This window comes from Nicotiana tomentosiformis, chromosome 11 (genome assembly GCF_000390325.3).
Source record: "Nicotiana tomentosiformis chromosome 11, ASM39032v3, whole genome shotgun sequence".
Classification (NCBI taxonomy): domain Eukaryota; kingdom Viridiplantae; phylum Streptophyta; class Magnoliopsida; order Solanales; family Solanaceae; genus Nicotiana; species Nicotiana tomentosiformis.
In genome coordinates, this window is record NC_090822.1 from 37,057,168 (window position 1) to 37,129,256 (window position 72,089).

At 39.6% G+C, this 72,089-nt stretch overlaps 3 protein-coding genes and 1 long non-coding RNA gene across 21 annotated transcripts; 3 read left to right on the forward strand and 1 right to left on the reverse strand.

The window, feature by feature from the left end:
* Positions 1-19,301: 19,301 nt before the first annotated feature.
* LOC104102743 (ribulose bisphosphate carboxylase small subunit, chloroplastic-like) lies at positions 19,302-35,848 on the forward strand. The gene is made up of 3 exons (XM_009610556.4): positions 19,302-19,673; positions 20,410-20,541; positions 35,367-35,848. Exons 1-3 carry the CDS (start codon positions 19,524-19,526, stop codon positions 35,592-35,594), a joined length of 510 nt encoding a protein of 169 aa, XP_009608851.1. The 5' UTR covers positions 19,302-19,523; the 3' UTR covers positions 35,595-35,848.
* A 1,355-nt stretch (positions 35,849-37,203) lies between these two features.
* LOC138900946 (uncharacterized) lies at positions 37,204-38,899 on the forward strand. The gene is made up of 2 exons (XR_011412331.1): positions 37,204-38,443; positions 38,599-38,899. It is a non-coding gene; the product is annotated as an uncharacterized lncRNA (long non-coding RNA).
* Positions 38,900-50,118: 11,219 nt separating this feature from the next.
* On the forward strand, positions 50,119-50,706 carry LOC138901271 (uncharacterized). Its single transcript, XM_070189022.1, has one exon. The coding sequence runs from the start codon at positions 50,119-50,121 to the stop codon at positions 50,704-50,706; it is 588 nt and encodes a 195-aa protein (XP_070045123.1).
* Positions 50,707-52,875: 2,169 nt separating this feature from the next.
* Positions 52,876-58,381, reverse strand: LOC104102715 (uncharacterized). 18 transcript variants are annotated; one of them, XR_687763.4, is made up of 7 exons: positions 57,644-58,381; positions 56,663-56,772; positions 56,225-56,566; positions 56,052-56,092; positions 55,800-55,960; positions 54,654-54,775; positions 52,876-53,790 (listed from the first exon to the last, which is right to left on the reverse strand). XR_687763.4 is itself a non-coding variant. In XM_009610533.4 (3 exons), the coding sequence occupies exon 1, from the start codon at positions 58,286-58,288 to the stop codon at positions 57,653-57,655; it is 636 nt and encodes a 211-aa protein (XP_009608828.1). In that variant the 5' UTR covers positions 58,289-58,381; the 3' UTR covers positions 52,876-53,659; positions 53,760-53,790; positions 57,644-57,652. The 18 variants fall into 18 exon arrangements, 2 of the variants coding, with proteins under 2 accessions (XP_009608828.1, XP_009608810.1); XR_001970509.3 differs by having other exon boundaries at positions 55,800-56,375; positions 56,485-56,535; XR_004508725.2 differs by having other exon boundaries at positions 55,800-56,375; positions 56,485-56,566.
* Positions 58,382-72,089: the final 13,708 nt, after the last annotated feature.

Genomic DNA, 72,089 nt, shown 5'->3' on the forward strand with positions numbered 1-72,089 from the left:
TTTTTCGAGCGGAGTTGGAAATTGTTATAAATTGATTAATTATGAGTATTAGAGTACATTTTGATTGGGTTGCATATTAATTGACTAGTTTGGAGCGATGGGGACCGGTTTGAGGTGTTAGAGAGGCTTTGGAGCCAGTTATAGAATTTTGGAGCGAGGTAAGTCTCATGTCTAACTCTGTGAGGGGAAAACTACCCCTAGGTGTTGTAATTGATATTTGCCACTTGTTGCGGGGGCTACTTACGCACGAGGTGATGAGAGTCCGTGCGTAGCTATATTCATGTTGTTGTCCGGGTAGACTCAAGTTCATGCCATGTTATAACTTTACTATTTGAGTTGTCTCTTGCCTATTAGATTCCTTATTACATGTTAAAATTTGAGACTAGACTTGTGTAGAGCGGTAGACTCATTATTGTCAAGATCGGATGAACTTTATGACTTGCCATAAAATAATTGTACTCCTCTTACGAATTTTCCCCGCGTTACGCATTCTCATCGGAGGGCTTTCCCCCAAAGCTTTCCTAAAACTCACCTGTCCCTTCGTGAGTGGGGTCAAGGACCCGTCAAAGCTTTCTTATTCTAATGGGAGCGGGATGTTCGCCTTGGCAGGATAGATACATCTATGGTTCGTGTCGTTCAACCCTTGACAGTGCGCACACTTTATGGGATCGGGCCGTTCGCCTCGACAGGATTATGTACCACACTCTCGTGGGAGCAGGCCGTTCGCCTCGACAATATATATAATAGATGTATCTATGGTTATATACCAGATTAGGATGGGATCGGGCCGTACGCCTCGCATTTCTGTAAAAATCCTTCTAGGGAATCGTGCGTATTAATTGTACAAAGGGCCAGTGTATCTGGGAGTTTTTTTAATTTGAATTATGGCGACCCATCTGGTGAGGTCCATTTTATATATATATATATATATATATATATGTATATGTACTCTGAGGGAGGAGGTGACTGCTAATCGAGAGTTGAGTTTATTGTTGAGAAGAAGATTGTACCACATATTTATATTTGTTTAATTCACGTATTTATTCTGCCCCATATATGTTTTACTTCTTACTGTATTTGCCTTATTGGACCACTAGTAAGCGTCGATGTCGACCCCTCGTCACTACTTCTCTGGGGTTAGGCTAGATACTTACTGGGTACACGTTGCTTACGTGCTCATACTACACTTGCTGCACATTTTTATGCAGGTACATATATGTCTAGAGGCCATGTGAGAGCTGAGGCATGTATACATGCGAGGACCTAGGTGAGCTGCATTCCATTTGTCGACCCGCAGCCAGCAGAGTCTCCTTCAGAGTATTTACATTTTTCCTGTCCAATTTTTATTCCGGACAGCTGCTGTATTTTATTTTATATTCCTAGGTAATATTCATGCACTTGTGACACCGGGTTTTGGGATGATTATGAGTTGTTCTGTATTGAATTTGTTAAAAGTATTATTGTTTACTATGTAAATCCTCATTTTTTACTATTTAAATTGAAGGAAAAATATGATTTCAAAAATAATAAAATGAGAACTCAATTAAGTAATTATTGTTGGCTTGCCTGATAGTGGTGTCCGACGCCATCACGACCTTTATGGATTTTGGGTCGTGATAATATTTTTATATTTTTAATTTATTTATTGAAATTATGTTCGTTGTCTATGATTTTAGTTTAGTTCTATTTATTATAATATTCTCAAATACGTGTATTTTATCCATATAGTATAATTTCTCTCATTATTATGTAAAAAACTTTCTCTTGTCAAATATTAAATAAATTTTATCCTTTTATATATGTCACGACCCAAAATCTACTATAGGCCGTGATGGCGCCCAACGTTGCCGCTAGGCAAGCCAACGGTGAACTACCAACTTAATTATTTAATTTATTATTTTTAAAATCATAAATCTTATTTAGATAGAGAGGTCAGTGCATTAAAATAAATTATAGTTACGCACAATTTAATTAAAATAATAAGTAAAAGCGTATCAATGTAGAACAATCCATAAACAAATTCTAGAACACCCCCAAAACCCAGTGTCACAAGTGCATGAGCGTCTACTAGAAGGTACAATAACAATACAACATCTGTTTGGGATACAAGTTAGACAGCAAAATATAAATAAATTATGATGGAGACTCTGTATGCTGCGGGTCGTAACATGGGATGCAGCTCACCGTAAAGTCCCTGCAATAGCTGTGCCCAATAGACCACCAGAAATATATACCTGCACAATAAGTGCAGAAGTGTAGCATGAATACGTAAATCAACGCATACCCAGTAAGTTCTAGCCTAACCTCGGAGAAGTAGTGACGAGTGGTCGACATCGACACTTACTAATGGTCCGATAAGTTAAGTACAGTAGAAAGTAAACAAATATGAGGCATGATAAATAAACAGTGTAAACAAATTTAAGTACGCGGTACGATCCTCCTCTAAACAGTAAACACAAACTCTCAATTATCGTTTACCTCCCCACCAGATAGGTCGTCACAACTCAAATCAGGAAAACTTACGGATACACTGGCTTCTTGTCAAATATTATGCACGATTCTGCCGAGGCGAACGACCCGATCCCAAAAGAGTGTTTCATGAAGTTGCTGAGGCGAACGGCCCGATCCCATAAGAGTATTTCATAGAAAAGCCGAGGCGAACTACCCGATATCATAAGAATATGATACTGCCGAGATGAATGGCCCGATCCCATAAGAATATGATACATCCGAGGAGAACAACCCGATCCCATAAGAATATAATACTGTCGAGGCGAACAACCCAATCCCATAAGAATATGATACTACTGAGGCGAACGAACCGATCTCATAAGAATATGATACTGCCGAGGAGAACAGCCCGATCCCATAAGAATATAATACTTTAACGGGTCCTTAACCCCACTCACGAATAAACGTGTGAGTTTTGAAATTTAAGGAAGCTTTTCGAAGAAAACGCACAACGCAAGAGAAATCCGTAAGGGGAGCGCAATTATTCCGCGGCTAAATCAAGTAGCTCGTCAAATCTCTATAATAGCGAGTCTATCACTCTACGCAAGCCTAGTCTCAGGTCGTAACGCATAATGAAGGAATTCCACAGGAAATGATAACTCAAATAGTACAATTAAATCATGACGTAAACCAAAGTCTACCCGGACAAATCAGGAATCCTAGCATACGCATGGACACTCGTCACCTCATACGTGTGTAGCTCCCACAACATGTACCACATAAGAATATAACACCTACGGGGCAAAATTCCCTTCACAGGGTTCGACAAGAGACTTACCTCGCTCCGAAGTTCCATAACCGGCTCCAATGTCTCTCTAACTCCTCGACTTAAAGCCAAACGATCCGAAACTAGTCAAAGAATGTGCAAATCAATCAAAATATTCTCCAATGATTATAATTAATCAATTTATAACAATTCCCAACTCCGCTCGAAAAGTCAATAAAGTCAACCCTCGGGCCCATGTGCCCGGATTCTGAAAATTTTCGAAGATAAACTTTACCCATAACATTACAAACTCAAATATATGATTTATTCCTAATTTTATGTCCAATTTCGTGGTCAAAATTCAAAAATACTATTTTTAGGTTTTCTTCCAAAAATTCCACATTTTCCACAATTTTCATGTTAAATCCTTATAGAATCCATATAATTAACTTACAATATGTGGGAATTACTTACCTTGCAATAGATGATGAAAATCTTGCCTCCAAGAGCTCCAAAAATCTCCCAACCAAATGAAAATGTTAGAGGAATGGGCTAAACCCCGAAGTAAAGTCTTAATAACAGCCTCAGATATCGCATTTGCGACACAGGGTTCGCATTTGCGAACCCTCGCAAATGTGAAGAAATGTTCAGAATTGCGAACCAAGGCAAAAATTGGCAGACTTCGCAAATGCGAAGAATTGTTCGCAATTGCGAACCAAGGCAAAATTGGCGGACTTCGCAAGTACGAAGAAAAATGTCGCAATTGCGATACCTGAGCACCAACAATACCAGCAGTCAAATATTTGTTCAAAACCATTCCGAAACATGTCCGAAACTCATCCGAGGATTCGGGGCTCCAAACAAAACATCAACACAAGTCTAAAAATATCATACGAACTTGCTCGCGGGATCAAAACTCCGAAATAACATCTAGAATCACGAATCGGATGCCAAAACACATGAATATCATAATAAACTCTTCAAGAACTTCTAGAATTGCAACCACTCGTCTGAACCACGTCAAATCAATTCCAAATGACACCAAATTTTGCAGGCAAGTTTCAAATGATGAAACGGACCTATTCCAAGTCCCAAACCTAAAATACGAACCCGATAGCCTTAAAGTCAAACCATGGTCAAATTTAGAAAAAATTCCAAACTTTCAAACATTCGAACTTCGATGAACGCGTCCGATTCATATATAAACATTCCGGAATGACGCCAAACTTTACGCACAAGTCACAATTCATGATACGAACCTATTCCAAGGCTCGGAACCCCAAACGAATATCGATAAAATCAAAATTCACTTCAAATCAAACTTAAGAAATTCTAAACTTCTAAAATGCCAACCTTCCATAATAAGCGTCGAAATGCTCCCGGACCACCTGATACTCAACTTAAACATACACCCCAAGTCCGAAATTATCATACGGACCTATTGGAACCTCCAAATCCCGATTCCGAGGTCATTTACTCAAAAGTCAACCCTTGGTCAACTCTTCCAACTTAAAGCTTCCAAATTGAGAATTTTCCTTCCGAATCAACTCCGAACTTCCCAAAATCCAATTCGGACCACACGTACAAGTCGTAATACATGAAGTGAAACTTCTCAAGGCATCAAACCGTCGATCGACGCGCTAGAGCTCAAAACTACCGGTCAAGTCATTACAATATATCTCTATCGTGAAATTATTTATTTACATATTATTTTCTCCTTTTTTTTATTCCTTGTCCATGTTATTGTATTACTCATAACTTAGAATAGTTCATATCCTTCAGAAGGCTGCTGTGAGAATGAGAATCATGTCCAATACTCCCATTATTAATTATAGATGAATTTGACTTTTCTTTTTATTATAATATAATTTTTTATTTAGTTTCATTTTTTTATTCTACTGCTCAGATTAGTATTTAAATTTATATTTATTTATTATCATTATTTTATTTATTTATTGATTTATTTAAAATTATATCTCTCACAATATCTCCAGCCTCTCTTTTTATATTATTTTTTCTACTATAAAAGTTTAAATAGTTATTTTATTTTGTATTTAATCCTTAATAGAAAGAAAAAAAAACCATCTGCTCATATTTCTTATACTTAAGCAAAATCTCGAGGTATTTATTTTCGTCCTTGGAGTTTTTTTTCTTATTCAAAAGTTTGGATAAGATTTCGTTTGTTTGTTTTTCAATTCAAAAACTTGGATAAGAAATGAGTTGATTTGGTTTAAGAAAATAAATAGGCAGAAAGTATATAGATTATTCTTATTTTTATTCTTAATTTTTATTTATTTATTTATTTATTTATTTATTTATTATTATTATTATTATTATTAATATTATTATTATTGTTAGGAGCAACAGTAGTATGTACTGATAATGGTTCCATCTTTATCATTATAATTAGTTACGATAGGGGTGTTATTTTTATCTTTAAAGTCAATTTATTTTAAAAAACATTATTATTTAAGGTAGGGCGCTAGGTTGTATATTTTTTTAAAAAAATCACTTTCTTTCCATTCCAATTCAAAAGAATCTTATTTACTATTTTTCATTTAAATAAAAAATAATAAAAAACATCTAACCTTCCAATTTAAATTAAATGTAATTATAAATATTATCCTAAATTGCCATGTGGCATAATAGTAGCTTGCCACTTGGCGTAACCACAATACAAACTTTATTCCTTTGATATATTGTTTACCCTAAAAATCAGATAACAATTGAATTTACACGTGGTTTTAAGGATACATGATATAACTTGATACAAACGATTGAATTTATACGCGGTTTTAAGGATACATGATATAACTTGATACAAATTAAGGAAACATATTAAAATTAACATTGACGATAAAAGAATTAATGCAAACCACATGAATCGAGCAGCCTTATGCCAAACTGTTTATCAAATCGAATAGCCTTGGCCCTCGAGTTCGATCACTCTTGATTCGAGAGATGTCTCAACTGATGTATGAACATAATAACAAGATGATAAAAGAATGACAGTATATTGCTTTATGTTGCGTAATGTCCCCTTACAAATGATCAGACCCCCTTTATATAGTAGGGGAGTCCTACTCTTGATACAATTCTATACAAGGTAAGAAATCTCATGATTTGCTAATCAATCAGCCAATCCTTAATACGTGCCGAGATTTTCGCTGTGATCTACAACCGATCGCGAATATTTTTTCCTTCTGTTATTCGGTTTGGTAAATTTCCCTCGATCTCGTCTGATCTCGATTTTGTTCGATAACATGGTCTCGAGTTTAACGATATAGATTCGCACCTTGGTTTGATATAATTCGAGGTTGATCTTTAACTACCATTTTTTAGTATCGATTAGTCGCACAATAGGCGAACCTGGTTTTGACCGTATGCAGATAGTCCCCTTGTTTCTCGGAGAGAAGATGACGAGAAACGATATGAACTTCAGAATCCCCTCTTGATGGGCCATGACGTAAGTGACAAACGGTTATCAAAACGTCCCATCGGCCCAGTTACCATGGCATTAAATACCTGTCAGTTGCTGGTCGGCATTACTACAGGTTCTGGATTGTCATCAGCAAGTTATAAATATCCTAACTTTCATTTATTCAAACTTTACGTTCAAAGCTCCTCCTATTCTTGTTCTTCAAAAATTCCTTCGCTCTCCAACTCTTGCACCCAAATTTCTTGAGTTTTTAGCAAGCCGCTAAACATACCTTCCTAATTTCCTTTTCTTCTATTCTATAATGGTGAAAACTTTGAATATTGTCCCACAAAAGGAGGCTGCCTCTTCATCACGGCCCGTCGGTTACAGGGCTGCGGCGGAACCACACCCTGAGGAGTTCATTCTTGTAGGGCGCCCGGCCGTTGCATATTTTAAGATTGAAAAAACTTCCTCGGTACCGGGTCGATGCGATCTGGTCTCGAGGTACATATGTACAATCACCGATGATCTCCTCACCAAGGTTAAAGAAGATTGCAACTGGGCCAATAAGCATGTGGTGGTGCCTTCACCCGTGGAGTCAATCACTACCCACGTCGAGGGTTTTTTAAGTGTTTACACTTACCTCTTCACGTTGGGTCCCTTAGACCCGATCATTATTGCCTTCTGCAAGAGGTACGACGTGACTCTTGGCCAGATTCACCCTTTGTTCTGGAGAATAGTGATTCTCCTTCGATTCTTCGTAAACAAATGCGAAAGGTGTTCCTTTACCCTCGATCACCTTATGCGTCTCTACAGTCCCCAACTCTATCGAGTGGGGCTAGTCCAGCTTGCTCGGCGGGCCAGTAGAGCCCCTTTCTCGAGTATAGATAAGGCTCGGGACCGGGGTTGGATGGTCTGTTTTGTTCTGATAAAGACTTTATATTTGATCCTTTCCGAGGACATGCCCTTTCCCGAGAAATGGAACATGAAACGTAAGTATTACTTTGCCTTAAAGATTTAATCTACTGTTTCTCCTTTTATCTCCTTTTTTATGGGTGTTTTTGGTGTTGCAGCTGTGGCCCAGATGCCAGATGTGGTTCCCCAACTCAAGGAATGGGTCGAGGACCTTGTGTCATAGAGACCATACTCCTAGCATGCTTGGATGGAATTATCGAAGGGTTAATGGGAGGCCCGTAATCATGGTAAGTTTCCTTTTCTAGTTCTATAAGGTTTTGACCTTTTGCTTCTGTTGTTGAATTCTTATCGGCTCTATTTTCTTTTTGTAGGTCTCCTCAAGGATGTTGCTATGAGGCATCCATCTGAGGGTGAGGATGTGCCTCTCGAGTCCCCTACTCCGAGGCAAGGTGTCGAGAATAAGAGGAAAAGGGCCCCGAGCCCTCTGGACTCGGAGAAGAAAAAACCAAATAGGAGGCTGGCACGTCAAGCTAAGGAAAGTACCAACGCCCTCCCATCGGACTCGATCCGCCGACTGAGGGATGAGTCTGAAGAAGAAGAAGAAGATAACTCCGAGCTAGTGGCTCGGGTGCTGATCTCCTTACCTCAAACTGAGGAGGCCATTGAGAAGGAATTGGCCTGTCTGCAAATCGGAACCGGGTGCGGCTGCTTTTCCTCAGGCTAGGGAGGTCGAGTGAGAGACCGGGGTCGACACTTCTCGGGCAGAGGGAGGTACCCCGAGGGACGAGTTTGGGGTGATCGACCTTACCAGGTCCCCTCAGATCTCAGATGCCATGATATGCCAGGCCGGTATGCTAGAATACCATTCTTACGAGGGGCCTCAAGGGGCGACTGATATCCACAACTTCTTGGATGGGTTAGATTCCACTGCCTCAAAATATGTCACCGGGCTTGGTGACTTGCCGGTGCCAAGGAAGTTACCATCATCGGGTGTCAGTGGGTCTTCATCGAGCCCGAAGCTGGTGGATCGGTTCCCGGCCCTAAGTGTTAACCCTGACCGCAGGCGGTCGATAGTTTTCTCTGTCCCAGAGGATGCCCCGATTATTTCTTCCCCTGTGGGGGTTGGTAGCTACCTTGGTGACCGAAGAGGACCAAGTCGTGATGGATGCAGTGAAAGCGCCTCGCCTATTCAATGAAGCCCAACACGCTTTGAATCGGGTAACTTCGAGTGTCACTCCATTATTTATTTTAAATTTGAAGTTGTAAATAATCCTAACACCTTTCTTTATGCTTGCAGGCCTCTGTATTACACCATGAGGCTTTCCTCTGACTCCGGGAGGAGTTAACCCAGCACGAGGCTGAGGTTCGAGAGCTCACCGAGAAGAGGGATACTTATAAGCTTCTGAGTGAGAAGCTTCAGACCGAGTTAAAAGCGGCTCGGAAGGAGCATACCGAGTGGGCCGAAGAGGTAAATCGAATATTTGAAGATAGTGACGACGAACTGGACTCAGTGGCTAAAAATCCGATCCTGCAGGTTCGACAAAGGCTTGAACAAATCAGGCAGCTCCAGGCGCAGATAGACACGATACAAATTGAGGCCGAGGAGTTCAAGAAAAATATGGACCTCAGAACCAACCAAAAGGAAGCTGCCCAAGCACAACTAGCATTGGCCGAGGCTCAATTCGGGCTGCAAAGAAGAAGATATCAGTGCAGGCCAAGAGGATCAAGGAGCTCAAATCTGAGCTTAACTCGGCTGTTTCTTTCCAAGAGAGCCTGGCCACGGAGCTCGAGGTGGCCAAATCTGAGGTGGCCGTGTCCAGTACCAAGGCCGATGCTAACGTGGCCCAATTCAAGGTTGACATCGAAGCTATTCAGGCACAGGCCAAGAGCATGGTGGATCATGCAAGGTGGGAAGCTCGAAGGGAAGCCCTCGAGGGAGTCCATGCTCAGGGCTTTGACATACTGGTAGAAATCGAGAATGCCAAGGTAGAAGAAGTCGTGGCTCAGAAGCTGGCTTTTCCCGAGGAAGACTCCGAGAGCTTAACTGAATCTGAAGGTGGGGAAGACCCCGAGGATGAAGACGCTTCCCCCGATGAGGATCAGGCCACTTAGGCCACTTAGGCCTTTAGATGTTTTTATTTTTTGCTTTTTGCATTTTTTTGAGGTCGCTTTGGCCATTGTACATTTCTATATCGAGCCATTCTGGCCTTTGTAAAAAAGCTTATATATACAAGGCTTTCTTTCCCTTTTGGCTTTCAAATTTTTTCTTTACTTTATTACTTGTATTTATAAGGGCCGAAACGCCTTAACATAAAGTAATTTAGACTGTGTTCGAAAGTTCAAACAAACCTTTGCATTTGCCCTACTTTATTTTAAGGTGTCTTGAAGGTTCGGTGTTACCGGAACCTTTTTCCTAAGTAGGTAGCCGAGATTGTAGTTTTCCGAGGGTAGCCTTTAGAACCGGTTGTGAAATATTTTCTTTTTTGAAGGCCTAGTTTTTGTTACGGGCTTCAGACATCTCTGAGCTGTGTTAATTTGATCGTAGCCTTTTAGTTCGAGAGTTGCCCATTAGACTTGTTTTCCCGGGCTTGCCCAAGATAACAGTCCCCGAGTGGGGTCGCCGTGGCCTTTAAAAATCGGGGAGTTTCCTAGTAGGTCTTATGCCTCCGAGGCCTAGTAACTTGGGCCTGTTCGAGTTTTTCGGACAGCGGTCCCCGAGTGAGGGAGTAGTTGTTCATATTCCGGTTATAGACTGCCCTTGGGTTCGTTATTTTCAGGATATCGGAAGTACGAAACTCTTTAAGGGATATAAAGAGGAAAAATTTTAAAACATAAGATGATTCTAAGGAAAGTACTTCTCTTTATTCTTGTGCAAAGCAGTCATACATGCGTACATGTTTTATGCCAGGGTTTGAGTAATCAACGTGGGCACGGTTCGTTTGACCGTTTGGCCCTTACCATAAATCCTACCTATCGAGACCCTTCCTTTACGAAGTAATTTCCTCGATAAAGTTGATATCCAAAGGTAATGCATATTCGAGGGTAATACCCCCCAGTATTCGAGGTTGATTGTAGAGGAACCTCGGATACTGTTAATGCGATCTTCGATACCGATTCATGATCGGACTTGATTCTAAGTTAGCACGATCCATTGTTGTCTTGTTAAAAACCTTGCCGAAAAACCCATTTGGGACAAAATCGGTCTAAGAAAAAAAAGAGTACAACACGTGCTTTCAGACCTAAAAACTTTGTGTCGCTTCTTGTTGATCACCTGCAAGTGTTAGTCCGAAATAAAAAGGAAATGAAATGGGGTCGTACCTTAGCAGTAATATCGTTTTAGGTGGGATATATTCCAATTGCTCGGTAGTTGTTCTCTGTTCATCATTCCGAGCTTATAGGATCCTTTCCCGGTGACCTCGAGAATCTGGTACGGTCCTTCGCAGTTCGGACCCAATTTTCCTTTGTTCGGATTCCGGGTGTTTATGGTAACTTTCCTTAGCACTAAGTCCCCGACATTAAAGTATCGAAGGTTGGCCCTTCGATTGTAATACCTCCCGATCCGTTGCTTTTGGGCAGCCAGTCAAACAAGGGCGGCCTCACGCCTTTCATCCAATAGTTTTAAGCTCGTATTCATGGCCTCGTCATTTGACTACTTTGTTGCATATCGGTATCTGATACTTGGTTCCCCAACTTCGACCGGTATTAAGGCTTCGACGCCATAAGCCAATGAAAATGGAGTAGCCCCGGTACTGAATTTCGGAGTCGTGCGGTATGCCCAAAGTACTTCGGGTAAGATCTCCTTCCATTTCCCTTTGGCGTCGGTTAACCTCTTCTTAGGGTTTTGGATTATGGTTTTGTTGGTTGATTTGGCTTGCCCATTCCCGCTAGGGTGATACAGTGTCGATAAGATTCTTTTGACCTTTTGATCTTCGAGAAACTTGGTCACTTTACTGCCGATAAATTATTTCCTGTTGTCCCACACAATTTGGGATGGCGTCCCGAACCGACATATGATGTGGTCCCAAATGAAGTCAATGAATTCCTTCTCCCTAATCTTCTCGTATGCATGTGCTTCAACCCACTTAGAAAAATAGTCAGTCATAAATAAGATAAATTGAGCCTTACGTGGTGCACATGGAAGAGGGCCAACGATGTCCATTACCCACTTCATGAATGACCATGGTGACAAGACTGAAGGCAATAGTTCTCCGGGCTGGTGAATCATTGGAGCATATTGGCATTTGTCACATTTTTGAACAAACTCCTTCGCATCTTTTTCCATGTCGATCCAGTAATATTCGGCTCTAATTACCTTTTGAACCAATGATTCGATGCCTGAATGATTTCCGCAAGTGCCCCCGTGAACTTCCCTCAGAACATACTCGGTATCTCCTGGTCCCAGACATATTGTTAGTGGGTCATCGAACATTCTTCTGAACAAGGTTCCGTCTTCGAACAAGGTGAATTAGGCTGCCTTTGTGCGCAGGGCCCTCGATTCTTTGGATCTGAGGGAAGTTTCCCAGTCTTCAAATATTCTACGTATTTATTTCTCCAATCCCAAGTTAAGCTTGTGGAATTTATCTCGGCGTGGCCTTCTTCGACTACTGACCTCGTGAGTTGCACAACGGTCCCTGAGTTGAGCTCGTCGTCCTCGACCGACGACCCTAAGTTTGCGAGGGCATCAGCCTCGCTATTTTGATCTCGAGGCACGTGCTGCAAAGTCCATTATTTAAACCGATGTAATGTCACTTTAACTTATCTAGGTACCTTTGTATTCGTTCTTCTCTGACTTCGAACGTTCCATTAACCTGATTCACCACAAGGAGGGAGTCATACTTAGCTTCGATCAACTCCACCCCCAACCTTTTGACTAGCTCGATACTTGCAATTATGGCCTCATATTCGACCTCGTTGTTAGTTAGCTTCACTGTTCTAATGGATTGTCTAACCACATTGCCCGTGGGTGGCTTCAGTACGATGCCAAGTCTGGACCCCTTTGCGTTTGATGCACCGTCCGTAAAGAGGGTCCAGATTCCCGAGGGCATTCCCGAGTTTACCAACAACTCTCTTTCGACCTCAGGTATTAGGGCTGGTGTGAAGTCGGCCACGAAATCTGCCAAGATTTGAGACTTAATGGCTATTTGGGGTCGATATTCGATATCGTACTCGCTGATTTCCACGGCCCATTTAGCCAATCATCCCGAGATTTCGGGGTTATGCATTATATTTCGCAATGGGTAAGTTGTCACAACACATATAGGGTAGCATTGAAAGTACGGTTTCAGTTTTCTAGAGGCGCTTAACAAAGCGAGCGCTAATATTTCTAGGTGGGGATATCTTGTTTCGGCCTCACCTAAGGTCCGGCTAACATAATAAATTAGAAATTGCGTACCTTGTTCTCCCCGAACTAGGACTCCACTTACTGCTATCTCTGATACTGCTAAAATATAAGTACAGTTGTTCGTCTGCCCTCGGCGTGTGAAGTAGTGGCGGGCTCGACAAGTATTGCTTAAGTTCTTCCAGGGCCTGTTGGCGTTCCGGAGTCCGTGTGAAGTTATTTTTCTTCTTCATTAATGAGAAAAATCGATGACTCTTATCGGAGAACCTCGAGATGAATCGCCCCAGGGCGGTTATGCGCCCGGTTAGCCTCTGCACGCCCTTCACGTTGTCCACTACCGTGATATCCTCGATAGCTTTTATCTTGTTGGGGTTGATCTCGATTCCTCAGTTGAATACCATGAATCCGATAAATTTACCAGTCCCGACTCTGAACGCGCATTTTTCTTGATTCAATTTCATGTTGTACTTCCTCAATATACTGAAGGTTTCCTGCAAATGCTTCAAATGGTCCTCTGCTCTTAGGGACTTAACTAACATGTCATCAATGTAATATTCCATAAATTTTCCTATTTGTTCTTCGAACATCCGGTTTACTAGGCGTTGGTAAGTGGAACCAGTATTTTTTAATCCAAATGGCATTACATTATAGAGTATGTGCCATACTTAGTGATGAAGAAGGTCTTTTCCTGATTATCCGGGTTCATTCGTATTTGGTTGTACCCGGAATAGGCATCGAGAAAACTGAGGATCTCGTGGCCAGTCGCGGCATCGACATTGCGATCGATGTTAGGCAAAGGAAAAGAGTCCTTGGGGCATGCTTTATTTAAATCTTTGTAATCCATATACATTCTTAGTTTGTTCCATTTCTTAGGGACTACTACTATGTTTGCTAGCCATTCAGGGTATTTGACTTCCCGGATGGACCCTATTTTAAGGAGTTTAGTTACCTCGTCTTTTATGAAGGCATCTCCTTTTCTGCTTCACCGGATAGAATTTTGGGTCCAAGCTCAGTTTATGAGTGATGATCTCTGGTGGAATTCCTGTCATGTCGAGATGGGACCAAGCAAAACAATCCATGTTAGCTATAAGAAATTGAATGAGTTTTTTCCTGAGCTCGGGAGTTAACCCCGTGCCCAGGTATACCTTTCGATCGGGCAGATATTCGATCAATATGACCTACTCCAGCTCTTCGACCGTTGATTTGGTAGCATTGGAATCATCGGGGACTATGAAGGATTGAGGTACCCCATAATCATCGTCTTCGTCAGTCTGCTGCTTATCTAGTTGGGTCGAGGCCGAAGTCTGTGATTGCTATTTGGCTTCCTGTTTTGCTTTTGAATCTGACTTCTTTGTCGATGAGAGTGTCGATATTAGAATTACTTCATCGATGACAAACATTTCCTTCGCGGCGGGCTGCTCCCCGTAGATTGTTTTAATCCCTTCTGGTGTTGGGAATTTTAGCACCTGGTGAAGGGTCGAGGGCACAACCCTCATGTTGTGGATCCACAGTCTCCTGAACAGGGCGTTATATCTCATGTCCCCTTCAATCACATAAAACTTGGTCTCCTAGATGGTCCCGGCTGTGTTCACTGGTAATATTATTTCTCCCTTAGTAGTTTCATAAGCCATGTTGAATCCATTTAGCACTCGAGCCGCGGGCACGATTTCGTCCTATAGGCCGAGTTGTTCTACGAACCTTAAGCGAATGATGTTGGCCGAACTACCTGGATCAATTAACACACGCTTAACTCGAGTTTTATTCATCAGTACGAATATTACCAGTGCATCATTATGGGGCTGTATGATTCCTTCTGCATCCTCATCGTTGAAAGATAAGGTTCCTTCTGGAATATAGTCCTGAGTTCGTTTCTCCCTCGTGATTGACACCTTAGTGCGTTTTAACATTGGACTTTGGGGAACATTGACCCCTCCAATAATGATATGAATGGCGTGTTGAGGTTTTTCTTGCTCGTTTTGTTTATTGGAATCCCTGTTTCTGAAATGATTCTTCGCTCGATCACTCAGAAACTCCCGAAGGTGCCCGTCGTTGAATAACCTAGCTACTTCTTCTCTCAACTGTCGACAATCTTCCGTTCTGTGGCCATGAGTGCCATGATATTTGCACATTTTGTTGGGATTTCTCTGGGCTGGATCGGTTTGTAAAGGTCGATGCCATTTGGTATCTTTGATGCGTTCGATAGCCGATACGATGTCGGCTGCGTCAATATTAAAGTTATATTATGTTAATTGTGGTGCCTCTTTAGGTCCAATAGGCCCGTCGAAGCCGTTCTTACTCATAATCGCTCAAGAGCTCTGGCCTCAATCACTCCTTCTTTCATTTCGTACAGGATTTCGCCCAGATCCGCTGCTCCTACGATCTCCATTATACAGATGATACCGATCCCTGTTCAACCTCGGTTCTCGGTCAATGTCCCTCTTGATTCTATCAACGGGCTTGATAGGATAAACGGATCCGGAAGGAGCTCTAAGCTGGTCGTCTTCAACCCTGATCTTTGATTGATACCGATTGTGCACATCGGCCCAAGTAATAGCCGGATATTCTATCAAATTCTGCTTCAACTGCTGCGAAGCCACTGAACTTCAAACATTGAGTCCTTGGGTGAAAGCTTGAACAACCCAATCATCGGCGACCGGTGGCAGATCCATTCTTTCCATTTGGAATCGAGACACGAATTCTCTGAGCATTTCGTTGTCCTTCTGGCTTACCTTGAAAAGGTCCGACTTCCTGGTTTTGACCTTGATGGCCCCAGCGTGTGCCTTTACAAAAGAATCTGCAAGCATAACAAACAAATCAATAGAGTTAGGTGGTAAATTGTAGTACCATATCATAGCTCCCTTTGACAGGGTTTCCCCAAATATTGTTAGCAAGACAGATTCGATCTCGTCATCCTCTAGATCATTCCCTTTGATAGCACATGTGTAAGAGGTGACATGCTCGTTTGGGTCGGTCGTTCCATTGTATTTAGGAATCTCGGGCATGCGAAACTTCTTGGGAATCGGTTTGGGAGCCGCACTCGGGGGGTGGGGGTGGGGAAGGGTTTTTGCACGAATTTTTCGGAATCCAGACCCTTCAATATTGGTGGTACCCCCGGGATTTGATCGACCCTGGAGGTATAAGTTTCACCTTCTTGTCGTTTTCCTCGATCTTCTTTTCCCCTGACTCAACTCATTTTGTTAATTCTTCGAGCATCTTCATGATTGCAGGATCGGCCCCCGATTCCTTCTCGTTCGATTTCTTTGAAACCGATTCGACCCTATGGACAACTTCCTGGGACGACTCGGGCTCGATCCTGCTCAGTGGGTGATTCTGGTTTTGGAGCTGAGATATCGCTGCTTGTTGAGCCTACAATATTTCGAAGATCACTCGCAGGCTGATCCCGCCTTCTTTGCCGCCACGTGTGCTTTGGGCGGCTGATTGAATGTCTCTATAGATGCTGCTCTCGGGATCGACAGCAAAATTTTCATTAATGGCTACATGCGAGTTGACGTCAATTGGATCTACAACCGGAACTCCATCGAGGCCAACTGGAGGTACGTCGTTCCCTGGTGCTCTGTTATCATTTTCGTCGTGGTGACCGAAATCATTTTTCACGTGTAGGGGTGTTGACTGAGAGTTCGACATTTTAGTCCTGGAATCAAAGATACTCCAAAGAACAAGTGTAAAATAGTATGTGTTATGAAAGTTTGTACGGGGTAATCACTATTATCCTTAGCCCCACGGTGGGCGCTAAACTGTTTACCCTAAAAATCGGATAACAATTAAATTTATACACGGTTTTAAGAATACATGATATAACTTGATACAAACGATTGAATTTATACGCGATTTTAAGGATACGTGATATAACTTGATACAAATTAAGGAAACAGATTAAAATTGAAATTGACGATAAAAGAATTAATGCATACCACACGAATCGAGCAGCCTTATGACAAACTGTTTATCAAATCGAATAACCTTGGCCCTCGAGTTCGATCACCCTTGATCCGAGAGATGTCTCAACTGATGTATTAACAGAATAACAAGATGATAAAGCTAGAAAATGACAGTATATTGCTTTATGTTGCGTAATGTCCCCTTACAAATGATCAGACCCCCTTTATATAGTAGGGGAGTCCTACTCTTGATACAATTTTATACAAGGTAAGAAATCTCATGATTTGTTAATCAATCGGCCTATCCTTGATACGTGCCGAGATTTCCGCCGTGATCTATAACCGATTGCGGATATTTTGTCCTTCTGTTATTCGGCTTGGTAAATTTCTCTCGATCTTGTCTGATCTCGATTTTGTTCGATGACATGGTCTCGAGTTTAATGATATAGCTTTGCACCTCGGTTTGATATAATTCGAGGTTGAACTTTAACCTACCATTTTTCAATCTCGGTTAGTCGCACAAGAGGCGAACCCGGTTTTAACCGTATATATATATATATATATATATATATATATATATATATATATATATATATATAATCCTCTATATAATACAGGTCTGTGGGATGATTCCTTTCGAAATGTAAGTTTAGATGAGCTACGATATAAAATTAAGGTCTATTAATTTGTGACAGAAGTATATGATTTATGTTCTAGGGTTCTTTAAATATAAAGTAGTCAACTCTTTTCATCACATTATTTGTTTTTCTTTCAACACATTTGGCAAAAGACGTCATAAATATTTTTAATTATAAGCAGTAGAGATTTATAATATTCCCTGTCTCGTTTTGTATACAATTCTTGATTGGACCTATGTTTAAGATGCTATTTTGAGTAGAAGAATGATAGAATAAATAGTTGAAAATTTATTTTAATTATAAGAACATCACATCAAAGTTTAAAACTTTAATTGCTATATCAATTAAAAATTTTCAAAGTTGTAAAAATTTTACAGAACAAAATTTCACTAAGATATCTATGGAATGATATCAAATATCTTAAGATATCTCAAAATTAATTGAAGTGTCGAAGAAATTGGGACATAGAACTGTCATTCTATTTTGATTTTTTTTTTTAAAAATAATTTCACTCCCCTTTGATTCTCTCCTTTGATTCTCTTTGTTGGAGCTATTGCTTCGTTAGACTGATAAGGGAGTAATTCGTACTCCATCTCAAGATTCGGTAAAATAAGTTATTAGCACCATACCAGTTTGTTGGTCCCAACTCCCACAGGTCTTCAATTAGTATCCAGTACGTATAATTTAGACATTTTCTAGAAAAACTAGATATATGGAGCGGTTGGTTTTTAAAAGATGGGACAGCAAAAATATTAAAAATATTTGATTAAAAATGTCTCTATTTTTTTATTAAAAATAGAGGGCTTTAAATAACCAACTTGAGAATATAATCTGCAGAAGAATCTACGCAAGAAGAATTTAGAAAACCCAAAATATCTCAACAAACCTAAAAAATCTAACAAAAATTTAAATTCAAAAAACTAGATTTATCCTAAAATTAAGTAACTTATTATGCTAAAAAGTTACTGCAGTAACTGAAAACAACAAAATTTCAGCACTCCTCCTTTGTTTCAGTTGCTGCAATTTAAAAAGTTGCTCCTCCTCAATTCTTGCTTCTCTTGTTTGTCCTTGGGGATTGTTTTTAACATCTTGAAATTGCACACTTTTGTAGAGCAATTCTTTTTCTTCTTTTCTCTTTCTTTTTTGTCTTATGATTTTGTGCATAAAAAACACCCTTAATGACCTTGTCTTGTCTGAAATCTCTTTTGAAAGTATTTGATTCTGGATAATGATAGGATTTTCAAGGATTGCTCGTAAGGATTATTTTTTCATTACAACATTTAATAAATCATAGGTTTTAAGATATGATTTTATTTTCATTGAGCAAATCCGATAGTTTTCGTCAGTGAAAGTTTGTGGGGCATTCAAAGAGCGACTGTTGCTTGTCATGTTTGAAAATAGGTTTAAAAATTGATATTGGTTAAAAATAATTTGAAAATGGTTCTTTGGAAGAACTCACAGATCCCGTAAGACCAATGAAGTTTTTGATGCCACTGTTGGTTTTTTAAAAGACGTGACAGTAAAAATATTAAAAATATTTGATTGAAAATGTCTCTACTTTTTTAGTAAACATAGAGGGTTTTAAATAGCCAACTTGAGAACATAATCTGCACAAAAAAAAAAATTTAAAAACCCATAAACCTAAAAAAAATTAACAGAAATTTAAATTCAAAAAACTAGATTTATCCTAAAACTAAGTAACTTATTATGCTAAAAAAGTTACTGCAGTAATTGAAAGCAACAAAATTTCAACAATAACAAAAACAACATTAACCAATTTTGAATAGTACATGAGCAAATTTATACCTTTTGCCTAATTAAATGGCAAAAGAGAATGGTGATAAAACCTATGTCACTATGCCTAACAAACCCTCCTAGATACCGTCTTCCACCCAACCCTACACACCCCTAACCCCTTCTTCACTCTCTTTTGTCCTCTTATGTAACCGTTTCCAGTATACTTACAAAAGTTCACATTACTTTGAAGCATCACTTCTCTCCCTTTCATATAAACTCAGTTTTTTGTTTGAGTCTTTAATTTATACATATTTCTTTATCATAACTAAAGTAGTATTCCTACTTGAAAGTCAAGGTGAACATGTCTGTCTCAAGTTTTGTTGCAGCTCCAATTGCTGGATCAACCTATCTTGGATTGAAATCCAACAACACCAACCTTTTTCCTGCTAAGGATACAATCACTTGGAATCGAAAAACTATCTCCAATGGCTCTAAAACTTACTGCATGAAGGTAAACAAATATTTTACGCACCAACCTTTTTCTTTGCTCTTTATAGAAATGGTTTTTTGCTTTTCTTTGCACTTTCCCTGTTTTTAAGCTACTAAGTTTTATTTAATTCGTGTTTTAAGAATCTTAATTAATCATTTGAGCTTTATTTTACGCAACAATAAAATGACATGATAATGTAAAACTATATATTACATTATTAGCGAATACTATTTTTAATTTTACAGGTTAGTTATGACTTTAATTACCAGGTTATCAATTAAAGTTTATAAAAGAGACATCTAAATTATCTTTTAAATTGAATTGATTGTGAGAAAATCTTTAGTGCACATTTTAGAGAGAATTTAAAGGTTACTTTTATTCGGAAATCATATTTTAACGGCAGTAACAACCCAGAATAATTCTACTAGTGGGGTCTGGAGAGACCTTAGGGCAACCCAGTATAATTCCACTAGTGGGGTCTGGAGAGACCTTACCCCTACCCTGGGGTAGAGAGGCTGTTTCCGATAGACCCTCGGCTCCCTCCCTCCAAGAACTTCCAACCTTGCTCTTGGGGTGACTCGAACTCATAACCTCCCGCTTGGAAGTGGAGGGTCCTCACCACTAGATCAACCCACTCTTGTCAGGAAATCATATTGTAACGTGAGTATTAAAAAGTGCAATTCGTCTTTATTATTATTATTATTTCGAAATTTTCTTTCTTTTCATTACCCTTTTTAAAAAAAAAAAAAATTAACAGACTTGGAATCCGATCGACAACAAGAAATTCGAGACACTCTCATATCTGCCACCTCTATCAGAAGATTCGATTGCAAAGGAGGTTGATTACATGATCCAAAAGGGCTGGATTCCTTGCCTTGAATTTGATCAGGTACGCATTTCCGAACATGAAAACAAATACTATCATTTTTTCCTTCCGTTGTTACTGTGCGTTTAATTCTAGTGGAATATTTGGAAATCGAACTTTGTAAAAGAATTTGAACTTATTCAGAGAATTATATACATCGGTCATATAAACTAGAACATGTAGACGGTTTGCTGAGTCTCAGTCAATGATGTTTTAAAGAATTCCGGTTTTTTCCTAAGAAAGCCATTAAATTATACTCTCTTTGGTCCACAATAAGTGACTATTTTACATTTGGCACACCTATTAAGGAAATACGAATTCCTAGAGAAAAAAAATTTGTGCACTAAATTAATTGTTACCTTGACACATTGAAATATGTAAATAAGAACAAATTTTGGAAAAATAAAATTAATCCCTTCTTGATTATGTAAATGGACAATTATTTTAGACCAAAATAAAAAGGTAAAATGGTAACTTATTGTGGACCGGAGGAAGTAACGTTTAGATCCAGGATTTCAAGAGGATGGGTGCACTGTTGTAAAGAGATGCATCTAAAATTTACATTTGACGAGTTTAACTTTAGTCTCTTACCATAAACCTGCTACACTTTTGAAATTATAGGTTCAAAATTATATTCTTTTTGAAATTTTAGTAATTTTCACATATATTTATACCCCATGCCGAAGACAAGACTGTTCGGAGTGGGATTTGAACTGCCAATTTCACTTGTAGAAGTGCACCTAATAATAATTACACCATAGGAGTCTTTAAGCATGGGTGCACATACATATGTTTAAATAATTTTGAAGAAATATAACATTATTATACATGGTTTAGGGAGATGAGTATGTGTTTAGGTGAACCCATATCCCTCAAGCTGGATACGCCTTCTGATGGTGGACCAATATATTATGCTGGAACTCCAATATGTTATACTGGAACTCTAGTATATTATGTTGGAAGTTCACATGTAAAAAAATCGAACTCCAGTATATTATGCTGGAATATTTTTCGGATTTTGAATAATGTTTTCATTCAGTTATCTTTTACATGAAAAGTAGCTAAATTTTGATTTACTTTTGAAACTATGACTATTTTTCAATTATCACTTATAAATCTGACTATTTTTGAATTTCACCCCTTGGGTGCAGACCTTTATGTTTCGGTTATTGATGCGTTTCATGATATATTTTGTTATTGTCTTCGACAAACAAAATTAGTTTTGTTTATTCGGACGAACTATGATTGCAAGCATTTAATTAGAAAGTTAATTTCTATCCTAAAGCAATAAAAAAGTATTTAGCTTTTTTCTACATATATCAATACTCTTAACGTAAATATCAGATTATACTATTCAGAAATTTTCGTATTAAACTCTAAATCTTATACCACATTTTGCAAACATATTTCAAATTCTAAATTGCATTATTGCATTTTATAATTAATACCTCTCCATTCTTTTAATTCGAACGTTTAAATAGAAGTTCAAATCTCATAAGTTATAAGAAAAAAGTAATTTAAAAAATTATCATAAGTTCTTAAAATAAAACAAAATCAACTTATCGTTTATTTATATAGTTCCTATAACATTCAGTAATTTGAATAAAAAAAGATGAAACGTGAACTTCTGTAGTTCAAAATTTAGTAATATTCATACTCTTTAATATTTGAAAAATAAGATGAAACTGAACTTCTGTAGTTGAAAATTTAGTAATATTCACTCTTTAATATTTTCAAATATTCTTAATATATTACTCAAAATTTGAATAAAATAGTTTTGTGTAAGGAGCAAACTATCTATTTTTTGTAACAGTATGATTTTTCATTTTTCATTATGCTAATAATTATCCTCTATATCGTGTATTATTTCATCACTTTATCTTCTTAATATCGTTCCCATCTATTTCTTGAGGGGTCGATCGGCTTCTAAAATTAATTCTGTTCATTCTTGGGAAAAGGCATAAGTCTTGTAATTGTTTTACAGTTCTTTTTTTACAAAAAAAAAATTTTCTAACTTCATCAGCATTTTTAGGTCCCATTTAAATCCTCTTTTTTCTCTTAATTTCTTCTGTAAAACTTCTCTAACTTTTTCTATACCTTTATGAACTTATTATCGCAATTTAAATGTACTACTTCTAAAATTCTTTTGTAATTTTTTCGTCTCTTATCTTCTATACTATCATGGAACCGTTTTTTTATCAGACACTATTAGGGAATTTATCTATTACAAATTAAAAGTATTATCCTAACACAAGTGATGTAACTTATTGTTTACTCTTAAAATAGATAACAATTGAATTTATACGCGGTTTTAAGGATACATAGATTGATTCAACACAAATAATCAAGAACGTTAAATAAATGAGTTAAAGGTATTATGAACAACCAAACCAGTCGTAACGTTATGGCCTAGCTTGAACCTGGATCGGGCAATAGTTTCTGCCCTCGGTTGAGTCTTGGATTCGAGGTCAATCAAGAACAAAGAACAAAAATAAAGTAGAGACTTTTCAATAGCTGGAAAGCAGAGAAACAATTTTATATTGCCTTGATATACGTGTTACAATGTGTCTATTGAATAAGAAACTTTCACTTTGTATAGTAGGGGAGTTTTACCCACATTACAATTCTAAAAAGGATAAAAATCCTCGTTGTACATCAATTACTGATGCGCTACCGACAACGAGCGAGATCCGCTTCGTGATATCCGGTTGGGTGCGGATATCACGGCCCTCTGTTAGTCATGTGTAATCGTTTTGCAATGCTTTGCGAGGTCTTGGAGCTCGTACCGGGTTCAGGGGGTGTTGTCTTGCCGGGCCCGGTGGCGAGCACTCTGTTCGGGCCTTAGTACGAGAAGTTCCCAGCTTTGATTCCGATCCCATGTAGTCATGTCCTTGCTTCGTTTAACCTACCGGAAAATCGGGGCGCTCATTAGCCCCGGTTTTACCCGTATATAGATAGTCCCCACGTTTCTGAGAGAGTAGGTTTGCCGAAATAATGAGAAATGATAGATGGACCCTGGTTCCTTCCTTCGCACGTTACAACCGAGATGGCGAATAAGACGAAACGTGCCATTAGTCGCGTCGTTCTGACTTCGAACACGTGTCGTTCAATGGCTGATTGCCTCTGAATGTGGAACGTCGCGAATTTCCTCCTATAAAAGATTCGCCCCCTTCACTTCCTCCACTTTCTGATCCTGGCTTTTACCTTCGAACTCTACAAAGGCTTTCGACTTTCTTAAATCTTCATACCTCGTTTCTTGAACCTTCATATCTCCATCTTCAACCATCAAACCTTCATACATTTTCTTGGATTTTCAACCCAGAACCTCATATCTTCACTTCTAAACTTCAAATCTTCATACACCTTCTCAAAATCTTCATATAGTTTCCAGATTTACGATGGCCAAGACTTCTAAATTAGTTCCTCAGCAGTCTGCCTCTTCATCTTCCCTCCCTGTCACAGATACCGAGGTTGCCGTTCCCGAGGTGGTTGCTCTCGAGATGGCTGCTCCCGAGGTGGTTGCTCCCAACGCGGCCGCTACTGAAGTGGCCCCAGAACCCCCTCATGAAAAGCTTTATTTCCGGGGGCTGTTCAATCGTAGACGACTTCAAAGTCGAGAAGGCCTCTTCCAAACATGACCGGGGTGAAGGAGCATGGAGATACATATGCTCCATTACTGAAGATATTCTTCCCATAGTACGAGAGGACTGTAAATGGGAAGGCAAGGGCGTAGTAGTCCCCGGGCCCAAGGAAGATATTACTACCCACGTGGAGGGGTGTTCAAATATTTACACTTACCCCTTCACGCTGGGCCCGGTAGACTCGGTGATTCTGGTCTTTTGCATGAGGTATGAGGTGTGTCTCGGGCAAATCGACCCGTCTTTTTGGATGATCATGATCCTTCTACGTTATTTTATGAATAACATCGAGTCTTCTCGGTTCACCCTCGACCACCTAATCCGTCTATACAGTCCCCGTATTTTTTGAGAGGGACTAATCAAGCTCAATCGCCGGGCCATAAAGGCCCCTTTTTCGAGCATCAACGAGGATCGAGACCAAGGCTGGCAGGGGCGCTTCGTTCGGGTGAAGACTGAAGATTTGATCCCTCCCGAGTTCCTGTCATTTCCCAAGAAGTGAAATGCATCCAGTATGTGTAGTCTTTCCTTTAAGTATCGAGTCTCGTTTGTCCCTTTCTCACTATCAGTATTTGTGATCGTGCAGCGGTTGCTCGGGTTCCCAATGCGTTCCCCCAGCTCAAGGCATATGCAAGCAGATGTCGTACTTTTAGCGCTCGTGGCACAAGCTTTCGAAGGGCCGATGGGAGGGCCGTTCTCATGGTAAGGCTCTTTTCAGAATATTACTATTATGCCCCAAACTTACATAACGCTGACCTTTTCTCTTTCTTTCATAGGTTTGCCTAAGACCACCAAACTTAGGCCACTGGAAGGGGACGAGGATGCGTCCCTATCCATTGATCCCTCCGATTCGGGACAGCCCGGGGCTGCTACGGGGGAGAAGAAGAAGAGGAAAAGAAAGTCTTCGGCTCTCCGAGTCCCTGGGTGAAGCCACAAAAAGAGGGCAGCTTCCCGGGCTCGTAACCCTAAGAAGAACACCAACTCCCGGGTGTCGGATTCTGACTCACTTTGTTGGCTCAGGGATGAGTCGGAATAAGATGATATTTGTTTTGCTCACGGATTGACCCCCACCGTGGAACAGGCAACGACCGGGAAGAAGGGCCATGAGGTCGATCTCCTTCCGATTCGATAGGCCGAAGTGGAGATGAAGGCTGCGACCTCTCAAAAAACCGTTCTTGTCCTGAAAGAGGCGACCAGTGTGATCGATCTCATTGAGACTCCCTCCTATACCGAGCCTATGCTCGAAGAGGCCCAAGCGGGCAAAGAAAAAACAAGTGAAGGAGCACAAGGTGCAGAAGACCCTCTCCATTCCTTCTTCGATGACATGGATATCTCTACATTGGAAGATTTCTCCGGGCTGGGCCACCTAGAGATACCGAAGAAGGACGTGCCTTCGGGAGCTAACAGGCCGAGCACGAGCCCAAGATTGGTGAAGTAGTTCCTTGCGCTGAGCGTAGACCTCAAGCGCAAGAGGATGGTTTTTCTCACAGTCTCGGAGGATGCCCGGGTCCTATCTGCTCCGGTAGGCGTAGCCAGCTACCTCCGATGTCTGGTAACCCAGGAGGACCAGACAAAGATGAATGAGGTGGGCACGTTGAGTTTCCTCAATGAGGCACATCAGGCATTGAACCGGATAAGGTTCTAACACCTTTAAAATCCCCTTATGAATCACTTAAAGTATTCCTTTGATGTTTCTTACTTAGTTCCCTTTCTTTACAGGCTTCAATGCTTCACCACGAGAGCTTCCTCCGGTACCGCTTGGAAATCAGCCAGCTCGAGTTCGAGCTCAAGGAGCAGTCCCGAAAAAAGGACATGTTCAAGCTCCTCAGTTAGCAATAGGATAAGGCCATCAAGGACCTGCAGGCCGAGCTGAACAGGGCTCAGAAGGAAGCTTCAGCCCTGAGGCGGGAGCATGTCGACCTAGTTGAAAGGGTAAATGTCTTTGAAGCTAAAAATGAGGAGTTAGTCATGGTGACTAACAACACAACCTCGCAGGTCCAACAGAAGATTGACCTAATCGACCAACTCCAAGCCGAGATAAACTAGGTCCAAGCCATGGCCGATGGGTGGAAAAACAAAATGGACCTACTCGCTTCGGAGAAGGAAACCGCCAAGGCAAAGATGGCGTCAGTAGAGGTCCAACTCCGGGTGGCAAAAGAGAAAGCTGACAAGTTGTCTCAACTGAATGACGATCTCCGAGCACAGTTGAGCTCGATTGTCACAGAGCGGGACGCCCTCGGTAGAGAATACGAGGCAGTGATATCCAATTTGGACACAACCTCCGCCTAGACCAAAGAAATGGTGGCCCAATACAAGGCCTATGTGGAGGTAGGCGAGGTCCGCCTGAAGGCAAAGGCCGAATATATGAAGCGGCTATCCCGAACAAAGATCCTCGAGAAGATCCACGCCCGAGGTTTTGGCCTGTCGGCTGAGATCGAGGAAGCCAAGAAATTCGAGGCCGTGGTGAAGAAGCTTTACGAGCCTGAAGGTGACGAAGGCTCTAAAAGTTCCGAGGGCTCAGAGGGATCCGAAGGCTCCGACGACACCGACGACGAGTCGGGCCCTGGTGAAGACTAGGCGGAGATGCCTTAGTAATTTTTTTAGTTTTTGTCTTATGTACAGCTTTTGTGTATTTTGAGGCCGATTTTATTGGGCCTTTGTAAGTATATTTCGGAATATAAAATTTTCCCTTTCTGGCAATTTGGAGTCTTTACTTTTTCAGCATCTTTTCAGAATTTCTATTCTTGTAATGTTTCTAATGCCTTAGCATGGAATCAAATGTAGTTATAGGGTATTCGTTTTTCAGAGGTCCGAACAGAGCCTGACTTCGATATAACTTTGTTTGCTCGAGGCTTTGAAAACTCGGTATGAACGAAAGCTTTTTTAAGATGCTTAAGTGATTTTAGATGATGCTTTTGCCGAGGGTAACCTTTTAGTAGGTTTCAATTTTTTATAAAGGCCTTACTTTTGATTACGAGTTTCGGATGTCTCCGAGCCATTTTTTGGGTGGTCGTAGCATTTTGTTTTTGGGCACCGCCTAATAGGTTTAGTGCTTCCAAGATTTGGTAGCCCGGTTTACCCGAACATTTTTCAAACGATAGTCCCCGAGTAGGGGTAGCCCTTGGGCTCGATAGTCCTCGAATAAGGGTAGCCCGTGGGCTCTTAGGATCCGGGTTTTAAGAGGCAAGAAAATGTGTAATAGCAAGGCAGAACTTTCTTTCATTTCAATGTGTAAAATACATGATAAAAGTTTGTATCATGGCTAAAGTGGACTATGTGGGCACGGTTCTCACGACCGTTTGGCCCTTACAATGAATCCTAACCACCTAGACTTAGCTACTCACATACACAGTTTCCTTCTTCACTTGCTAAGAACCTTAACCCGAGGGTAATGGCCCCCAGTATTCGAGGTTGAGCTTGAGAGGGCTCGGATATTGTTGATGTGTCCATTGACTCCGATTTGAGACCGACCTTCGAATCTAAAGTTAACAAGATTTACTGTTGGCTCATTAAAAACCTTGCCGAAAAACCCTTTTTGGGATAAAACCCGTTCAAGGGAAAAGGAGTGCAACGCGTGCTTTCAGTCCTAACAGCCACATTCATCCTTATCTGTTGCCTGTAAGTATTAGTTGAGTAATTGAAATTGTACCTTAGCAGTAGTATCGCTTTAAGTGTGTCACTTTCTAGTTGTTCGGTAGTTGCACACCGTTTCCTGCTTCGAGTTTGTATGATCCTTTGTCGGTAATTTTGATGACTTGATATGATCCTTTCCAGTTCTGTCCAAGCTTCCCCTTTTTTGGGTTCCGGGTGTGTAATGTTACTTTCCTCAACACCAAATCCCCGATCTTGAAGTGTCGGAGGTTGGCTCTTCGGTTGTAGTATCTTTCTATACGCTATTTCTAGGCGGCCAACCGGACTCTTCGGTCGCATATTGGAACCGGGGGATCGATTCTCCCACTTCGAATGGCATTAGGGCTTCGTCACTGTATACCAATAAAAATGGGGTGGCCTTGGTACTAGACTTCGAGGTCGTACGGTATGCCCACAGGACTTCGGGCAAGATTTTCTTCCATTTCCCTTTGGTGTCGGTCAACCTCTTTTTCAGGTTTTGGAGTATGGTCTTGTTCGTGGATTCTTCCTGTCCATTTCCACTCCGGTGGTAAGGTGTTGATAGTATCTTCTTAATCTTGTGTTCTTCGAAGAAATTATTTACCTTACTGCCGATGAATTATTTCCCATTGTCGCAAATGATTTCGGATGGTATGCCGAATCGGCATATTATATGGTCCCAGATGAATTCAATGACTTCTTTTTCTCGAACTTTCTCGAACGCTTGAGCTTCGAGCCATTTGAAAAAATAATCGATCATGAATAGTATGAATTGAGCCTTATCGGGTGCCCACGGCAGGGGACCGACGATGTCCATTCCCCATTTCATAAATGGCCAGGGGGATGAGACCTAATGGAGTAGCTCTCCTGGTTGATGGATCATCGGTGCGTGTCTCTGGTAGCCGTCGTATTTTCGAATAAAGTCCTTCGCATCCTTCTCCATTTCGGTCCAGTAATAGTCGGCCTTGATTAATTTCCGAACCAAAGATTTCGCCCCCGAATGATTCTCGCAAGTGCCTTCGTGAACTTCTCTCAAGTCATATTTGGTATCTCTTGGCCCCAAGCATATGGCTAGTGGGCCATCGAATGTTCTTCTGAGTAAAGTCCCTTCGGCCAAGCTAAATTTGGCAGCCTTCTATGCAGAGCTCTCGATTCTTTGGGGTCCGAGGGCAATTTTCCAGTATTCAAGTAATCTATGTACTTGTTCCTCCAATCCCATGTTAAACTTGTTGAGTTTACTTCGGTATGGCCTTCTTCTATCACCGATTTCATGAGTTGTACTACTATTCCCGAGCTGAACTCATCGGCATCAATCGACGACCCTAAATTATCCAGAGCATCGGCCTCTCTGTTCTGTTCTCGGGGCATATGTTGCAGGCTCCATTCCCTGAATTGATGCAACGTTACCTGTAACTTGTTCAAGTACCTCCGCATTCGTTCTTCTTTCACTTCGAACATTCCATTGACTTGATTTACTATGAGGAGGGAGTCACACTTGGCTTTGATCACCTCGGCCCCAAGGCTTTTAACTAATTCGAGACCTGCAATCATAGCGTCATTGTTAGTCAATTTCACAGTTCTAATAAATTGCCTGATTACACTCCTCGTAGGAAGTTTCAACACGATGCCGAGTCTGGACCCCTTTGCGTTCGAGGCACAGTCTGTAAAAAGGGTCCAGATTCTCGAGGCAGTCCTTGAGGTTAACAATAATTCTCTTTCGACTTCGGGTATTAAGGTTGGCGTAAAGTCGGCCACGAAGTCTGCCAAAATTTGTGATTTGATGATGGTTCGGGGTCGATACTCGATATCGCACCCACTGATTTCGACGGCCCATTTGGCCAACCGGCCCAAGAGCTCGAGTTTGTGCATGTTGTTCCTTAATGGGTAAGATGTTATGACATATATAGGGTGATATTGGAAGTATGGTTTTAATTTTCAGGAGGCGTTTAGCAAAGAGAGCGCCAATTTTTCTAGGTGAGGGTACCGTATTTCGACCTCGCCTAGAGTTGTACTGACATAGTAAATAGGAAATTGCGTACCTTCCTCTTTTCGGACTAAGACTCCACTTACCGCCACCTTGGATACCACCAGGTAAAGGTACATCTGCTCATCTGCCTTCAGAGTATGGAGCAAGGGCGGAGTTGATATGTACCATTTGAGTTCTTCTAAAGCTTGTTGGCATTCCGGGGTTCAGGAAAAACTATTCTTCTTCTTCAACAGTGAGAAGAACCGATGGATTTTGTCTGAGGATCTCGATATGAACCGGCCCAGGGCGGCTATACGCCCGGTTAGCCTCTGAACGGCCTTGACGTTGTCCACCACGGTGATGTCTTTTATGGCTTTGATTTTGCCGGGATTGATTTCGATCCCTCGATTGGATACCATGAACCCGAGGAATTTTCCCGATCCGACCCTGAATGCGTACTTCTCCGGCTTCAGCTTCATATTGTATTTTTTCAATATGCCGAAGGTTTCCTGTAAATATTTCAAATGGTCCTCTACTCGTAGGGACTTGACTAACATGTCATCAATATAAACTTCCATTGATTTTCCTCGCTGTTCTTCGAACATCCGGTAAACTAGGCGTTGATAGGTGGCACCGCCATTTTTTAACCCGAGTGGCATTACATTATAATAATAGGTGCCGAATTTAGTGATAAAAGTAATTTTTTCCTGATTGCCTGGGTCTATCCGAATCTGGTTGTACCCGGAATAGGTATCGAGAAAACTGAGTATCTCGTGCCCGGCTGTCGCGTCAATCATGTGATCGATGTTAGGTAAAGGAAAAGAGTCCTTAGGGCACACCTTGTTCAAGTCTTTGTAATCTACACACATTCTTAGCTTATTTCCGTTTATAAGCACTATCACTACGTTAGCTAACCAGTCTGGGTATTTAACTTCCCGAATGGACCCTATTTTAAGGATTTTAGATACCTCGTCCTTGATGAACGCATGCTTGATCTCGGACTGAGGTCTCCTCTTCTGTTTAACCGGGTGAAACTTCGGGTCCAAACTCAGTTTATGAGTGGTTACCTCCGATGGGATCCCTGTCATGTCAAGATGGGACCTAGAGAAACAAACTACGTTAGCTTTAAGAAAATTAATGAGTTTTTTCCTGAGATCGGGGGCTAACCCCGTGCCCAGGTATACCTTTTGATCCTGTGGGTGCTCGATCAATGTGAATTGTTCCAACTCTTCGACCGTCGATTTAGTCGCGTCGGTATCATCAGGAGCTATGAATGATCTCAGAACTCCGTAATCGTCTTCCTCGTTCCTTCGATCCGTCTGGGACCGGGGTCGATGGTTGCTATTTGACCTCGACCTTTCTAGTTAGTTTCGTGCTCCTTGATGTTGAAACAGCGGGTACCGGGAGTACTTTATCGATTGTGAACATCTCCTTTGCAGTCGGTTGTTCTCCGTATACTGTCTTGATTCCTCCTGGTGTAGGGAACTTCAATGCCTGGTGCAAGGTCGAAGGCACCACCCTTATGTTGTGAACCCACGGTCTTCCGAATAGAGCGTTATATCTCATATCCCCTTCAATCACATAGAACTTTGTATCCTGGATGGTCCCGGCGATGTAAAGTTATAGGGTTATCTCTCTTTTAGTGGTTTTTCATGCCATGTTAAATCCATTCAGCACCCGGATTGCAGGCACTATATGGTCTTGTAACCCTAACTTCTCCACCACCCTTGATCTGATAATGTTGGCCGAGCTACCTGGATCAATCAAGACACGTTTAACTCGAGATTTATTGATAAGTACGGATATTACCAATGCATCATTATGAGCTCGACATCCTCGTCGTTGAATGAACTGGTTCCCTCCGAGATATAATCTCGAGTTCGTTTTTCCCTCGTGATAGATACTTTAGTGTGTTTTATCATTGGCCCTTGAGGGTCATCGACCCCTCCGATGATCATGTTGATGATGTGTTGAGGTTCCTCCTGCTCACTCTGTTTGTCAGCGTCCCTATTTCTGAAGTGGGTTTTGGCCCGATCACTTAGAAATTCTCATAAGTGCCCGTTTTTTAAACAACTGGGCAACTTCTTCTCTCAATTGCCAGCAATCCTCGGTCCTGTGGCCATGAATGCCATGATACTTACACATCAAGTTAGGGTCTCTCTGAGTAGGGTCGACTGCAATGGTCGAGGCCACTTGGTTTCCTTGATGCGCCCGATGGCCGACACGATGTTGGCAGCATCAACGTTAAAGTTATACTACAATAATCTTGGTGCTTCCCTGTCCCCGAGCGGCCTGTCGAAATCATTTTTTCTCATCAGTCCTCGGTTATTGAGCCCTCGATCGCTTCTCTTTTCGTCCCTTGTAGAGTTGCGCCCGGACCCATTCCCCCTTCGATCTCCGCCGTATGGTTGATATCGTTCTCGGAACGATCTTGATTCATGATCGACAACTCTCTTAGACTTGTTGTCAGTTCTGACGGGATAATTGGACCCAGAAGGGGCTCCGAGTTGGTCGTCCTCCACTATGATTTTCGACTGATATCTATTATGGACGTCGACCCAAGTTCTCGCCGGATACTTCACCAAATTTTATTTTAGCTACTGCAAAACCAAGGAGCTTCGAGGGTTAAGTCCTTGAGTGAATACCCGAACGGCCCAATCATCGGCAACCTATGGTAGATCCATTCGTTCCATTTGAAACCTCGACACGAATTCCTTGAGCATCTCGTTTTCTCTTTGTTTAACTTTGAAAAGGTCAGATTTCCTGGTCTCGACCTTGATGGCCCCGCCATGAGCCTTCACAAAGGCATCTGCAAGTATAGCAAATGAATCAATAGAATTTGGGGATAAGTTGTGATACCATATCATTTCTCCTTTTGATAGAGTTTCCCTGAACTTCTTCAATAACACTGACTCGATTTCATCATCTTCTAAGTCGTTCCCCTTGATGATAAAGGTATATGAGGTCACATGCTCGTTTGGATCCGTGGTTCTGTTGTACTTTGAAATATCGGGCATACGAAACCTCTTCGGAATCGGCTTTGGTGCGGCGCTCAAAGGGAAGGGCTTTTGGATAAACTTCTTGGAATCTGGTCCCTTTAATATCGGGGGTGCTCCCGCGATTTGATCGACCCTGGAGTTATATGTTTCCATCTTTTTGTCGTTGGCCTCAATTTTCTTTTTACCAGATTCCACCCACTTCGTCAATGCTTTAAGCATTTTCATTATCTCGGGGTTGACCCCGGGCTCAGCCTCACCCGACTTCTCGGTGGTTTTCTCATTTCTTCGGGTGCTCTCCTGGGATCTTTCGGGCTCAACCCCGCCAGGGGGTGACCTTGATTCTGCAGTTGTGCTATTTCCACATTTTGAGCCTGCATTTTCGAAGATTATTCGCAGGCTTACCCCATCACCTTCGCCTTCAGGCGTTTCTCGGATTGTTGGTCGAGCGCCCCCACAGACGCTATTTTTGGGGTCAGTTGGAAAATGTGCATTGATAGCGACCTGTGAATTGGCGTCGATTGGATTGTCAACCGGGACTTCGTTGGGATTGGCAGGGGGCACCTCATTGCTAGGCACCAGGTTATTGTTTTCGCCATGATGGCCAAATTCAGCCTCAACGTTCAAATGAGTAGACCGAGAATTTGACAACTTTAAGCTGACCTGAAATTGAAAACTTAAAGAGCAAGCGTAAAATAAAGCGTTATGGAGACTAATATCAAATCACAACTATTATCCTTAGCCCCACGGTGGACGCCAAATTATTTACTCTTAAAATAGATAACAATTGAATTTATACTCGATTTTAAGGATACGTGGATTGATTCAGCACAAATAATCAAGAACATTAAATAAATGAGTTAAAGGTACTATGAACAACCAAACCAGTCGTAACGTTATGGCCTAGCTTGAACCTGGATCGGGCTATAGTTTCTGCCCTCGGTTGAGTCTTGGATTCGAGGTCAATCAAGAATAAGGAACAAAAATAAAGCAGAGACTTTTCAATAGCTGGAGAGCAGAGAAATAATTTTATATTGCATTGATATGCGTGTTACAATGCGTCTATTGAATAAGAAACTTACCTTTTATATAGTATGAGAGTTTTACCCCTAGTACAAATCTAAAAAAGGTAAAAATCCTCCTTGTACATCAATTACTAATGCGCTACCGACATCGGGCGAGATCCGCATTATGATATCCGGTTGAGTGCGGATATCACGGCCCTCTGTTAGTCGTGTACAACCGTTTGCAGTGCTTTCTGAGGTCTTGGAGCTCGTACCGGGTTCAGGGAGTGTTGTCTTGCCGGGCCCGGTGGCGAGCACTCCGTTCGAGCCTTAGTACGAGAAGTTTCCATCTTTGATTCCGATCCCATGTAGTCATGTCCTTGGTTCGTTTGACCCATCGGGATATCGGGGTGCTCATTAGCCCCGGTTTTATCCGTATACACTTATCTTTATGAGAAAGTCAATACTTGTAATTTTTTTACATTAGTTAGCACAAGTAATTACATAGCTTGGCAATATATACTTAGTCTTAAAATAGTGAAATATGCATATATCGTTCCAAGTTTTTGTATAACTGTGTGCCTAATTCATTCTTTTTTTATTCTCAAATTGTGTAAGAAGTTGCAACTTGTCAAATAAATATGTTGTGTTGTTTCTAAAGTATTAGGTTTGTAGTTTTTTTTTTTGTAAATAAAATTTGTAGATAATTTTGTGAAAAGTCTATTTCTGGTTTACTCTACAGATTTATATTGAACCTTAACTGGCTGTGGGCAGACGTTGCCTGCTGACGGGCGCTTGTGGGCATTGCCTGCTGGGCGCGGGCTACTCGTAGGGCAACATTAGGACAGGCACACTTCTTACTTGGCAACCAAGACCATGTGATTGTCCATGACACTCAGCACTGGGAGGCTTGCCAGGGCTACATGGGGCGCGGCCAAGGGGTCATAGGGCGAGGCTAGAAAGTAGCCCATAACATTTTTCCCTACCTAATTTGGCAACGTCCTCTGCGCCTTCCTTGCAAGATAATCTTCGATCAGGTCCTTGAATGCTTTTAGGACTTTCACTCTCTCCTATGTGTTATCATCGGCATCTATTTCACCAGGAACTCCTGATGATCTTTCCGTGAGCCATGAATTATCAGGTCGTCAAGTATAGCTTTGGCAACTCTCTTCCCGATTGATTAGTTTGTCGGATACCGGGTATGGTGAGCATCCTTGTCTTCCTGAAAAGGTTTCATCAAACTAACATGGAAAACAAGATGGATCTTCCACCAAGCTAGGATATCAACATTGTATACAACTATATGTGTATATAGATAAAATCTCGTGAAGTAAGAGGGCCGAGATGTCAGAACGATGCAAGCACGAGTCTCTATTAGGCTATTCTACCAAAGATAAACAAATAAATAAAAATACTAAAGAGAATAAAAGCGAAAACAAAAGACAAGATAGGTTCCAATTGGTTATTCTCTCCTAACTACACTTGTTTTAATTTTTATGTTACTAATTCTACTTATTATGAATTGTTATATATATAGTTTACCTTTTAGGTGACCTTTTACATTGTTAGCATAAATTAGTGAAACTCATACTTTATCGAAGGACTCACTAATGTTTGGTTTGTGATATATATGCGGCAGGTGGGATATGTACGCAGGGAAAATAGCAGCATGCCAGGCTACTATGATGGAAGGTATTGGACACTGTGGAAGCTTCCCATGTTTGGCTGCAATGACTCATCCCAAGTTCTGAATGAAATCCAAGATTGCAAGAAAGCCTACCCAAATGCTTTCATTCGTTGTTTGGCATTTGACAATGTTAAACAGGTTCAGTGCATGGCCTTTCTCATTCAGAAACCTGTAGCATAGAAGAAATCACAAAATTTCTGTTTGTAATTGTTGAGCTCTTTTCTGTTTGTTTGAATAACATTAAGCAAGCTTAGCCCTTAAGGGTGAAGGCCACGGAATTTGAAATCTGGATATCAAGGTTTATGGTTGAAGTCGTATGTCTTAGTTTTGGAAATAAGAAGATGGCTACATGCTATTTATCAACATGGTTGTAATAACTTTTGGAAAAACCTTAGAATTTTCAAAGAAATTTTAGACACAAGCTTGTGTTGAAAGCAATGTTTAAGATTTCCATTATGTAGTTTGGTTTCGTGCTAAGTTCATTGAAAGGGCAAAATATTACTTTAATTGGGGCATGATATTTCTGCAATATCATCCCCACTTACATATGTATAGGACCCTCTCCCACCCTCACCCCCCCCCCCCCACCCCCAAAAAAAAAAAAAGTATGGAATATGAGAAAATGGTAGGAGAAATAAGCATGAAGGAAATCCATCGCTACTTGAAACTTTTCTAAAAAAACTGCACTAGAACTGACTGTTGTGTACTTCTATTTTAATATGGTTGTATTTTGTTAGATAGAAAAACTTTTGAAATCGTATTTGCAACTTCAAACATATAGGGGCATAATTTGCAAAGGCAGAGGATGTAAATGGAGTGTAGAGCTATTAACTGTCGATCAATCACTCTCCTTTCCCTATAATATTGACATTTGTTCAAATATAAGAAATTAAAGTAAGCCTTTTGCGAAAATTGAATGAGGTATTTACAGTATTTTAAAAAAAAAAATCCAAAAGACTTGGCCATAGATAATTTACCATTTTTGGTCTAAAAGAAATTACTAATGGTATACAACATACATACCTAGAAAACAAAAAAGAATTTTTTCAAGGGTGGTTGGAGTTCGTCAAAAACATATAGACGACAATATACAGAAGTTTAAGAAGATTGGAGGTGATTAAGACTGGTTTGGAGTCAAAATTTATAGTTGAAATCGAGTTGGAAAATATATTTGCAAACATGTATATCACATATAACTAACTGTATATCGATGTGTTCACACACAAATATACACTGATATACATGGGATACATAAGAATACACATGAGATACAGAATGATGTACATATATACACAGAAGATATACACAATTTTATATATATATATATATATATATATATATATATGCCAGAAACTTTATCTTCTTCCTTTTGAACCATAGCTCAAATTCAACTCAAACTACCTCAAATCTCCACGAAATTATCCCAAAATTAAAATTCAAACTGCTTAAAACGTATCCAATCTATTCCAACATAAATTTGGACCGTTAAGCATGACCAACAGGGTATTAGTTAATATGTCGGCGAAGTGCAACAGTCTAGCGAAAGCCATCTGGCACTTGTGTCTAGGTGCTTGCATACCATCATACATGATACTCATTACCTCTGATATACTCAATAGGCGGGAGTAATGATGTGCATAAATTAAATTATTTGAAGGAAATTTCCACAGCTGATGCAGTCATTTTTATTGGTCTACTTTTATTAGACAACCTACAATCTGTAGGAGTCCTACGGAAGTAGTGTGCAACTAGAATTCTTTCAGAATATCTTCCTATATCTATCCCTTAGAGTCCTTGTATAGATATACCATTATATTATAAATATTGTGTAATGATTGAATGCAAAGTGAGAAAAAGTTTTTCCAGTCGTGTATCTTACTTAATATGGTATCACAGAATATGTCAACTTCTTCTTCCTCTCCGGTTGCATCCCTTCCCACTTCTCAATCCCCAGCCATGCCTCTACTACCTTCTTCCTCTTCAAGCTCTCTTAGTCATACTCATCACTTCATATACATCAAGCTCTCTTCCACCAATTATATTTTTTGGAAGACATAATTGTTGTCATTTCTTCGTGGGCAAAATATTCAAGGCTTTATTGATGAATCAAACTTGTGCCCATAATTGTTGAGGGAAAAGATTTACCACAACTAAATCCAGCCTTTACTTCAACAAGACCAACTGATTATGAGTCTTTTAATTTCCTCCCTCTTCGAAGAAACGCTACCCCTTGTAGTTGGCTTGAACACCTCTAAAGATATTTTGGACACTGCCCTGCCATCTCCTTCAAACACTAGAATTCTTAATATTCATATGCAACTCCAGAATCTCAAACAGGATGACCTTATCGTAACCCAATTTCTTCAAAAAGCGAAACTACTTTCTGATGAACTTGCAGCCGCTGGAAGACCCTTGAATAATTTCTGATTTTAATATATATGTTTTCAAAGGGTTAAGGTCTGATTTCAAGGACATCATTACTACCTTGTCGGCTCGTCCCGAACCTGTGTCATATTCAGAACTTCATAACTTGCTACTGAACCATGAATTTATTCATGGTCCAAGCCTCTCCTCACTTTTCATTGCTCCAGCAAGTGACTCTAACATCTCTTCAGTTGCAAATTTCAGCAAACGTTACTCTCAGGTGGATAAGCAGTTTTCCTCCAACAATCAAAGGGGTCGCGACAGGTCTTATCGAGACAGAGGTCGTGGAAATTAATTTACCAAAACTAATTTTGGCAGCAGTCAGCCTTGGAACTCTTACAACGATGGACGTGCGAGATGTCAAATTTGCAATGGAACTAATTATTTTCCTCTTAAGTGCTTCCAGCGTTATAATCATAGCATCAATTCATCTACGCATCTCACACATCAAGCACCAATTCCCTTGAATCAAAATTGATTTCCTGACACAGGCGCAATTCATCATATATCACCCGACTTTTCGAGCTTTCATCACGTTGAGGAATATAAAGGACCAGATCAACTACATGTCGGTAATGGACAAGGTTTGCCAATTCATCACACTGGTGATGCCTCTTTCTCAACCTCTTCTAATCCAAAATTTTCTTTAAAAAATATTCTTCATATTCCCTCTATAAGAAATCCCTTACTCTCTATTCAAAAGTTTGCTTCTGATAATAATGCCTTCTTTGAATTTCACCCTTACCATTTTTTTGTCAAGGATTGGGATACCAAGACTCCACTTCTTTCAGGCAGGAGTAACAATGGACTCTACATTATGAATATCAAGCTGTCATCCTCAACTTCGCCTTCAGCTCTTTCAGTCACAAAAGCATCTTTCTTTATTTGGCATCTCCGGCTAGGCCACCTGCATCAGCGAGTTTTAAGTCAAGTTTTATTTGCTTATCATCTAGATAGTTCTAGTCTTAGGTAAAATAATTTATGTAGTGCTTGTCAGCTCGGCAAGTCACACATGTTATTGCTTCCTCTTCATATTAATAAAAGTACTTCTCTTCTTCAAATTATTTTTGCCGATGTTTGGGGTCCTTCTACATTTTTATCATCTCAAGGGCATCGTTACCTTTTAGTTTTTGTTGATGATTTCTCTGGTTATACATGGTGTTATTCCCTTTTTCAAAAATCAGATGTCCTTAGTATTTTTACTCAATTTCAAGTTTAGTTGAATGCCAACTAAACATAAAAATTAAATCTATTCAAACGGACTGGGGGGGGGGGGGGGGGATTTCTCCCACTTTTATCTCTTTGTCATAAACTTCACATTATACATCCTATTTCATGCCCACATACTCACGAACAACAAGGGAAAGTTGAACGTTGTAGGGTCCATCCCATGAATGTGAAAGGAAGACAAACTTCCTTTGACATAAAGTACCATGCTCCCAAATTTACAGGAAATGTGATTTAGGTTGGCAAATTTTTCATTGCTTTCACAAGGTGAAAGTTTGACATTTATATTATGATGGTCTCATCCATGATGCAAGCAAGATGAATTGGACGTTTATAAATAGATAGCTCCTGATCCAGTTGAAGACACACCAACAAATAGAGAAAGAAAGAGTGAGGTTTCACAGACAAGGTATAAGAAAAGAGTCGATATTGTAGTGAGGTGGGAATATCAAAAGAGGGTTATTTCTTTTGAGTGTTGTAGTGGTCTTTGGAGTATTTTACTCGGAGCTACAAAGTGTAAAATTCCTTGCTATAGTGATATCAGTTGCTCGTCTCGGGACCGTGGTTTTTTCCTTTTTAAAAAGGGTTTTCCACGTAAAATTCTTGGTGTCGTTGTCACTCTTTTATTCTTGCTAATTACCGCATCTCGGTGCTACATTATTATTCCGCTTTTATTATTGTGAATGTCATTTATGTAGGGCGTTTATTCCCAATAACTGGTATCAGAGCATAGGTTCTGCTCGTTCACAAAAATACTATTCACTATCGGTAGTACTATACTCGGTGAAAAACAAAAATGTCTGGAGTAAAGTACGAGGTAGCAAAATTTAACGGAGATAGCAGTTTCTCAACATGGCAAAGAAGGATGAGAGATCTGCTCATCCAACAAGGATTACACAAGGTACTTGATGATGATGCCAAAATGCCTGATACCATGAAAGCTAAGGATTGGGCTGACTTGGATGAAAGGGCTGCTAGTGCAATCAGGTTGCACTTATCAGATGATGTGATAAATAACATCATTGATGAAGACACCGCAAGCGGCATTTGGACAAGGTTGGAAAGCCTATACATGTCCAAAATGCTAACAAATAAATTATACCTGAAGAAGTAGCTATACGTCCTACACATGGGTGAAGGTACAAATTTTTTGTCATATTTAAATGTGTTTAACGGACTAATCACACAGCTCGCCAATCTCGGAGTGAAAATCAAGGAAGAACATAAAGCCATCTTGTTGTTGAACTCGTTGCCATCTTTGTACGATAATTTGGCAATAACCATCCTACACGGTAAGACTACCATTGAGTTGAAAGATGTCACATCGGCTCTTCTACTCAATGAGAAGATGAGAAAGACGCCTGAAAATCAAGGACATGCTCTCATCACAGAAGGTAGAGGCAGGAGTTATCAAAGGAGTTCGAGCAACTATGGTAGATCCGGAGCTCATGAAAAGTCTAAGAACCGATCCAAATCAAGAGCTAGAAATTGCTAAAATTGTGATCAACCAGGTCACTTCAAAAGAGATTGCCCAAATCCAAGGAAGGGCAAAGGTGAAACTAGTGGCCAGAAGAATAACGACAACACAGCCGCCATGGTGCAAAACAATGATAATGTTGTCCTCTTTATAAACTAGGAAGAGGAATGCATGCACTTATCAAGTACAGAGTCGGAATGGGTGGTTGATACAGCAACATCTTACCATGCCACACCAGTAAGAGATCTTTTTTGCAGATATATAGCAGGTGATTTCGGCCTTGTGGGAATGGTTAACACAAGTTAATCAAAGATTGTAGGGATTGGTGACATTTGTATCAAGACAAATGTCGGATGTACATTGGTTCTGAAGGATGTGCGACATGTACCTGATTTGCGGATGAACTTGATCTCGGGAATTGCTTTAGACTGAGATGGATACGAGAACTATTTTGCAAATCAAAAGTGGAGACTCACCAAGGTATCATTGGTGATTGCAAAGGGAGTTGCTCATGGCACATTGTACAGGACAAATGCATAAATATGCCAAGGTGAATTGAACGCGGCACAAGATGAGATTTCTGCAGATTTGTGGCACAAAAGAATGGGTCATATGAGCGAGAAGGGATTACAGATTCTTGCCAAGAAATCACTCATTTCTTATGCCAAAGGTACAACGGTGAAACCTTGTGACTAATGTTTATTTGGTAAGCAGCATAGAGTCTCATTTCAGACATCGTCTGAAAGAAAATTGGATATACTTGATTTGGTATATTCTGATGTTTGTGGTCCAATGGAAATTAAATCGATGGGCGGTAACAAATATTTTGTTACTTTTATTGATGATGCTTCACGAAAATTATGGGTTTATATTTTGAAAACCAAATATTAGGTGTTTCAAGTTTTTCAGAAGTTTCATGCTATGGTGGAAAGGGAGACAGGCCAAAAGCTAAAGCATCTTTGAAGTGACAATGGAGATGAGTATACCTCAAGGGAATTTGATGAGTACAGTTCGAGCCATGGGATCAGACATGAAAATACAGTTCCTAGAACCCCACAACACAATGGCGTAGCGAAAAGGATGAACCGCACCATTGTGGAGAAGGTGAGAAGCATGCTCAGAATGGCTAAACTGCCTAAGTCATTCTGGGGTAAAGCAGTTCAGATAGCCTGTTACCTGATCAATAGGAGCCCATTAGTTCCGTTGGCGTTTGACATCCTAGAGAGAGTTTGGACCAACAATGAGGTGTCCTACTCACATATGAAGGTGTTCGGCTGCAGAGCTTTTGCACATGTACCAAAGGAGCAGAGAACAAAGCTGGATGATAAATCAGTTCCTTGCATATTCATCGGATATGGAGATGAAGAGTTCGGATACAAATTGTGGGATCCTGTAAAGAAAAAGGTCATCAAAAGCATAGATGTAGTCTTTCGAGAAAGTGAAGTTGGAATTGCTGATGATATGCCAGAGAAGGCCAAGAATGGTATAATTCCTAACCTTGTTACTATTCCTTCTACTTTTAACAATCCCACAAGTGCAGAAAGTAGGACCGATGAGGTTGCCGAGCAGGGGGAGCAACCTGGTGAGGTTATTGAGCAGGGGGAGAAACTTGATGATGGTGTCGAGCAAGTGGAGCACCCCACTCAGGTAGAAGAACAACCTCAACCTCTAAGGAGATCAGAGAGGCCAAGGGTAGAGTCATGTAGGTACCGTTCCACAGAGTATGTCCTTATCAGTGATGAAGGGGAGCCAGAAAGTCTTAAGGAGGTGTTGTCTCATCTAGAAAAGAACCAGTGGAAGAAAGCCATGCACGAAGAGATGGAATCTCTACAGAAAAATTGCACGTACAAGCTGGTTGAACTTCCAAATGGTAAAATACCTCAAATACAAATGGGTCTTTAAACTCAATAAAGATGAAAATGGCAAGCTTGTCAGATACAAAGCTCGATTGGTGGTAAAAGGCTTCGAGCAGAAAAAAGGTATTGATTTTGACAAAATTTTCTCACCTGTTGTCAAAATAACTTCTATTCGAACAATCTTGAGCTTAGCAGCTAGCCTGGATTTTAAAGTGGAGCAGTTGGACGTGAAAACTGCATTTCTTCACGGAGATTTGGAAGATGAAATCTATATGGAGCAGCCAGAAGGATTTGAAGTAGCTGAAAGGAAACACATGGTGTGCAAACTGAATAAGAGTCTTTATGGGTTGAAGCAGGCACCAAGGCAGTGGTACAAGAAGTTTGACTCATTCATGAAAAGTCAAACTTACACAAAGACATATTATGATCCATGTGTATACTTCAAAAGGTTTTCTGACAACAACTTTATTATTTTGTTGTTATATGTGGATGACATGTTAATTGTAGGAAAAAATAAGGAGTTGATCGCAAAGTTGAAGGAATATTTGTCCAAGTCATTTGATATGAAGGACTTGGGCCTAGCATAACAAATTCTGGGTATGAAGATAGTTCGAGAGCGAACAAGCAAAAAGTTGTGGCTGTCTCAGGAAAAGTACATTGAACATGTACTGGAATGCTTCAACATGAAGAATGCTAAGCCAATCAACACACTTATTGCTAGTCATCTAAAGTTGAGCAAGAAGATGTATCCTACAACAGTGGAGGAGAAAGGGAACATGGCTAGAGTTCCTTATTCTTCAGCAGTCGGAAGCTTGATGTATGCAATGGTATGCACCAGACCTGATATTGCTCATACAGTTGTTGTTATTAGCAGATTCCTTGAAAATCCTGTAAAGGAACATTGGGAAGCAGTCAAGTGGATACTCAGGTACCTAAGAAGTACTGTAGGAGATTGCTTGTGTTTTGGAGGATCTAATCCAATCTTGAAGGGCCACACGGATGCCGATATGGCAGGTGATCTTGATAATCATATATCTACTACAGGATACCTATTCACATTTTCAGGGGGAGCTATATCATGGCAGTCGAAGTTGCATAAGTGTGTTGCACTCTCTACAACTTAAGCAGAGTATATTGCCACTACGGAAGCTAGCAAGGAGATGGTTTTGATGAAAAGGTTCCTTCGAGAGCTTGGACTACACCAAAACGAGTATGTCGTCTATTGTGACAGTCAAAGTGCAATAGACCTGAGCAAAAACACCATGTATCATGCAAGGACGAAGCATATCGATGTGAGATATAACTGGATTAGAGAAAAAATAGATGATGGATCTATACAGGTCAAGAAGATCCATACAAGCGAGAATCCTTCGGATATGCCGACTAAGGTGGTACCAAGAGACAAGTTCGAGCTATGCAAAGAACTTGTCGGCATGAACTCTATATGAAAAACTGGAGATACCTCTTTCATGTGCATGGGACTGGAGGGGGAGATTGTGGGGTCCATCCCATAAATGTGAAAGGAAGGCAAACTTCCTTTGACATAAAGTACCATGCTGCCAAATCTACAGGAAATGTGATTTGGGTTGGCAGATTTTTCATTGCTTTCACAAGGTGAAAGTTTGACATTTATATTATGATGATATCATCCATGATGTAAGCAAGGAGAATTGGACGTCTATAAATAGATAGCTCCTGGTTCAGTTGAAGACACACCAACAAAGAAAGAAAGAAAGAAAGAAAGAGTGAGGTTTCACAGACAAGGTATAAGAAAATAGTCTGTGAGAAAAATAGAGAGTGAGCGATATTGTAGTGAGGTAGGAATATCAAAAAAGGTTTATTTCTTTTGAGTGTTATAGTGATCTTTGGAGTATTTTACTCGGACTTACAAAGTGTAAAATTCCCTTCTATAGTGATATCAGTTGTTCGTCTCGGGGCCGTGGTTTTTTCCTTTTTCAAAAGGGTTTTCAACGTAAAAATCTTGGTGTCGTTGTCACTCTTTTATTCTTGCTAATTACCGTATCTCGGTGCTGCATTATTATTCCGCTTTTATTACTGTGAATATTATTTCTGTAGGGGGTTTATTCCCAACAAACACAAACACAGACACATTGTTGAAACATGCCTAAGCTTAATGGCAAATAGCTCCACTCCATCAAAATATTGGCATTTCGCATTTGATACAGTTGTGCACTTAATCAACCGGCTGCCTACTCCAGCTAGTCATGGCAAATCCCCTTTTGAAGTTGTGTTCAAAGTTGCACCAAATTATCAATTTCTCAAGGTCTTTGACTGCTTGTGCTATCCATATCTTCGGCCTTTTAATCGTCATAAAATGAGTTATCGCAATCAACCTTGTGTATTTTTGGGCTATAGTCCATATCACCGTGGTTATAGATGCCTTGAAATTAAATCTAATAAGCTTTATGTTGCTAGGCATGTCAGGTTCGATGAAACACAATTTTCATTCACCAAAGTGTCGCTTCTTGGAAAACCTCCGTCTACTAGTATGTTTTCTCGACCATGGGCATCCTCTCCTATTATTCTGCCTAACTCAGCTATCATTCACCCTTCTCAGTCTCAACAATTGTCTCCAGTGAATTCCCCGGCTCATACTAATCCTACTTCTTCAAAATGATCTTCTCATCACTCTATTCAAAATTCTCCACCTGCTCTAACTTCTCTGAAACAACAATCTGTAAGTCCCTCTCCTCCACGACTTGTTGACCCTTCCTCTATCCCTCAAGAACTTGACTTCTCTAAATATCTCCTTACTAGCTAGCCCCCAGCCTTACCCTTCACTCAACCCAAACGCTCAACATCCTCACGAAGAATAATTATAACCAGCACCCCTCAACGAACACATACAATGCAGCTGCGTCACATGCCACCTTCCTCCAATCTTGCATCTCATTGCCTCACAATCAACACCTCCTCTCCAACCACTAAACCTTCCAACTATATTGAAGCAACAAAATTCAAAGAATGGCGTGCTGCTATGTCTGATGAAATGACAACCTTGTTTCGAAATCAAAACTTGGTCGTTGTTTCCTTTCCAATCCTCCATGAATATACTTGGGTGTAAATGGGTTTTTTCCTATTAAACGCAATGCTGCTGGAGCTATTGAGTGCTATAAAGCTCACCTTGTTGCCAAAGGATTTCATCAAGTATAAAGGCAAGATTACCATGAGACATTTGGTCCGGTGGTGAAACCCACTACCATTCGCCTTATCTTGACAGTGGCAGTATCTCGTGGTTGGTCTTTGCGCCAATTGAATGTTCAAAATGCCTTCTTGCATGGAGGCTTCACTTTGATGGACGTTTGTTGAGGAACAAAAATTCTTCAATTTGATGGACGTTTGTTGATTGTATATAATATACATTTCATGATTTAACCAGAAGTTGCATGCGACATGCTAACCTTAATTTCCTTTGGAATAATCAATATACACTCCCTGGTAATTTATAAACCTAGATTATTTTTTCTTTTTTCTTTCAAAACTTGCATCTTAATATCTTAAATACGACATATAGGGAAATAGTATTTTTTTTTTTTTTTTGGTAATTAAATATATTATTTACAAAAGGGAAAGTACTTACAAGTATAATTGAACCATGTATCGGACAGAAAGCCTCAACCTCAGTCCAAGACCAGTACGTGATCAATACTAACTTCAATTACTACTATGCCTAGTCAGAATACATCTATGGGTAATAGTTAAGTCGCTGCACATATCTGGCTAGCTTTGGCCTCAAGTTTCCTCTACAGTATATAAAAAGGGCAGCACAAGGGTTTATTGTACGCAAGCTTACCCTGTATTTCTGCAAGAGGCTGTTTCCACGGCACATGGCAGCAACTTTACCAATTACGCCAAGGCTCCCCTTCAAGTTTCCTCTACAATATATCTCTTATACAATAAGCTTATCTCTCCATCCCTGCGCAGTTCTATTAATGCCCTGGTATATCAGTAACCTCCTCCAAATATTTGTTGAATAGCTAGCTGCATTGAAAGAATAGGTGCTGGTTAGTCAACTGCCTATGAGCCCCCACCCCCACCAAGAAAGAGCATTATGTGCTTGCACATGACAGTTGCATAAAATTGTAATCACTGATTACAGTTTGGACTGCATTGTATGCCCCATATGAACAACCATTTAGCGCTTCCTTGATTATTGCATAACAGTCTCCTTCAAATAGTTTCTAATAGAATAGCTATCAGCATTCAGAGTTTCTTCAATACTTATGTCAGCTTCAGTTAAGTAGTTTGAGGCCCGTATAATCTTCTGAATCACCCATGAGGCTTGTTTGACGTTGGCAGCCACATTTTCCACTTCTCTTTCTTTCATGTAGTATGTGTGAACCCATTGTATTCACAACCTATCTTTCTTCTTGTTTAGGTTCCACTGATGCTTAAGTATTGTTGCTTTGTTCCAGGTGTGAAGGTTAATTATATTCAATACCCCTGCTGATTTTGGTCAGCACAATTTATCCCATGCTACCAAGGCCTTTCTTTTTCCCTGCTGATTTCCCTGTCCACAGAAACCTTTTGCATCTTTAAATTATCTTCTTTGGTACCAAAATGATTTTATAGCTAACAAAATACTTTTCTGGATGATTTTCTGTACACAATTTTTGTTTGATTTGCAGTTAAACATGAAGCCTTAGAAAACTATTGGAAGCAATCATGTAATAGCTGAACGGATCCTACATCACCTCTACAAAATAGCAGCAAGTCATCTGCAAAACAGAGTTGAATTATGTTTAACTTCTCACACCTGGGATGATAGTTAAAATCTGATTTGTTCTATAGTTTGAGGTGCTACTTGTTGTTTGTTTGTCTTCTGGCAATTATGTCTCACTTGTAAGCAAAGTTAGATAATAGATAGGCTTCCAATCATACCATACCATACTTCTTGATCAAACAGCTTCCCTGTTGGATCCTTCACTTTAGTACTATGTGACAGATATCTGGTTATGTCAACTTCCACCAAAATCCTGGCAAATGATATCCAGAAAGGTTAAGTAGCTTAATCCAAAGAGGTACTGTCTTCAAAACTTCATCATTGAAATTGAATTTTGAAGTCCATGGTTTAATGATAACTGATGTGGTGTTCAAATTATGAGACATCACAGCTGAATCTGATCACGAAATAGCCATCATTATACAGATAGGCCAGTGACTTAATCGAAACATACGCATGTGCAGCGATGAATCTTTCTCTTGTTTCAATGGTTGGAGTTCGCCCTACCACGTATAGGATGATAATCATTTCCAGTAGCGACATCTTCATGCTCCAATTCCCACTATTTCATGCTCTCGGAAAAAAATTGAGATTCATACCTTTACCTGCCATTTTGTTTCCATCAAACACATTAGCCCATGCCTTTGCTCCAATTGCAATTTACTTTGTGTGCCTATATAGGGTAAAATATGATATGACACGTGGTTGACTAAAAGGAGGACACATGGAATCCAAGATGGATGGTTGAGGACTGAACGCAGCCACTACACTTGTCACCGGAACGGATGACGTTCATAAAAGTGTATTATAAGCTCTGCGCCCGGTAGCATTTACCAAGGAATATTCTACAACATTAAGAGCGACGATCCGTTATAGAGAATTTGGCATTTATACTCAACGTTACATCTCAATCAATGACCCTCATAATTGGCATTAAAGGAGGGCAAGATCCTGGAACCTTTTTCCCTAGGCATAGCTATAAATAATGAGCTCAGTTACCATTGTAAATGACACAAAATTTTTGGCAAGAACATATATTATATTCTATACAAAACTTTATACAAATTCACTCTCTTGCTTTTTGATCCCAACATTGGTGTGTTCGGAAATCGTGTTCACAGAATCATTATCTTTGTTATTTCATCTACATTCCAAGGCTAAGTACTGTGTATTTCTTCGATTATTATATTATTTCAAGATCAAATTAGTTTACTTGTCTAAAAATCACATATAAATTCAACTGTACTATTTTACGGATAACAGTTTGGCGTCCACCGTGGGTCCTAGACAGCCGTGCAATTAAATTGATCCTTGCCTCTTTTACTAACGTGCTTTGACTATTTTTGTCTTTGAAAAAATCGCAAAAAATGGAAGATAAAATTGTTAACGATGCACACAACCCCGAAATTCGAAGGGATCAACCTTATTTCGAGGACTCAATCAGTGACACCCGCAATGAGGGGAATGACGCTATGCCCGTGCATGACAGACGGTACCCTCGACAGGTTCGGGAAAGAACTCCCGATGATGCTGATGAGGAGAAAGTAGCGGATGATGTGAGGATCCTACAAGAGCAACAGGCAATCATTCTAGGTCATCTCACACGGCAGGATCAGGTTATGACGAAACTGAAGCAGGCGCTATCAGGTGCTTCGAATAATGCGAACAGGCGTGATCTTATTCCTCATGTTGTTCCCACAGACCAAACAACACAGAGAATTGATAACAACACTCCCATGGGTGAAGTCGGCTCCGATGGGGTTGGGGGAGGAGGCCAGGTCTTAACAATGAGAACGATTCATTTAAAGATGAGCTTTTACGGTTCATGAGGGAAGTAAACACCCGCATGGATCAAATTCCCACGAGTATTGAAAGGCCCGAACTCGAAGAAGTATGTTCAATTATCATACAAGCCAAGCGCGACACCAGTACTAATCCCGAAGCATTTCAAAATGCCTGAAGTTTTAAAGTATGATGGAACTTCAGACCCATAGGAACATATTATCAACTACACAATGACGATGAAAGGAAATGCTCTAGCTCCTCACGAAAATGAATCTGTGTTGCTAAAGAAATTCGGCGAAACTCTCACGAGGGGAGCCCTAACGTGGTATTCGTTACTACCCGAGCATTCCATAGATTCCTTTGAGATGCTCGTGGATTCTTTCATTAAAGCTCATACCGGGGCCAGAAAGGTACAAGCTCGGAAGGCAGACATATTATGAATCGCACAAGGAGAATCAGAATTATTATGAGAGTTTGTTACACGATTCCAGAAAGAAAGAATGTTGTTCTAGCCGTCCCGGATGAATGGGCAGCTGAAGCATTCACCAATGGATTGAATCCGAGAGGTTTAGACGCTACCCGGAAGCTGAAGGAGAGACTGCTTGAGTTTCAAGCAACAACCTGGGCAGATGTTCACAACTGGTACGAGTCGAAGATAAGGATCGAAGAATAGAGAAAACCCAAAGGATGACTACGACGCGGATAGGCGGACTTCAAGGGGTTGATTTTTACCCTACGAGAGTACCGAAGGCCGTGGCAAAAATTTCTGAGCAGCAAACAAGTTCACCGTTGACGGAGGGACTGATCGTGTTTGAAGCAATAGATCACTTCAAGATAAACAAACATCGGGGTCTCTATATCTTTCTTACCTTAGGTTATCAGAATATAACTTCAATGTCAGGGTAGTGGAACTGGTGTCAGCCATGAGAAACATTAAAGAAGCACGAGTCCCGAGACCTATGAGGTCCGATTCAAGCTAGAGGGATCCTAATTTATGGTGCAAATACCACTGAACGAACAGTCACCGGACAGAGGACTACCGACATCTTCGCGGGGGAGGTGGCAACACTATTGAAGAATGGCCATATCTGAGAATTCTTGAGTGATCGAGCTAAGAATAATAACGGTCGCAACAGAGACAACACGAAATCCTCGAAAGCGGGAGAAAAAACCGCACGCCAAATGATCAACATGATCTTTGGGGGGAACGAGATTAACAAGGTCACATTTTCTGCGGCAAAGAAGACTAAAGTATCGATACCTCACCGCAAAAGACTCTGGCAGGACGATATCACTTTCACAGAGGAAGACGCAGACGGATTGATGTTACCACACAACGACGTACTGGTAATCTCTTTAAATGTGTTAGATTTTAAAATTAAGCGTGTTCTAGTGGATTTAGGAAGTTCGTCTAATATCATACATTGGAGGGTATTGGAACAAGCTAAACTCACCGGAAGCATTATTCCGGCAACAAAACTCCTCACTGGATTCAACCTTGCGAGCGTGACGACCCGGGGAGAGATCCTGCTGCCTATGAGCGCCGAAGAAGTAATGAAAATAACTCTCTTAGAAGTAGTGGATAGTGATATGGGATACAACATCATCTTGGGAAGGCCATGGATACACAAGATGAAAGCTATACCTTCGATGTATCACCAATTACTGAAGTTTCCAACACCGGAAGGAATCAAGCAGATAAGAGGTGACCAATCGGCAACAAGGGAGATGAATGTAATCCCGGTTTCCATTAGCAAAGGGAAGGAGCGCACGGCATAGAAATTACAGGAATTGGCACCTACTCCCGAGTTAGAAGAGGTTATTCCAAATGCAGAATCGTCAGAACAATATCAGGTGCCGAGATATTTTCAAGTACCAGAAGAAACGGACGCAACGAAATCCATGGCAGAGGAACTAGAGTAAGTGGCATTGTTTGAAAAATTCTAAGAAAGAAAATTTCACTTGGGGGCAGGACTGCATCCCGAGCTCAGGTCTGGATTAATTTAGTTCCTTAAAATTAACGTTGATTGTTTTGCATGGTCGCACGAGGATATGACAGGTATCCCGATAGAAATAGCCATGCACAACCTGAGTTTGAATCCCAACGTACCACCGGTACGGCAGAAGAAGCACCCTATTGCCGAGGCGAGGAATAAATTTGTCAAAGATAAGGTAACCCGCTTGCTTAAAATTGGTTCGGTCAGAGAGGTAAGATATCCAGACTGGCTAGCCAATGTAGTAGTAGTTCCTAAGAAGAACAATAAATTTTATATGTGTATAGACTATAAAAATCTTAATAAAGCGTGTTTGGATGGTTGTTACTCATCGTATCGCATTGTATTGTTATCCTAAAATAAATGTTTGTTTTGATTGTTTCATTAAAATTGATTATATTGTATTGTTAAATCTATTGTTTCGGAACAATAAAAAGTCACATTTTTTTAAACAACTAATTTGGTGTGGTAGGATTCTTTCCAGTTTTTCTTTCCAATTATGCCCTAACGTATTACTCCATAATTCTATTTTACCCTTTACCTTTTTTTAAAAATTTTAACTCCAAATCTCCCACCTATAACCTACTTTGTCTTCGTCCCTTTTTTTTCATAACTTATGTCGCTTCCAACTCCAATGTAAAATTGCTAATTTTGTTAGAATTTGCATGAATTTAATTGCTTAATCTATTTATAAGACATATTTGGTGATAAATTAGTAGAAAGGGGTTTTTAAAAATTATTTTATGCGTAATTCTTGATAAATTTAATATTTAAACAATTGAGGGTATTTTAGTAAATTTATCAGTTACAGTACAGTACGATACAGTCAAACCAAACATCGAAATGTTATTTAACAACAACAAACAATACAATCTATCCAAACATTGTATTTATATAACGATACAATACAATACATTATAAAACGATGTTCGGTGCTTTTGTCAATATCGTCTTGCTCCGCATGGTTACAGGCGTAATTCCACTACTTGCTATGCTTTTACTTCCCTCAGCACGAAAGGGAAGCGCTGGCCAAATCTCCCACGTTGGGTTGATGTGCTCTTTGTCTCGGCAATTTGTCAACCGGCATTACTTGCGCCTTTGGTGTTATGGTTTTTGCTCAAATCACTAACCTTTTTGGGGTTATTGCAATCCGTATTCCGGAACAGCTTCCTTCTACTTCTTTAATCTCATCATTCTGATCTTGGATCAGAGTTTTTCGTGCATTTCCCGCGAGGCATAAGTTACGCCTTGTGATTTTACTCCGTGTGTTATAGTTTTATTCCAGTTTTGATTCATGTGTTATTCGATTATGTATAATTAACCTTCAATAAATAGGAACATGCAATTTTAATCCTTCAAACTAATGAAAGTTGTTCGGAGGGCTAGCCGCCGTTGACCGGCATCGATGATGAGATTGTCATCATCATTAACTGATCCGCTCCAAAGCAAATCATAATTAAATTGGTCCAGAATATTATCTTCCCCGCCCTTCTCTCTCTCCATTTCCCTCTGTTTTATGGGTTTTCTTCAAAATCTATATTCATTTAGACTTTGTCTTCTTGCTCTATCAAATTTCTGACTTGCATCTACGCCTCACTCGACCTCTAGCAAGAAGATAACGATTGAAGTTGGTAAAGCACCGCCCATTTTTACCTTGAGTCAATGACCCTTAAAGCATTTAGCCTTAAATCGTAGCCCCACACTTCATTTTTATTTTTATTTTCTCTTTTCATATTTATTTTTAATTAATGATCCCTTTAAGTTTTTAACTTCAGCGATCGCACGTTCATATTAATTGAAGGTTAATTATGCTTAGTCGAATTACACATGAATCAAACTAGAATAAACATATAAAATGGCTAAAACCACAATAGTACTAAACTAATTGATCTGAAGGTTTCAGTTTCTTAAATAAAAAGGAATTTTGACCAAAGATATCATATAGACTACAAAATTAGCCGAAAAGGATAATGTTAAAAATAAAACAAGAGGTAACTCAACTTAGCTCCAAGCTATCCATCTACACAACTTATTCAAGTTATATCATCCTTGATTCTAAAAACTACATTATGGCATACATAGAAAATCAAATGACCCCACTAGCCCCACGCCCAAAATATTTTGGAAAAAAATAGAACTACCAGAAAAAGAGGAACCATTTTCCCACTTCCGTTATCTTCTTTCCTTCTCAATGACTAAAAAGCATCAATCCTGTAAGAAAACTCTGAGAAAACTCATTGTCCGTTATAACCATTTTCATACTGTAAGGAACCATCAGATATCCTTCAGATCACTCCAACCTGAGTTAAATAGCTTATGCCCCAAAGCTGGGTCAGATTCTACAACATTAAAAAAGTAAATGACAGAGTTCATACCAATGGCCAAGATTACAATATCAATACAAGGTAAAGAGATCAATCCTAGACTTTAGTGCACACACCAAAGTGCATAGTGAGCAACACTATAGTCAAATCCAAATGTAAGTTGATTTATGAAGAAATGCCTATCATTAGGGAGAAATCTGTACCTAAGACAAGAAGCAATAGCCCAAATGCATGTTTGCATCAGTAATCTCAATGAGATAACAGACAGTGTTAAAGGATGACTGCTTTAAAGGGAGGGAGGGGGCACCATTAACCAGCAAACCATTTGGCAGGACCCTGAAGTAATGGTCGCATCTGTTACTGCTTGACTGCAGGCTGCAGCAAACTGTGAACCTATTCTCCACCGCAGAAGTCCTATTACCATGAAGTTTTGAGAAAAATAGCACATTATGACCTAAACATACAATTGAAAGGATATATTGTCTCCATTACTTGGACTAAGAGGCACACTCACATAAGAAGCCTGGCAGAAAGTGCATTTCCATCTGCAGATAGACCGAGAATCACATTAAAATCATTATTTGAGTTCTTCAATATAGAAAAAGTAGCACAAAGAAGGAAGAACCTTAACAAACAAATGCAGACACATTGTCAAATATTTCTCACAAATAACCAACCATATTCATATAAAAAATGCCGCATTCCAAATTCCTGAGACATGCAATTGTGAACTTTTATTGCTTTTACATCTATTTTCTATTTCTTACGATGTTGATATTATTTTTCAGGCTTCTGTTGCTGTCACTGATCTATTGTCCATTGTTTATTTTCTTCTTCTTGAGCCGAGGGTCTTTCAGAAACAGCTTCTCTACCCCTTCGGGGTAGGGGTAAGGTCTGCGTACACTCTGCCCTCCCCAGACCCCACTTGTGGGATTTTACTGGGTTCTTGTTGTTGTTGTTGTATGCAATTGTGAACTTAAAAACTTCCCAAATTGGACCATGATAGCAATGCTCATCCACAATCCAGCCATAGAACCTTCCGCATGAAAGCAAAGCCCTTTCTAAAATCTTAACCTATAGGCTATAAGCTTCATCACTATCCACTCTTCATTATATCACAGTACCTCTTAACACCACAAAAAAATGAAACTACAAAATGAGCAAACTGTAGAGGGAAATAAATGTCCTTTACCAATACCATTTGTTATCTCTACAACGAGGCAATTTCTTTGAAGTTAATGAAACGTTTATCTGATGAAAACTTATTTTCCATTTTTCAGTAATATTACATTTAACTAAGCGCTCAAATTTGTTTGGGTATCTCAATAATTTTGATTGGTTAAGAACAGTTCAAACACCACTTACAAGAGCCAGTGGAAGTGCTTTTAATAAAGATAAAAAGGATTACCAGCAATAATTCAACATCTAGCTACAGGATCAAAGGGAATAGGGCTGAAACCTATCATTCCATCTTCCAAAATACAAACTTTCCTTGATGCTTAGTCAATCAAAATATGAATAAAACGTACCCTGTAATAAGTATGTGTATTACTTATCAAGAAGAAAAAAACCCGATAAAAGTATTATATTATATATAAATGGTAATATTAGGAGCAAAACAATTGTCCAGGCAAATTCTGAAGGTACCATTTCGCATCATGTGAATACTAGTAGTATCATATAAATGGTAAGTATCTATACCGTTAAAGGGGGTAAGAACAAACACAAGTATCACTGTTATCAAAGGCGAAAAGCTCTAAAAAACGCTTTAGGTCCATTGGGCTTTAATGGCAAAGCGCAATTTAAGTGTAGGCTTTAGTTATAAAAGGCGCAATGCAAGAAAAAATTTAAAAATATATATGTAATTCAAGAGAAAAGTAACAAACTCATTCACATTGTTTTCCTTAACAACTAATATACTTATTTGCAGATTATATTTGTAGTCTAGTATTGCTCTATTTAAGATAGAACTCATGGGCAATAAGGGGCACATCTTGCTTAAGTGAGGCAAAGCACCCTCCTTGAGCTTTTCTGAGCTTCAGGGCTTAAGTGCGCCTTGAATGAACCTTTGACAACACTGACCAGTATCCATGAAACAAACTCAAAAACCAGTAGCAACTTAATCCTTACATGAGTTACTTCACAACCGATGGCAACCAGGTATCGCTTACTACCATCTTCCTACTACTTCCTGAAGATGGCAAAAAACTGTATCTTGTATTGGAGAGCAACCCAGCCAACTAGTCACCCATTAGGATGGGTTCAATAAAACATTATTTTATGATGCATTAGAAATATATTATCTATCAAAAAAATTAATGTGAGTGGGAAGCAGGTATTTGATGTGTTTTCGATGTTCCTGCCACCTCTATTATTTCGCTACTACGAAAGTTAACTCCTAATCGACCATGTTATGTTAATATTCTTCTCTTCTAGTTTCTCTTCATTAAGCGCAGAAAACCGACTCTCATCGAACTAAGAAAGTAATTGAGGTTTTGTTAAAAAGCAATGCAATAAATACAGTAGGAGTTAATAGGGCTAAATATGTACAAACCTTAATACAATTCTTAATATTTGTACCTCAATAGACTGTCCAAATTGCAAATAATTTCCAGGAAAATACACTTGGATTATGGTAATGTAACCATTATAATCTCTTTATGTGTCACGGTAAAAGCTTGAAACCCTTGTACAGAATAGACTCAGCTTACCAAACTGCCAATTGGGGCAAAAGACGTTAGCTAAATCTTATCAAAACAAGCAAGCTCAGGCAAAGACAACTAACAGGAGCTCCATCCTTCCTTACCTTATTCAGTGCTTTTCCAGCAACTGCAGCGGGATGGTCTCCTGGGTTGGGGGTTTGGGAGGGTAAGTTTTACCGTATCAGAAAAAAACAATAACAAGACTAACACAGGTGTCTCTTTTATATTTTGCTTGGCAACTAGATAAAAAGAAAATCAATATTGTGAAACAACTTACTAAGGTATAGCTTGCCACTGGCACATTAAAGATACTCCTCCCCTGCCCCCAACCAAACTTTGCCAATTTCGGGCCATGTTAAGAAGGCCATAGTAGCACTAAGCATCACGGAATGCCAAAGCTCAAGAAAATATAAGAGTGCTGTATCAACCTGACACCCAAAGCTCTACATAAGACTAAAATTTCTTTTTTCTGTATCTCTTTCTTATTGGTTTACATTTTTCTCCACTAGGTGAAGATTATACAATTTTTCTACTTACCTCGGACTTCTATGCGTCCATCACTAAACAGTAAATGCTACACCATGGATTCTGGAATATTTTGCAATAACCCATTGAATAACTTCAACCAACCATCTTAATGTTAAACAAAGATAACCATAAAGGGGAGTTGACCAAATTTTAGAGAATGTAAACCCAATATGGGTTAATAACTTACTAGGAAAATATGAATGACTGACAAGCATCCACCATTGTGAAATTTAGTTCAAATCTTAAACACGATTGAGATTCTTGACTATCGATGAATTTACATATCTCAATCTCAACCTGCATACATGTAATTACACTTAAGGGCATCAGTTTGTTTCAGTTTAATTTGTGTGGAAATTGTATAAGTACGCATAACCAGAGCATCAATCTTGCTATGCATTCTTAATTCCACTAATGCACAAAAAATGGATTAATTCCATGACTATCATATCTTTTGCACACTCTTCCTAATTTCCCACCAAAATCCGCGAGTAACCATTTCCCAGACACTTAATCTTTCTAAACAATTTTTTTCGTGAACATGGCATAAGGACAAAGACCGTGCAAAGCTACAATGAAGGGATTTTTAAAAGAAAAGCTTTTCGGACGGGGATATTATCTACAGATGCACTTCCAGATTATCTAACTTATTTAGAAGGGGTAAAAAAATTGAAGCTTGAAAAACCCCATGAGTCCGACACTTTGTAATAATGTATATCATGCCTTATTAAAAGCTTAAACAGTTAAACATGCACATGTTATACACTTGCAATAAGAAACAGAATTCACTAATACAGTCGATTTTCACTGAATAACACTGTTTTGAATTTCTCTCCTTCATCTCAATTCTTCAACTAATCCAAAACAATGTCATTGAGTGCCATATAGCTAGCTTTTGGGATTAAGTTAGGCCCAAGTTCCATTTTCTTATTACTGCTTTGCTACACTGTTGTCCCTAACCAAACAAGTAAGAGTTCACTACTCATTATTTGACGGATAACATCATAATTCCATTAAGAAGCTCAACCAAACACTAAATATACATAAATCAACTCTCTAATACTTAAAATTTCAAAACTAACCTCCCCCCCCCCCCCCCCCCTCCTTACACACACAAATAAAAAGTGGAACAAAACTCTTCGTTTATAGAGACAATAAGAACAAAAACCTGGGAAAATTAGCGGTTGCACTCAGCAGGCAAGGGCCTATTGAAGCCACCACGCCTATTCATGTACTGTCGAGGCTGCCGTTTAGTGACTTTCCTTACAGCACCCACATCATTCCCTGCCACTGCCTTCCCCTTTGTCGAATCAAACCCTACCGGTATCCCCAATTTCTTCATCATCTCAATCTCTTCATCATCCATCATCTCTTCATCACGACTCTCCTCCTCCTCCTTCTTCTTCTGCTTCTTCTGTTCTTTCGCTATCCCGTCAACAAAATCCTCAACCTCTCTCCGCGTATCTCTATCCCTATCCTTATCTCGATCGCCATCATCTTTTCGTCTCTTTCTAGGAGGACTTTCCGCTGAGGGACGGTGGTGACGGTGGCGGTTGCGGCGGTCAGTGGGAGAGCGGGAGCGGGAAGTAGAACGGTGGCGGTGGCGGTGACGGTCAGTGGAAGGGGAACGAGTTCGGGAGCGAGTGTGTCGACTGGTTCTGATATGGTCAGGGGTGTAAGAACGTTCACGGTCTCTCCGGTCACGGTCATCCCGGTCACGTTTCCGATCTCTGTCTCTATCCTTGTCCCTCTCTCGCTCTCTCTCCCGGTCAATTTCACGGTCATGGTATCGAGTTCTGTCACGGTCGGTCATCGTCACGTTAAGGGAAGGAGAGTAGAAGGGTTTTGAAGTTTGAACAAAGAGACAGTGATATTGTTTTCCTCAGAAAAAGGATTTAGGAGAAACGCAATCCCGGTTTTGCGCTATTTACTCTTTTTCTTTATTTTCTCTTTTACTCCCTTTTTATTTTGTTTTGTCATTTTGTATCTTCGAGTTTTACAAATAATCGTATAATTATAAGGGTTTTTTCACAAAACTTACACAACTTTATTTCATCACTTAAAAATCACAACACTACACATTAATAATACAATGGTCACAATATCTGAAATATATAACTTCCGGAAAGCGTTTTTATTTTTAGTGTTGCCTTTTTCACATTTCTTAAATAAAATATTGTTGAAAAATTAAATAAATAGAGATTTTTTTCATCAAATAAATAGAGATCCACTAATAAGTTTTTGGCTGGATTATGTATATATACTTTATCAGGAAGAATTTTACAATCAAGAAACTAAAGTTATATATTATCACCATTATTAGGTCTTATGCTTAATAATAATAATAATAATAATAATAATAATAATAATATGAGATAGATCTGAAGTATTCGGCATAGATATGTTATTTTTTGTTATGAATTTAGGAAAAACTAGTATGAAAAATATTAGACTTGAAGAGGTAGATATACCTCAAAATCTTGATTTGTTAAACAAATGGACAATTCCTAAAATCCCTATCAAAACAATTTATGATTATGGATGATTTGATAAACTTTCTTCAAAACAACTAGTTCAAACTACTGAGCAATCTTTAGCTTTAAACTCGTCTGAACAGATTATTCGATTGTTAAACAAACAAGATGTAGATTTATATAAAAATCAGTATAATTATATGCATGCTGGTATGGTTCAAATTGCTTTTAAGCCATTAACCCTTAAAGGGTTACCAGAGACGTTTTTGGCTGCTCTTAGAGATGCTAGAAATCTGAATTTTAGACAGTCTCTGATGGGTTCTATTGAATCTACTGTGGCCTACGGTCCAGTATATTTTAATACTCAACCCAATCTTTAATTATCTCTATCTGATGTTAATATACTTGATGCATTGACATTAAATATGAAAACGCATGGTTATAATTATGCGCCTGGATCTGAACTTATATGTTTATCGTATAGAATTTATTTTAAATTACTATCTACGTTAAACCCTAGATGTAAACTGTATGATACATCCGATCAGACTATATTGGTGGAAACCAATTTTGCAAAGTCTAAGGTCACCACGAGGAGACCTATTAAGTGGGAAGAAATTAATTTCCCAACTACTTGGACTTTGGATTCGGTTATATCCCCAAGTCAGATAAAAAATGTTATCAGTAATACTGAATATTCTCATATTACTCAAAATTCGGATGGTAGGATTTGCATTCAATTTGATGATAATAGTTTCACTTATAATAGGCAGTCATTTTCTAATAATAGACTTTTGCCTGCTATTAATCCTAGTGATAGTAGGCATTCATTTACTAATCGTAGATTGTTGCCTGATATTCAACTTATTTCTCCTGTTGAACCAGTCTATGGACCAGCTAGAAATTGTACTGCATCGTTGCATACAATTTCTACTAATGTTAGTGATAAGCCTGTTGAAAGGGTTAAGATTAACCCTCAAATAAATATTGTTCAGGATAATGATAATATTTCTGATAAGGATATTCTTTCTGCATCTGAAATGGATTTCAACCCCAATAATATTTAATGATTCCACACCAAATAGATTTTAGTCCAGGGTCACAAGCTAGAAAATATGTTCAAAAGAATTTTTTTAGTAATAAATGGAACCAGTTTAAAACTTAATTTTTTAATACTTATAGTAAAGAAGATTTAAATAATATTTCTCAAGAGTTTTACGAAACTTGTGCTTTACATAATCAAATTATGTATTTTGTTCCTTGGTTTATAACCACTTATTTACCGCTTTACATAAAGGTTTTAGAAAGATCTTATAAAGATGGGAGTGATAATATTACTAAAGCCATATACCCACCTCAAGCACCTTTTGTTTTACCTAATAATACAGGTATTACGTTTACTGCATTTCAAAAATTTATTGATGAAGATGTTGCTGCAGTCAGCATCGCAGAAATTAATAATTTGATTTCTCAAAATAATTATTTAAGTTTATATGTTAAATTTTTGGGTGAACATATCAGTTTTCTTGATAAAAAACTTGTTGAATTAACAATTTTGATAAAAGGAATGAGTACTAGCAAGAAGGTAACTAATATTGCCTCTACTTCAGGAAGCAAATCAGAAGCTCAAATTGTTCTTACTCATGTTCAAAGACCCCCTGAGATTAAGGATTTTAAATTCAAATCATTAAATGATTTAGAAGAACTTCTTGATAAAAAGTTATCCGGTTTAAATATTAAACCTATTGATTTATCAAAAAAATTTGCTGATAAATTAGATACTACTTCTGATTATAAAGATGAAGTCTGGTCAGAGTTTAATAAACTCAGAGGTTATCCCAAAAAGAATAGTAAGTATGCTGATAAACCCAGAATGCAAACTTATTATTATAATCGCCCTACTCCTCAAGATGTGTTAATGAAGAACGAGATTGGAATCAGACTAATACGTCTTATAGTGATTCCGAAATTTATGAATGAAATCTTGATGGTTTAACTGATAGACAATTGACTATTCTTGTGCATAAAATGCTTATGTATGCAACTATCTGTAAAAGTGTAAAAAATACAGATAGAACTATTTGCAAAATAATTATTACAGGTTTTACTGGCCAGCTTCGTGGCTGGTGGGATAATTATTTAAGTACTGAAGAAAAGGCGATGGTTATTAATGCAATAGCCACTGACGAAGGAGTCGATAACTTAGGCATGGCTCTAGTGAAAAATAGAGAAGATGATGTTTACACCCTTGTTCTTACCATATTAGAACATTTCAATGGTAGATTTACTAATCAGAATGAGACTGTACGTACTTTGCTAAATGGCCTTAGATGTAGGACCTTAAGCGAGTTTAGATGGTATAAAGATACTTTTATGAGTAGAGTAAGAAAGAGTAAGAAAAACTCTAAGGGGTAGTTACGGGAAAATTTCGTACAAAGATTATACCTATGAAAAATTGATAGGAGTATGCACACAAGAAGGATTAAACTTGCGTAATGAGTTAAAATTGTCCAGACAGCTTAAGATAAATAAGCTTAAGGAAAAATCACAATTATGAGACTTTTGCACCCAGTTCGGTTTACCCGAGACTTCTGCTCATAGCAAGAAAAAGAAAAATAGGTATCATAACCCACACAGTCCTTATAAGAAAAAGAGATCGAGATATAGATCTAAAGAAGAGCGTGATACTAGGAAAGCTCATTGCAAGTCTACTAGATTTACGAAAATAGGTGTAAGCGAGATCTTACTGATATTAAGTGTTATAAATGTGGAAAATTTGGCCATATAGCTCCAAATTGTAAGCTTCAAAAGCTGAAAACCCTAGAACTAGACGATGAGTTACGTGATAAGGTTTATGGTTTGTTATATACTTCTGGATCAGAATCTGATTATAATTCTGAGTCAGAATCTGAAGCTGAAGTCAATTTACTTGATTTATCTGATAATGATAAAAATATTGATAATACTTGTACAACTTGCAAAGGTAATACATGTACTTGTGATGATGATGAATTTTATAAATTACAATCTCAATTTCAAGATTTGAACATGAAAACTATTACATTTGATAATGTAATAGAACTTTTAAAAGAAGTTACTGATGACAAACTTCGTGAAAAAATTATAAATTTGGCTGCAAGTTCAAGTTCTAGGTCTTCAAAACCTTTTGAAAAACAAAAGAACGAATTTGAATATTCTGCGCCTTATTCTTTGTCAGAAATTAATAACCGACTTAATAATAAAATTACACCAACCAGAGATGCTTCTTTCGATGATTTAAAGGTTGAAATTGAAAGTTTAAAAAGGGAGATTAAATCTCTTAAACAAAATCAAATGATTTGTGATCACAGGATTACTCAGATAGAGAAAAATAATTCTGTAACTGAGTTTTCTAATGATAAAAACAAAGGTATTTCTGAAAATGATATTGAGGAAGAACCTATTAGACTTGATTCTAAACATGATATGTTTTTGGGAATGATGCAAATTGTTACTGCCCATAAATGGTATATCAAATATACTATTCTAATTGATAATAGTTTTTCTATTACAAATATTACTATGATTGATAGTGGAGTTGATGTTAGCTGCATTCAAGAAGGTTTAGTACCTACTAAATATTTTCAAAAAACTACTCATATGGTTAAATTTGCATCAGGACATGCTTTAGATATAAAGTATAAATTGCCTAATACGGGTATTTATCAGAATAAAGTCTGCATTCCTCACTTTTTTCTTGGTTAAAAATCAGTTATACCGTCTAATTATACTTGGAATACCTTTTATTAACGCTATTTATTCTTTTACTAGCATAGATTCAAAAGGTTTTACAACTACTTATAAGGATAGAAAGATAAGTTACACTTTTGTTACTGTGATGACCCAAAATATCATCATTAAATTTAATAAGTAATTCTGTGTTCTAAGACCTCGAAAAGTACCATTTATCATTTCTCGACTTGCGTGCGCAGTCCGAAAAAATTTTCGGAAAGTTTTTATGTAAAAAATGGATTAAAATGGGAAATAGAGCTTTAAAACTCAAGTGAGTTGACTTTGGTCAACATTTTGAGCAAACGAATCCGGATCAGTATTTTGAAAATTTCGGTAGCTCCGCATCATGATTTGGGACTTGGGCGTATTCCCGTAATTTAATTTGGAGGTCCCTAGCTCAAGTTATAACCATTTAACGGAACTAGCAATTTAAAGGCTAAATATTTCAAGTTTGACCATGGGGTTGACTTTTTGATATCGGAGCCGGAATCCGATTCTGGAAATTTGAACAGCTCCGTTATGTCATTTATGACTTGTGTGCCAAATTTGAAATCATTCCGGATTCGTTTAATATATTTTGGCACGAGATTTGCAAATTAAAAATTTAAAACTCAAAGTTCGAATCGGGGTGTGAATTGTAATTTCAGTATTGTTTGATGTGATTTTAGACCCCGAGTCAGTCCGTATTATGTTACGGGACTTGTTGGTATATTCAAGCGGGGTTCCGAGTGTCCCGAGAGTGAAACAGATTGAAATCGGAACAAGAATTGGACTTAAGCAAAAATCTAAAATTTGGGTTCTGGTATAATCGCACCTGCGGAATTTTGACCGTAGGTGTGAGCTCGCAGAAGCGAGACATCCATCGCAGATGCGGCCTTCGCAGGTGCGGCCCTTGTGTGCAGAAGCGGACGTCGCAGGTGTGACATTTTGTCCGCAGATGCGGAACCTCACCTGGCAGCCTCTATTCGCAGATGCGAGCTCGCATGTGCGAGCCCAGGCACCGCAGATGCGAAAATGCTGGGCAGAATACATAAAATCGGGTCTTAGCCATTTTTACTCATTTTTGAGTTTTAAGTCTCGGATTTGGGCGATTTCAAGGGGGATTTTCACGACTTTGGATTGGGTAAGTGTTTTATAACCAAAAGTGATTATATTTCACAAATCCATATCTATATTCATCATTTATTTCGGATTTAGATGGAAGAAATTGGAATTTTTGTAAAACTTTTCAAAAACGAAAAATTAAGATTTGAAGGTCCATTTGATATCGGAATTGGACAAATTTGATATGGTTGAACTCGTATCGGAACGAATGTTTGGATTTCGTGAGTTTTTCCGGGATTTGAGATATGGGTCCCACTGTCGAATATTTTATTGAATTTTGGATTTTTATCCGGAAAATTTATAAATTCGTATGGAATTAATTCCTATGATTAGTATTGAATATATTGAATTGTTTGTGAATAGATTTGAAGCTTTCGGAGGCAAATTTAAAAGGAAAAGTTGTGGTTGAATAATTGATTAGAATTTGCAAAGCGAGGTAAGTGTCGGGGTTAACCTTGACTTGAGGGAATAGAACCCTTAAATTGTTTGTTATGTGAATTGCATATAAACAACGTATAGGCGAGGTGACGAGTGTCTATACGTCGTCAAATTAATTATTTTTCTGCTTACTTGAAAAATCATAGATTGTTTTTAATCATAAATTAATTATTATAATAATTGTTTCTCTCTTATTCTTTGTCAAATATTAATTCTTGAATTCCTGCATTAATTGTTACATGTTATTTGAATTATGTGCCTTAATTGTTATTTGACATTTAGCATATTAAATATTAAACTGCCTATTTGCTCCCTGAATTCCATAATAATTTGCTATTTGTCATTGTTTGCTTCATAATTAAATCATAATTATTGTATGCTTGTTGTCTTATGATTTTACATTAATTGTTGCATTTATTGAGGAATTTCTTCTATAAGAATTGATTGGTAAATGAATATGTTGGAGGAGCGGGTTGCACGCCGCAATAGGATTGATTATAATGAATATATTGGAAGATCGGGTTGCACGCCGCAACAGACTTATTAAAAAGTCCATATTGGAGGATCGGGTTGCACACCGCAACAGACTTATTAAAAGTCAATATTGGAGGATCAGGTTGCACACCGCAATAGACTTATTAAAAGTCAATATTGGAGGATCGGGTTGCACGCCGCAACAGACTTAAAAGTCAATATTGGAGGATCGGGTTGCACGCCGCAACAGACTTATTAAAAGTCAATATTGATGGATCGGGTTGCACGCCGCAACAGACTTATTAAAAGTCAATATTGGAGGATCGGGTTGCAGGCCGCAACAGACTTATTAAAAAGTTAATATTGGAGGATCGGGTTGCACGCCGCAATAGACTTATTAAAACTCAATATTGGAGGATCGGGTTGCACGCCGCAACAGACTTATTAAAAAGTCAATATTGGAGGATTGGGTTACACGCCGCAACAGACTTATTAAAATTCAATGTTGGAGGAGCGGGTTGCACGCCGCAACAGACTTGATTGAATGTGAATATATTGTGAGAGCGGGTTGCACGCTGCAACTGAATTGATGGAAATGATAATTAGTTATGACTGCTGAGTTGGCTTCAATTATTATAAATGAGTTACTTGATTTATTTCTATTATTGTTGTTATATCTAATATTGCGTACATGTAATGTAAGTGACCCGCCTTAGCCTCGTCACTACTTCGTCGAGGTTAGGCTCAGCACTTACTAGTACATGGGGTCGGTTGTACTGATACTGCACTCTGCACTTCTTGTGCAGATTTTGGAGTTGGTCCCAGCGGCGCGCCATTGTTTTGCACGGATTTCAACTACTCGGAGGAGACTTGAGTTATAACTGCATGGCGTCCGCAGTTCTGAAGTCCCCGCCTATTGTACTTTAGCTGTGCGTTTATTTCCAGACAACTTTATATTATTCAGACCTTTATTTGTATTTATTCTCGAAGCTCGTGCACTTGTGACACCAATTCTGGGATGGTATTTAGACATCGTTATTATTATGGATTATTTCAAAATTGCTTCCGCATTTACTTCCTTGTTATTGATAAATTTAAAAATTATTTTAAAAATAGATAATTTTATTCTAACGCTGGCTTGCCTAGCAAGTAAAATGTTAGGCGCCATCACGGTCCGGAGGTGGAAATTTCGGGTCGTGACAGTTGGTATCAGAGCACTAGGTTACATAGGTCTCACGAGTCACGAGCAAGCTTAGTAGAGTCTGGAGGATCGGTATGGAGACGTCTGTGCTTATCTTCCAGAGGCTATGAAGTTTAGGAACACGTTTCACTTCTATTCTATTCTGTCGTGCGATTTATTTCTATCATCGACGATTGAACTCTTCTATTCTTGTCCTCTCGCAAATGGCGAGAACACGCACTGCATCTATAACTGGACAGGATCCAGAGCCCCTAATGACAGCTACGATTAGGGGCAAAGGCCGAGGCCGAAGTCGCGCTAGAGGCCGAGGTAGAAGCAGAGGTAGAACTCAGTCCAGAGCTCGAGCATCCGCACTTGTTGTAGAACCTTAGGTGGATCTTCAGGAGGAGGTCCTAGTTTAGAATGTACCAGTTGGACCAGTTCAGGTCCCGGAAGGTTCATAGCCACTCCAGCAGCCCCGCCAGTTGGGGTAGTTCAGCCAGTTGTTGTAGCACAGATCGGTGATAGGCCCGCCATGTCTTTTGATGCCTTATTGAGACTGGATAAGTTCACTAAGCTCTTTCCAGTTCACTTCAGTGGTACACCTTCTGAGGACCCACATGATTATCTTGAATGCTGCCATAAGGTGCTGCGGAACATGGGTATAATTGAGACCAATGGGGTTGATTTTGCTGTATTCCAGATGACGGGTTCCGCCAAGAGGTGGTGGAGAGATTATACATTGACTAGACTAGTTGGATCGCCTGCACTTACCTGGGAGTAGTTCTCTCAGCTATTTCTTGAGAAGTTCCTTCCTATCACACTGAGGGAGGATTACCGAAAGCAATTTGAGCGTCTACAGCAGGGCAATATGACTGCTACTCAGTATGAGTCCCGTTTAGTGGATTTGGCCCGTCATGCTCTCCTTTTACTACCTACTGAGGGAGAGAGACTGAGGAGGTTTATGGAGGGACTCACTCATCCTATCAAACTTAAGATGGCCAAGGAGACCGGGAGTGAGATTTCTTTTCAGGCGACTGCTAATCTCGCGAGAAAGATCGAGATGGTTCTTACACAGGAGGGAGGGCAGGGGTCTGATAAGAGGCCTCGTCAGTTCGGTGGTTTCGGTGGTGCCTCGTCTGGAGGCAGGGGTACTTATGCCAGGGGTCAGGTACCTAGAGGTGGAGGTCAGACTGTTAGAGGTGGAGGATAAGCGGGTAGAAGGCGTCCTAGAGGTGGAGACCCAGCCATTGTTATATTTGTTTTATGGTATGGCGGAGGTCGTTACATCAGGTGGTGTCGTTATGGGTACGACCTCAATTTAAAATATAAGAATAATTTCCTTAACTTGATTCGATTCTGAGTGTCAAGACGAGTCCTCCTATTGTGCTCCACGTATGTGAAAGCTTCGTAATTCTATAATCTACTTATGTGTTTACTCCTGTTGGGAGATTCTATGGAGATAACTACGCCTATCATTCCATGTTGGTCACTAATAAGAGCTGTAAGGCTAAATGTGGCTTTCTATTGCTCATTTCGGTAAGTTTTGATGTGATTTACGGATAATTAATTACAAATTATGAATTATATGCCCTATCAGTGTGGGGTTCATTATTTGTTGTGATTTTGTGTAACCGAAATTATGTAAAAGGAGAAAAATGAAAATTTTCGATTGGCACGATATGCATATTACTTGTGATTCAGAACCGAGGACGAGATCCTCCCCTTTTAAAAGAAAATAAATTGATATGTTTAAACCGGGCTACAAGCTGCGGTGAAAGTTATATAAGGACGAGATCCTCCCTTTTTAAAAAAAAATAAATTGATATGTTTAAACCGGGCTACGAGCTGCGGTGGAAGTTATATAAGGACGAGATCCTTGTGATGATAATTCTTGTGTTTAAGCTCTCCCTTGTGAAATTAAATTCGTACTATAGTACTAATAGGGAGTCATGCCTGTTAGGCTTATTTGAGAATTCTTGTATGAAATTCTCTGTGCACATTTGCCAAAATTCGTGTTTGTAATTATTGAATTTTAACTTACGAAGTAGGTGCTCGCCCAGGTGGCGTTAAATGTTACTCGTTAATTTGGGTAAATAATTATGAGGTCTTCATGCCTCACACCTTGTTATCAGTATTGTGAAGGTTTGCAACGAGATTATTTTTTTAACATGAGGTTAATTTGCAGTTTGGTAATTGATCATGAACAACTATTAAGAACAAATATCCGTTGCCAAGAATTGATGACTTATTTGATCAGCTTCAGGGTGCCAAGGTATTTTCAAAGATTGATTTGAGATCTGGTTACCATCAGTTGAAGATTAGGGCGTCTGATGTCCCTAAGACAGCTTTTCGGACTCGGTAATTACGAGTTCCTAGTGATGTCATTTGGGTTGACAAATGCTCCAGCAACATTTATGGATTTGATGAATCGGGTGTTCAAGCCTTATTTGGATTCTTTTGTGGTTGTATTCATTGATGATATCTTGATTTACTCCAGCCGTCGAGAGGAGCATGAGCAGCATCTTCAAAGTGTGCTTCACACCTTGAAGAATAATCAGTTATATGCCAAATTTTCAAAATGCGAGTTTTGGTTAGACTCAGTTGCCTTTTTGGGACATGTTGTATCGGCAGAAGGCATAAAGGTGGATCCTAAGAAGATTGAGGCTATTCAGAATTGGCCTAGACCTACTTCGATTGCAGAGATCCGGAGTTTCCTGGGTTTGGCAGGTTATTATCGTCGGTTCGTAGAAGGGTTTTCATCTATAGCAAGCACCTTGACCAGACTAACCCAGAAGGGTGTTCCATTCAGATGGTCAGACGAGTGTGAGTTGAGCTTTCAGAAGCTCAAGACCGCTTTGACTACGGCGCCAGTATTGGTATTACCCACAGGCTCAGGATCGTATACGATATATTGTGACGTATCTCAAATTGGGCTTGGTGCAATATTAATTCAAAATGGCAAAGTAGTTGCATATGCGTCGCGGCAGTTGAAAGTTCACGAGAAGAATTTTCATGTTCATGACCTAGAATTGGCAGCCATTGTTCATGCGCTGAAGATTTGGAGGCATTACCTCTACGGTGTCTCGTGTGAGGTATTTACTGATAATCATAGCCTCCAATACCTGTTCAAACAAAAGGATCTTAATTTGAGGCAAAGAAGATGGATGGAGTTGTTGAAAGACTATGATATCACCATTTTGTATCACCCCAGAAAGGCCAATGTGGTGGCTGATGCTTTGAGTAGAAAGGCTGTGAGTATGGGCAGTCTTGCATATATTCCGGTTGGTGAGAGGCCATTATCTGTAGATGTTCAGACTTTGGCTAATCAGTTCGTGAGGTTAGATGTTTTAGAACCCAGTCAGGTTCTAGCTTGTACAGTCGCTCGGTCTTCTTTATATGAGCGCATCAGAGAGAGGCAGTATGATGATCCTCACTTACTTGTCCTTAAGGACATGGTATGGCACGGCGATGCCAAACAGGTTGTTGTGGGGGAAGATGGAGTTCTGCGAATGCAGAGCCGTATTTGTGTGCCTAATGTGGATGGGCTTTGTGAATAAATTCTCGAAGAGGCACACAGTTCTAGGTATTCTATTCATCCAGGTACCGCTAAAATGTATCAAGATTTGCGGCAACATTATTGGTGGAGGAGAATGAAAAAGGATATAGTTGCACATGTAGCTCGGTGTCTGAATTGTCAGCAAGTTAAGTACTAGCATCAGAGACCTGGTGGTTTGTTTCAGAAGTTAGAAATTCCTGAGTGGAAGTGGGAGCATATCACTATGGATTTTGTTGTTAGGCTCCCACGGACTCAGAGAAAATTTGACGCAGTTTGGGTCATTATGGACAGGTTGACCAAGTCAGCCCATTTCATTCCAGTGGCAGTTATCTATTCTTCAGAGAGGTTAGCTGAAATTTACATTCGTGAGATTGTCCGCCTTCACGGTGTGCCCGTGTCTATTATTTCAGATCGAGGTACGCAGTTTACCTCACATTTCTGGAGGGCTGTACAGCGTGAGTTAGGCACGCGGGTGGAGTTGAGTACATCATTTCATCCACAGACAGACGGACAGTATGAGTGCACTATTCAGATATTGGAAGATATGCTTCACGCTTGTGTTATAGACTTTGGAGGTTCTTGGGATCATTTCTTACCACTTGCGGAGTTTGCTTATAATAATAGCTACCGGTTGAGCATTCAGATGGCTCCATATAAGGTATTATACGGAAGGCGATGTCGATCGCCAGTTGGTTGGTTTGAACCGGGAGAGGCTCGGTTGTTGGGTACCGATTTGGTACAGGATGCCTTGGATAAGGTCAAGATTATTCAGGATCGATTTCGCACAGCTCAGTCTAGGCAAAAGAGTTATGCCGACCGTAAAGTTCGTGATATTGCATTTATGGTTGGAGAACGAATATTGCTTCGGGTTTCACCTATGAAAGGTGTAATGAGGTTCGGAAAGAAGGGCAAGTTGAGCCCTAGGTATATCGGACCCTTTGAAATTCTTGAAAGGGTGGGTGAAGTAGCCTACAGGCTTGCATTACCACCTAGTTTATCAGCGGGTCATCCGGTATTCCATGTGTCTATGCTCCGAAAATATCATGGTGATCCGTCCCATGTGTTAGATTTCAACTCAGTCCAATTGGATAAAGATTTGACTTACGAGGAGGAGCCGGTGGCTATTCTAGCCCGGCAGGCCCGACAGTTGAAGTCAAAGAGTTATCCTTCAGTTCGGGTGCAATGGAGAGGTCAGTCGGTAGAGGCATTTGCCTGGGAGTCCGAGTCGGACATGCAGAGTAAATATCCACACCTTTTCTCCAGCTCAGGTACTTTTTCTAACTCCGTTCGAGGACGAACGTTTGTTTTAGAGGTGGCGAATGTGATGACCCAAAATGTCATCTTTAAATTTAATAAGTAATTCTGTGTTCTAAAACCTCGAAAAGTACCATTTATCATTCCTCGACTTGCGTGCGCAGTCCGAAAAATTTTTGGAAAAGTTTTTATGTGAAAAATGGATTAAAATGGGAAATAGAGCTTTAAAACTCAAGTGAGTTGACTTTGGTCAACATTTTGAGCAAACGGATCCGGATTAGTGTTTTGAAAATTCCGGTAGCTCCGTATCGTGATTTGGGACTTGGACGTATGCCCGGAATTTAATTTGGAGGTCCTTAGCTCAAGTTATGACCATTTAACGGAACTAGCAATTTAAAGGCTAAATATTCCAAGTTTGACCACGGGATTGACTTTTTGATATCGGAGCCAGAATCCGATTCTGGAAATTTGAACAGCTCCGTTATGTCATTTATGACTTGTGTGCCAAATTTGAAGTCATTCCGGATTCGTTTAAAATGTTTTGGCACGAGATTTGCAAATTAAAAGTTTAAAACTTAAAGTTCGAATCGTGGTGTGAATTGTAATTTTAGTGTTGTTTGATGTGATTTTAGACCCCGAGTCAGTCCGTATTATGTTACGGGACTTGTTGGTATATTCGAGCGGGGTCCCGAGTGCCCCGAGAGTGAAACGAATTGAAATCGGAACAAGAATTGGACTTAAGCAAAAATCTGAAATTTGGGTTCTGGTATAATCGTAGTTGTAGAATTTTGACCGCAGGTGCGAGCTCGCAGAAGCGAGACATCCATCGCAGATGCGGCCTTTGCAAGTGCGGCCCTTGTGCATAGAAGCGGACGTCGCATGTGCGACATTTTGTCCGCAGATGCGGAACCTTGCCTGGCAGCCCCTATTCGCAGATGCGAGCTCGCATGTGCCAGCCCAGGCACTGCAGATGCGAAAATGCTGGGCAGAATATATAAAATCGGGTCTTAGCCATTTTTACTTATTTTTGAGTTTTAAGTCTCGAATTTGGGCGATTTCAAGGGGGATTTTTACGACTTTGGATTGGGTAAGTGTTCTATAACCAAAAGTGATTATATTTCACAAATCGATGTCTATATTCATCATTTATTTCGGATTTAGATGGAAGAAATTGGAATTTTTGTAAAACTTTTCAAAAACGAAAAATTAAGATTTGAAGGTGCATTTGATATCGGAATTGGACAAATTTGGTATGGTTGAACTCGTATCGGAACGGGTGTTCGAATTTCGTGAGTTTTTCCGGGATTTGAGATGTGGGTCCCACTGCTGAATATTTTAATGAATTTTGAATTTTTATCCG

Bases quoted from the DNA above. Each gene is read 5' to 3' on its own strand.
- LOC104102743 (XM_009610556.4), top strand. From the start codon at position 19,524: ATGTCTGTCTCAAGTTTTGTTGCAGCTCCAATTGCTGGATCAACCTAT. The intron at 19,674-20,409 runs GTAAACAAATAT...AAAAATTAACAG, and splicing joins CTAAAACTTACTGCATGAAG to ACTTGGAATCCGATCGACAA. The intron at 20,542-35,366 runs GTACGCATTTCC...TATATGCGGCAG, and splicing joins CTTGCCTTGAATTTGATCAG to GTGGGATATGTACGCAGGGA.
- LOC138901271 (XM_070189022.1), top strand. From the start codon at position 50,119: ATGATCTTTGGGGGGAACGAGATTAACAAGGTCACATTTTCTGCGGCA.
- LOC104102715 (XM_009610533.4), bottom strand. From the start codon at position 58,288: ATGACCGACCGTGACAGAACTCGATACCATGACCGTGAAATTGACCGG.